Raw genomic sequence first — 68,293 nt, 5'->3', positions numbered from 1 at the left:
ATTATTCGATCACGAAACGATCGAGTGATTTCGAAGTCACGATCCAAGAGCATTAGCATCGCAATCGTTTTCGCACGACCTGTACTCCACTCAAGTTGGGTAGCATTAGGTTAAATGATCGCCGGGGTTACGTAAAGACGCGTTTTGCTGGCGCCTCGCATTCGCTCTCTCTTTCCCTCCTTTCGTCGATAGGACGCGACAGTTTTTTGCGGTTGAATTCATGTCGCCAAGTGAAGAGGGACAGCGTGGGGGCAGACTGGGTCGACGCCACGGGAGCTCGCCGAAATTAATAAGTTTCGCGGCTACTTGCGATCGCGACGAACGTCAGAGAACGTATGACATCTAATACTATTTTGCTAATTTTATCTCGCGCTTCATTCATCGGTTCTTGCATAAATATGAAACTCGTGTTCAATCCCAGATATCTTGCAATATTTCCTGCTAACAGTTTATTCAAACAGAGACTTTACTCTGTAGCTCTATCATTTTTTATAACTGTTCCCATGGAATGTTTGTCGTACCAATCGAAATGTGTGTACGGAAATTTGGTATAATTGAAGAAGCTATGATCAACAGCGTTCGAGTAAGAAATTCCGATAGCAAACACCTTCTCGGGGATTCTAGAGCGCGTGACATCCCCTTAATACAGATAATGGAGGTTCTACCGTAATCTAATTCCATCCAGACCTTGCGTCGTTCCAGCAACAGAAGCGCAACGGCACGCTTCGTTACCAATTCCCGTGGCAAAGTAAAACGTCCGCTTTCATCAAAATTTATTACCGCCACGCTCGTTGAACAGCTACTAAAAGTAATCAAGAACGTTTACACGTATCAACATCGTTCGCTATTCCGCTCTTGTGTCTATTGCACAAACGTAGTTCACTTAGAAAGAGTGCAGCCCGCATTGAAACGCAATTTAACCGACTTTATTCAGTCCACGAACGCGTGTACAGTGTACCATTTACCTAGGAGCACCCAACCAGCTGGACACCGGCTAATCCTCGTAGCTATCGGTAATAAATTACGGTTTTACATTGACCCGAGCCTTTAGGCTCGTTAGCGAGGTGCGTGCAGGTGACGATTAGCATTTCGTTTGCGGCCGTTGCCGTTACAATACCTCCCTTTCACGCCGCTAAATTATTCCCTCGCCACCGAATCGACGCCGGAGGTTCGACACCTCCGAGAGTAAACGACCGGTGATTTAACCGAATTCCTCCTACCCCTAGCATATCCCCACCACGTGCTTCACCGACCACGTGTCGATGATAGGATATTTGAAATCACTTGCTATTCGAATACTTTACGAGCAATGCTACACGTACGAAATTCTTCTCTATCGATGGTAATATTTTATTGTAATTCTCACTACGTTCTTGTCACGAGCTATCGTAAATTCGAATAGTTTCAAGTTTCGTGGAATACGAACGATTTTCCTAATAAATTCGTTAATAAATATGAATTTCAACTCGCATTTCACTATTTAATTTATCGCGTTATCACAGACGCGAAATCAACTGATAGCCATCGAATGAAAAGTCAGGTTTCTACGTATCGGTTTGTTTGACGAACGTTTTACATTGCTAACTAAATATGCGCGGTATGCGATATATGTAATGCAAATTATGGCGAAGTGAAATGCATGCATTTATCTTCCGATCGCGGTCTTATTTCTCTTTTCACGTGTTTGTAAATCGCGTCTTATCTGCTCGCGGTATTTACGTTATCAAATAGTACGCTACTCGCGATAAGGCAATAAAATTGGCAGCAAAAGTGCCCGACGAGGGCGATCGAAAAATTACGTTAAAGCAATTATTAGAGAAGCGCTAGTGCGTGGGTTGCGGTAGCTTATCAAACGGATTACTTCATCTTTATAAATAAACTCGCCGCATTCAAAACATACCAACTGCGCCAATGCACATGATCCACAAGAATTATCAGATCACTTTTATATTTATATCTATCGAAGCCGACCATCGAGCCTTAATAATTTGCACAACCATATTTTAGGTGACGAAGGATAGTCGATGTTATTCGACGCTGTACAATAATTCGAAGTCAGTTTGAAATGCGCGTACACCTATTACTACAGCTCCTTTGTTCTCGAGCAATTAGGCAGAACGGTGTGGAGCAGATTAACTCTTTTGGCACGGCGTGGATTGTAATTTTTGTGTGAGCTGTCCGAAATTATTCGTACAAGCCGTCAGATGGAGAAGAGACGTTACTTTGTGTAAATAGTTCGAGTTCTATCAAATGAAAGTTAGTTGAATCAATTGAAATAAGAATGTTGTAACAGTTCCGCCTAAGATTCATCGAGTTCACTCGAGTTCCTACCGGTATAATTTAAATGGCCATCGTATATTTCTACTACGAATGTGTTTATACAAGAAACGTCATCGTTATTTACTCTTGGCGCATTGTATCTGTGGTTCTGAGTGACAGTTGAGCCGCCTGTAAGAGCGAGCGACGCCAACGATTAGCCTTACTCTAATTCTAATCGAAAAACATCCGACTCTCGCGCTACCTGTTAGATATCGTTTCTCCTTGTACAGATAGGACTCTTTGTTATACCGTGGACTTCCTTGATCGATGCTTCACTCTTGTATGTTAAAAATTAAGCTATCGCTTTAGCCAAAAAGTTAGGGGGGTTACTTTGGCCAAAAGCTAAAGGGTTACTTTTGCTAGTTTCAGAGGATACGTTTACTTATATGTATGAAATCGTATAGATATGGAAGAAAAGTGATGCGCTCACCGGGTTTGCAGAGCCGGCTCCAGTGGTAAGGGTTGCAGCATATGTATACGGGGTCTTTAGCGGAATGACAGACAGGAAGCGTCTTGAGCTCCGAGGAGTGAGCTAGATCCGGCCACCGCCAGATCTGACAGCAGAGCAAGTGCGGATCGATCGGCGCGTTCTCGATCGCGCCTCGCATCGGTGGCCTGCACCGTTCGTTTCTCATCGGTGAGGCGCACGAGTCCTCCGAGCCGGAATTCTGTTCGTCGTCGTTCTCCAGCGACGAGGAACGATGATGCCTGCGGTGATGCCGATTGTGATAGTGGTTGTGATGCGGGTGATGATAGTGGTAATGATTGTTGTGGTGATTGTAACGATGGGGACGATAGTACTGTTGGTCCGCGTCGTAGACGTCCTCCGGATGGTGACGGGGCACCAAGACGCACGAGCCGAGATCGGCGCCGCAGCTCTCCACGGCGGTGACCAACATCTCGAGCTGATTTTCCTTGAGCGACTTGAGGAGCTCCTTGCACCTTAACACGCGTACGGGATCCTCGTCATCGTCCTGGCTTTGATCGCCGCCGCAGCAGCCTTGATGGAGTCTACTCGACGCGATACGCCCGCCACCACCTCCACCTGCGACTACACCTCCTGACGACGCTCCGCGCACTCCTCTCGTTCCCGTCACGTTGCTCGTGTCGTTCTCGGTCCCGGCCGTGTTGTTTGCGCGGTGAATACGTGACGAATCCTCTTGAGCTTCACACTCGGTTTCATGCTCTCCACAGACTTTGGCCTTTAGGAGACGTCTAGTGAGCGCCGTCCGTTTGCTCCAGAACATGAACATGAAACAGGATTTGCGGTACGCGCATTTGGGGGCCAGTACTTTTTAACGTTGCCGCGCGGAAAATTGAGAAACCCACGGGATCTGTGAAACCGTCGACCGGAGGGAACCAACCACCTCCGCCTGCCCCCTGCGTCGCAGCTGTTACCGATCGTCTCCGCGGGCGTCGTCTTCTTCTTTTTCTCTTCCTCTTCTTCGCCACCGAGGCTGTCCCCTGTTCCTCTTTCGCCAACGCGCCGACTACGACTGAAAAAACCGTGCACGAGAAGTATATACACCGTCGGTTACACACCGTCCGTGAAAGAGATAAACAAACACTGCCTCCCCTGCACGGACGCACGAAGAAATCACAGACGAACGGTCCCCTCGACGAAACGACGGGGTCCAGAGAGTCGGAGGCACACGCGTATACCAGTTTACGTATATTTATTTATGCTCTCCTGGCGTATATCTCGGTGCACTTTGGATCACGGTCCCGAAATAGTGTGATGCGTGAGTCCCCCGTGCCAGAATGCCGGGATTCCCCGTCGCTAGAGCTCGTGGAGAATCGCGCGACCGTTGAACGCGACTCTCTCCAACTTGTTCTTCAATTTTCCACCTTGGACTCCCCGCATCGAACGTGAAACGCGTGTTCGGAACCTCGTGGTCTATGGCGCCGCGGAACTTTTTTCAAGCTGGTAAACGAGGTTGGGTCGAATACCGTCTGCCGACTTTGAGCTCTCCGTTTACCTATGCGCCCACTGTATACGCCAACTGGTCGCTGCTTCGATTGGTTGACGTGCCACAGGGTGCGTGGTCTCGATCACTCGGAGCGCCTTCTTATCGATTCGGGATTTATTACAAGGTTATGGTATCCCAGCCGTCGACAGAAGAACGTGGCGCATAATACAGCAGCGAAAGGCACGAGAGGACTATCTATAATTTCATTCAAGCGAACAGTCTACTCCTAATCGATTTTCCAATGAAAAGGTAATTTTTGTCGAGTAAGAGTTCGTTTATCCACGTTGGTGTCCGTGGAGGTTACGTACGCGCACTAAATAATCGCGATGCACTTATCCACAGCACGTAGCGGCGCTGTTCGGTGGCGCACACGACACCGGTTCTTGACTTTCCTCGGACGTTGTATATCGACGACAGCGGTGCCTTAACCTCGCGACCCGGCGCACAACCACGAACACAGACGCGCTACCGCGCGCGTAGAAAATACGTACATCGGTCGTCTTGGAGTGAAAATTGTTTTCTATCGCGAGTCCTCCTTTTAAAAGGCAACCCCTTATCTCGTACACCCGTGGTAGCAAAACAACTCAACCTCTCGGTGGTGAGTACTCTCATTAGTAAAGTATCCTCGATCGCGAACGTCGAACACTGGGACCTTTGATCAATGTCTCTCGAAATCTCGAACGTCCAGACCGTGGCGGTAATGCCGTTTTCGTTCTTGATACTCCTTTGCCCGTGCCGTGGCCAATGCCGGCGCACCGGCACCGCATAACAACAATGACGACGAAGACGACGACGACACTTTAACCTCAAATCCGAGATTGTCGCGTCGATCACTCCCCGTCATCCGTGTACGCGTATCACCGAGTGACATTTTCCACTGGCATCGTTCAGTCTTTCTCTCTGCTCTTTCCTTCGGTGTTTCTCCGCACTTCTTCACTATTCACCGTAACACACTTGTCGCTCGTCACCCATCGCCGTGGCCGGCCTGCGGGCTTATTCGCGCGAGGCGACCGCGAGGACGCGCACTGTCACATTCTTGAAATCGCTGCCCGAAGAGCGAGCGAGAGAAACGCCGCGAGACACCGAGTAGGGATAACACGGGAACGGAGACGGACGCTTGGGAGCGAGCGAGTGAAAAATACACCCGAGGAAAAAGAGAGTAGGGAGGACTAGCGCGCACTGATCGGATATATAACTCGCGGAGGGCGAGAGAGGTCGAACGAGAGCAGCGCCTGGCTACGGTTGCACGTTTTAAAACTTTTGGAGCACAGTTGCTCTCGAGTGCCGATAATAATCAAAAGTTTTATCCGCGCGGGCCTGCAACGGGAGACTCGTCTCGTTCGGTTCTGCTCGGACGTGGCGTTACGATTCACCGAACGTTTCGACTGCTAACGAGCACTAGTTTTCTCGTGTTCGCGCACAGATACTGACGTGGTCACCGGGACAAACTGTTGCGAGGAACAACCACGATTACGGCCGTAACACGACTCGACTCGGCTCGGCTCGACGACGCGACTGGTACGCACGAGGTCCCCGTCATGAGCGCGCACACCGATTTCCACCGCCTCTTCCTCCACCTCCTCGTCGCCGCCGTCGCTCGTCTCGTCCCGTCCGTCTCGTCTCGGCGCGCCGATACACCGACCGCAGCATACTAAACACACAAGGGAGATTGTTAAACATGGCCGTCGAGCTGCCGCGCCACTCTTTCCAATGTTCGCCGCGAGAGGCGCCAGTCGCGGCGGCGCTCCTGCACCGTGGATCATCGCTACCGGAATCTCTCTTCGATTTCCCTACGTATTCTATCATTCGAATATTTTCGCGATTACTTTGCTTTTCTTACCGTGCAGGATATGTCGAGTATGCTACATTCTTTTTATGTATGCGTACTGTTGCAATCAATAAGGGGTATTTTTCGCGTTTCTTTAGGAAATGCTTCTTCTTCTACCCTTGGTTCCTGTTCTGGTGCGGTTGACGATGGTGTTTAGATACATTTGATATTTAATATAAGAATACACGAATTAAATGAAAACATAATACAATCATTCCATCTGAAATTATATTAATTTAGTAATATTTCAAATATTGATTAGGAATAGTAAAACTAGGTTTTGCTCTGAAGACCGACAAAAAGTTCAACCCCTATTTGAACAGTACCAATTCTAATTCTACGTTCACCTAGGAAATCCAATACTAGAATTTAAAGAGGTTTCGGTAATCTAAACATAAAATAAATAGCCTGTTTTAAGGGATCGTTTTTCGAATAGCTTTGGAGCGCAGATCGATCGTTCGTGGATCTGTTCGGCGTTTGCCATTCGTGCAACTGGAACACGTTGCGGAGCAGGATAAGGAGTGGAAGGAGAAGTTGGCGATGACAAGGGGTGAGAGAAAGAAGCTGAACAAGGGCGGGGGGAGATTAGTCCAGGCAAGAAGGGGGGCAAAACGTAAGGTGGACTCGTTTGAAGACGGGGGCGTCAGCCGGTCGGTCGCGGTTACTCGAGCAGCCGAGCAGACTGACGCCAGCGCCTCTACGTAGCGCCAGCGCCAGTCCCCGACGAGTACTCCACCCGGAGGGTCAACATTCCAAGACGAAGGAGATATGTACTTCGACCGCCCCTTGTCATCTTTGCTGAATCAGAAAAGAATGTTGAGAAAAAAAAAAAGATTTATCTCTCGTTTGCCAGATTACTCGGTGCGTGTGTTTATGGTAGTATCGATATGCCTTTTTGGTATTTGCGAGAGATTACGTTGAGTGTAGCAGAGAAATGTAGGTAACTTAAACGTCGGTTTCTGTATCAGAGAGAACATCTATTTTCAGAGTTTAAGTTAAAACTTTCGAGTCACCTGGTTTAGGGGGAAAAATAAAAGTTATAAACTGATTTCTGTCTATCCGAGTATCCGATCCCTACCTGTCGTGGTAGAAAAAAATCAACGCACATTTCAACCTCGTCGAACCACACCTTCGACGAGCAGGTATAAATAGCGGAGGGAGATGTTTCGAAGACTAGAAGGAATCTGGAATGGCATATCGCGGTATAAATTCCAAATATAATCCCTTGTAAAATGTTTGATCTCCGGATTTTTTTTTAAATAAAGATCATAACTCGCGTTGTCTTGGTATACACTTTTTCTCAAAAAACAGATAATAAATGTTAAAGAATAAAAGAACAGCAAAGAATGCAAGTGCTTCGTGGACGTTTCCTAACGTGAAAAGCGATTCGCAACTAAAAACGTTTCGCATAAACGCTGATGTAGACTTGATACTTAAATTTCCCGTGCAAACAGCAAGCGTAATAAAAAGGAAAAAAGAATATCGTTTCAATAATACGAAATGATCCGTCCATTTGTCACTGGTCTCCGCGAAGATAAGAAAATTTGAATCGATACCGCCTCGCCGTGAAACTTAAAGGGGGTCCCCATTAATTTATTTCACGGACTCCATATTGAAAATGACTCCGAGGGATAAATCACCGTCTTGACGCATTAAAGCTCGCTCTTATTTTGCCGCCGCCGTGTTCGTTTTCTTCAGAGACGTCTAGACGCGTTATTTCACCGTTGGAACCCGCTCTGAAATGATATAGAATTTAGGAAGTTATTTAGTTATGTATGTCTGGCGTCCTGAGCTGGCTAGTAATCAGGCGCCTGGCCTCCGCAAACTGTCCGTCGTTCTTTCTCTCCCCTCTCATCTCTCAGCCTTCCCTCCTCACTCAACCCTTCCATCGTGCACTGATTTTGTCTCGCTTCATCGTATGTTCATTCGGTAAAGTCTGGTAAATTCTCCAGGGCCGTCCACGCACTAGGTGCCTCGATCTCTCGGTGTCATATTCGCTCTTTATTTAAATAGTTTTATTAGTTTTATTTAAATTAAAAATAAATAAACGGACTACTGTGGAAAAAATGCTTTTCGATGGGGGTAAGGGAGGCTAGCAGACTCTCGTTAAAAATTTAAGCGCGTCTGAACCCATTCGAATTATGTATAGAGTGTCGGCCAATTTGGTCGACTAATCTTACAAAATCTAATCGAGAACCATCATAGGAAAGAAAAAAGGGAAAAGTGTATCGTCTCTCATAAAACATCGTTGGGGATGTGTGTGCTACGAAGCTTAACGCGTTTTATGATATTGGTAACATACCTAAGCAAACAAAAATGTATCGGAGGTTGGAGGGGATCCCATCTCCTCCCCTTCGGCTGAGCGGAATTATACGTTCGTCTCGGCGGAGTTAGGGTACAAAATTATAAGCCGTGGCGAATAACCATTTCGTAACGGGCTGCACGAGCGTAGGACCAGAACAGGACACACTTGCTTCGTTCTATTTCCAAACACGAAAATTATTCACGTTCCTTGCACTACACCACGGGCATGGCGCCATTCTTGACATATCGCGCCGATGACACCGGTAGTCGCCTAAACGGACCATGGAAATGTACAAGAATGTACCGACGCAGTGGTTCTTAAGCTTTCTAAACTTGGATTACGCTTCAGGTGAGTTTAAATTCATTCTATTTATAGAGTGAATAATTCAAGTTACGATTAATCCTAGAACGAGATTAATTATAACACGGGGATGAAGTGGAATTTTCTTTGGTTATGCACTTGTAATAGTATCGTAGAAAGAATAATATCTTGGTTTTTGAGAGGTTCTTCTGGGTCCGTCTCTCTTTGTTCAATCGAATAAATGGATGTGAATGAATTGCTATACTTTGGTTGAACGTGTTACGTATTAGACGAACAAAATATACTTATCTGTGGTTAAGAATCACTGCTTCTACATAAACGCCGGCGCCCTGGCGCGGCGTCGGCGGCGGCGGAACAATGCAGCGAAGAACGTCACGAACAGGAAAACAGAATACCTCGGGTGACACCTCTAGAAGAATTTAGGTATTTCACTATTCGGACTTCCCTTGAAGTCAGAAATTGAAGGAACGTTGCATTCCTTGTAGAATACTATTTTCCGAGATTTTTCAAACGCGCCTCCTCCTCTTCTTGCAGAAAAAGAGAATTTCTACGCCTGAAACTAATCGACGAAGGAGTTTTGGTACATTATTAAAAGGAGTCCACGTGTTGAATTAAATGCTTGCAAAAAACTCGTACTAGCAAATAAATTACACCCTTTATATTCAGTGCAAGTAACGCGATGTAAAGCAGGTGAGAGTTAAACCACTAAAAATGCCTCACTTTTCTGTACCTGTTCAGGGTACGTACTATCTTTGCTTGGAGCAGAGAGCTATAATCTGGCCCAGATACTAGAATCACCCTATATAGTAGGAGTCAACCGATACGTTTCTTTGAACGGCGCGGCGTTCCAAACTCCGACGGCCGCGGCGCCGCTGTCAACGCTCCAAATTCCAACCACGACGACGAGAGCAATCGCCGTCGTTCTTCGAAGCGGCTACTCACGATTCCGCTATAATTCATCTTCCGCGAACCGCGGAGGCGTTTCAGGCTATTCTTGGTCCAGCTGAGGCTGTCTTTCGGTGGACTCCCGATGAACTAGGACCAAGTTTCCGAGACGAGTGTCAAAATTACTAATCAGCGAGATTTCTGCTTCCTAGATGGAAGTCAATCGCGAAAAAAGAATTCATTTTCTCTTGTGTAAACGTGAAATGGTTTGATATATAGGTGTACTTAGAACTGCGCAAACTTCTTTGGTATACTGTACTAAAAATTCACAACCGTCGGAAGGGATCAGGGGGACCGTGATTCTGAATAACAAAGAACAGTTCGGACAGGATGAATAATTCAACGCGGTGATTAATACAGCCGTTTTCCGCGACTGCTTTCTTTCGTACAGGATCCAGCCACCTGTCGCGTCGTCGCGGTTTTCACACGTTTATGGAAATTCGAGACGTATTAGCGACGTCCGTTCGGCGAATGGAAAAGCCCGGTTTGCCCCTGCGCAGCGTGTTCACCGGACCATGGGTAATCGTCTACATCGCTGGCGCCTGTCCCTACTTAATTCTTTGTTGTAAAACAAGGTGGGACATTTATTTTTCCGGTTGCGACCGCATTCAGAAACCTCCGCGTCCACGAACGCGACGCAAACGCAAATAGGGACCATAAATTTATCTAATCGAGAACCTAAAATCATAACGTACATTCTACCGAATACAGGGAGAAGAATAACATGCCAGAGAACAAATAGGCTGATGAATATATACTGATACTTGAATACGATTTGAGAAACTAGGCCCCAGTCGGTCGCGCATCATAATTTCAACCCCCCCTTCACCGCCGGCGCCGAGGACCAACGAATTAAACTCTCTCAAGCTCATATCCGGTACTTTTCACGTGCTGGCTCGTCCTCGTCCACCGGAAGGTTCTACTCTGGCTAGACGTAAAGATTGGCTGGCACCTGCGATTGCTCTTCCACCTAACGTACCTATCCACCTTGGATACTACTTTTTCAAAAGTGTGTTGGTAACGGAAATCACGTTGCCCCGAAGATTGCGCTTGGAGCAGACGTTTGAACTGGCGGTGTCTGTCGGCGCGACGTCGAGCACCTGCGTTCGCGGAGGGGCGAGTTGCGGCGGCCCTGTGTAAAAGCAGCGACGAGGACGACGTGGCCCGATGGGTGGGAGAGGTATGATGGGACAGGTGCGGCTCGTAACTTCCTGGATAATATCGGCCGATCCGGACGCGCGACCGGCGCTAAGGCTGACGCTTACGTTAGCGGTGGCGCCACTCGAATCCACGCCGTAGGCGCCTGTCCGTCCCGTTCCTCTCCTCTTCCCCTCGACTCTACCTCTCTGCCACCATTTCTCTGTGGCCATAACGCGTAAACACGAATGCTCGCGACTAGCGATGAGACGTGCAGCTTGAGCCTTCCTAACTACCTGTATCGTGGTTCATTGGTTATTGGTCGCTGTAAATCTAGCAATACGCTTAGCATTCGAGGTAATGAAATGCTAAGGAAGCATCTCGAGTTGCTGGTAGATACCAGGAAAAAAGTCCTCGAGTGCGAAGGGTTAAGGCTTGAAGCTTTTCTCTCTTATTGCCCTCGTGGATGGATACCTTAGGTTCTCGAGGCCTAAGAAACCTTGGGGGCTTCAATGGATACATCCTGCGTCGTAGCTGGGAATCCCTAGTCCTTGGACATCCCCACGAAAAGGTCCTGCAACGCTGACGAAACCTCCCCCTTATCTCCCAAGGAAGAGGATTCATTCTGAAAGCCTCGGTTATTGTTTGAAAGCTGGCGTATGCGCACGATCGGTCTCATCGCTATATTCCACTCTTCTTACGTGTCCTCTGCGAATTTCTCAGACGAACCGCGACGTCGCTAGCAAAACCTACATCATCTTTATTCATGCACAGTGGGTAGTTGACGAGAGGCGAGATGCCATGCCGTGGTGAGCACGTATGATCGAGGTGCGTGCATACGAAATAGCGCGCATCGACACGGGGAATTTAATATTTGAAAGGAGGCCTCATCGGCTGCATTTGAAGTCAAGATCCCGTTGGAATTATTTAAAGCACCGATTTTCGCGGCCGTGCACCGCGAACGGCGACGATGCTCTCGAATTTATACACGGTGTCTGTACAGTATTAGCATTATCATGTTTTTAAGTGGTGCACTTGAAATGTTTACAATTTTGTATCTCAGTTTATGTATAAATCTCGAGGAAAGTCGTCATCTCGATTCCATGAAACTATTGGACGATGTGTATGTACACATAGCGAGTGGCTTTTCTTTGACATCATTTATCAGAACGTGTCTTGCGCATACACGAGATGATCGCAGCGCAATGTCAATGTTACTGTCATGATAATGCCGAAGGTTTCGATGCGTATCTACATACATTTACGCGGCGATCATGGTTATAAATAACATAACACGGAATGTAAGTATGTAACGTAATTTTGCAAGGAGAGGAAAGAAATCGTTACCTAATCAAATTTCATCACGATTGAATCTCGATGGTGTGGACAAATTGAAAAATAAATTGGATAATGTATAAATTGATTAAGCAACGTTCTAATAATCAAGAAACGTGTTATGTTCGCTAACGAGAGTATTACAGATAGGCATGTTATTAGATTATGATTTCCTCTTTAATCACAGGAGAAGTGAAGCTTGCAGAAAATGTAGTAGCTGAAATTATTTGCTCTCTAAATTAACCCTTTCTAAATTCTACAGTGGCACGTTCTCGTTATGTTCCTCTCACTTGGTTTACTTGGTGCTCTGTGGTTTGTTACCCACACAATTTCACCGAGCTCTCATCATTTCTTACCTGTTGCACCACCAACCCTATTGGTTAACTATCGCACATGCGCCGTGCCCGGAAGCGGGTAGAACTTTCAGGTAAGTTTCCCGCCATTTACGGTCCACTGCGTCTACACCAGTGGTTCTTCTTTTCGTTCCATAATTTAGGTAGAAGGAACGTGAACAATTATAATAGGAACTTATAATGGAATCACAGACAGTGGGTGATCTTCGATTCTATTTATTTATGAATAAATAGATAGCTGATTTGAATAATAATAGACACTGTAGACAAATAAATGGACGTACATATCTGCCCACTTCTCCATTCCACGTCCATTATTCGATAAGGGGAAAAACCTAGTTCAATACGAGTACTAAATAATTAATCTCAACGAATAAATATGTACCTCTTGCAAATTTCTACTCAATTTAACTAGTTCCCTTCTACGTTTTCTCCACGCTTATCATCAACATCTCTTCCAATACTCCATCAACCCCTATTTGTCAAGCCATTTTCTCAGTGCATGCCACCTCCATGGAGTCCTTTATTCTCCATTCTAATTCCACCTAAGTAATGCCAACCCACCCCTCGTTTTGATGCGTAAACAATCAGAGATAAGACCGACAGCGTCGATCGTCGACTGGCCGCGAGCCCGACGACCATGCGATATGTAGCGTTGTGCAGAGAGGACGACTGGAGCCTGTCTGCTCACCCCTGTGGGTTGTCTGTTGCCTAAGGGCGGCCTCGTCCGGCGCGAATTCGCGGCGACACAGCAGTGGCGCGCCAGTAACGTGGCGACGCGAATCTTGACGCCATTCCGTGAACCCGTGTGCGTTCGTATACGTGTCTGCCACGGCTCCCTGTCTCGTTCGTCTACGAACTCGTGTTCGTGCATCGGCCCTGGAGGTGGAGGAGAGAACCGAAAGAGAAAGAACGAAAGTGGAATGAGAGGAGGGAGACAGATATGTACGTTCATGCATGGACAACGAGGAGAATCGTACACACCAAGGTGCTTGACCGAGTGAAGCCAAAACGCACTCATGTGAGACTTTTCTTCCCGAGGACTGCTAGGATAAACAATGTCATTTGTGCCATATCCTTCTCGTCCCACAGCTCTGCTCCCGAGTCTAGAATTCCTTCAACTTGGACGCGAAGCACGCTATAATAGCGTTTTAGTAAACACGTTGAGTTTCGTCTTTACAGAGCACTGCACTCAGGACCTGAATTTCGGGTCCTTTGTGGTTGAAAACTGTTCCGCATTTCGCTTAATATTGAATGTTATATTTCATTTAGAGTTTGTTAGTCAGTTGGCGACGCTTTGATGACCAACGCTGAATGCTAAATAAGCGAAAAGAGGCGTTTATGCACGTCAAAACGCATTAGTAAGTTGACACTGTTCTTCTGTGCAGTTTTATTTTACTTTCAAATCGTGTGTCTCGAAAAGTTAACGGTTACCCGTTGTATGGAATCGCGTTGTATCGAAGTTCCTGCAAAGTTTATGCACACGCGCTCGCTATATGCCTCTAACGAAACTTTGATATTATCGCTGGTGCAAGAACCTGTTGCCAAAAGTACATTGATGCACATGATCCTACTTTACGTAAAACTTTATGATAAATCTCTCCGTTTTGTTTGCCAAGAAAATTTCTACGTGATTGCGACATGGAACACGTTCAGAAAACTGTAAATACTTTCGACGAGACATTCATGTATATATGCACTGTTGGTCGAATAAGTGGGTAATGACGAAGCGTGTGTTTGCTCGAATGGTTAAAAGTCAAATACTATTTCTGTCGGACACATGCATTTAAATGTTCTCCTTTTGCGCGGTACGCAAGAACGGAACGCGGATAATGATAGCGATAGGGTGAAACAGGAATGGGAAGGATCATTAGTGTATCTAATTCCGGAACACTGGAATGCGACATTATAAATTATCCAACGAGTCTTAATAATCCCACGTCCAACCGGCTCTTGATATTATTTACACTTTCTGCTAGATGCATACCTCCTCATTTGTTACAACGTTCCATGCTGCACAGTATTAAGACTGTCGCAGGGTGGACAAAGAATTTTGAAAACACTTCAAGTGTTCTCAGTCTAGATTCTCCTAAATATTAATCCATATTTCTTTACCCTGTAAAACCTGAAAGAGCCACCACGCCCCTAACTTTCCCCCCGGTGGCATAATTTTCCCTAGATTCACGCGAAGCGAATCTACGGTTCTAAGACTTTTGCATGTATTTCAATTTGCTGCCAGGCAATCAACGCGCGTTAGCGATTTCATTTTACGAGCGCGTCCCTCCCTCTTCGGTACACCAGCAAAAGGAACAAGGGATGTTATAACACGGAGACATCAATTCCGTCGTAAGTAATGACAGAATCGTAGCCAGTCAGTCGGATGTCGGTTTTAAGCGTGGGTGGGAAAGTCGCTGGTGACGATCCATGGTCCGGCTCCGTTCTCCAACTCGTTGTTTATCAAGCTCCCCTTCGCATAACAAGCATCAAAACACTTGGCGCCCCTCGCTGGAGCCGGCGTAGTCATCTTCTGCCCCAATGGTCGCTCCTACTTTTCGTGGAAACGCGGGGGTAGGCGCTGGCATGGGTTAAAACATGGGTACCCAGGGAGGGAGGGAAGGATTCCTATACACGGAGGCGCCGCCGGTCTCTATCCGCCCGAAAAAAATGAGTTATCGTTCCAGATCCAGAGGCACGGGGGCATCCGATCGCTGGGTATCTACCCCTGAATTGTTTGCAACGCTTCGCCCAGAGGTGCTCAACCTCCTTGCACCAGCAGATTTAATAAATTATTGTTTGTAGAAATTATTAAAGCGTACTTAAGGGAAGAGCTCGGTTCAAGATGTTGAAAATGAGGCATTTCGTTATGAGTTTTTTAAAAGTAATATAGTAGGTGAAATAATTTTGTTCGATATAAAATTGTATGCGAGAAGTTGTACACTTGGAAACATCAAACCTACCGTTTGATTTAAACAAATTTCTTATGACAAGCATCTTCGTAAACGATACAATCGAACACAGGTAGGGAAACATCGTGCATCCGAACATGTTCCCATAAAACGCATCGTCTCTTCAATTTTAACCGTCGATTCGCTGGTGACTAAGCTCTCAGTGCTCGATGGGGAATCGATTCGAGGCGGATAGATTTCGAAAACACTTCTCCCGATTGGACCGATATTACGGAGGAATCCCGTGCAACCATAAAACCGAACGGCATTCTCCAAGGAACAAACCGTCTTATGATCAATCACGCTGGATTTGTAACGAGGATCGTCCGAGAAGCGAAGACGCACTGGCACCGACTCCGGAAGGGTTGGAATTCGATAATCACTCTTCGATACGACGAACGACATATATTTATGTACGTTTCTCGTACAAGTGTACGCCATAAATGCATAAAATTCGCAGTCTAATAACATTCCATGGTATTGGATAATTATTGGATAATTATTCCCATACGAAACACGAAGCTATCGACGTATCTAGCATCGCGAATTTCAACTGACAGTACCAAAGCATACGTGTATTGGTGGAACCCAGGGATGGGGTAGAGCAGGGCGCCCTCCGGCTTGGCGACCGATGAGCAACGGTTCCCACCCCCGTCGTGACGGTGCCACGATGCCAACAGAAGAAGTATTCTTGCATTGGTCGACGTCGCGGTCGTCGACGACGTCGTCGTCTTCGTCGTGTCGTCGGTCGAGCAACGGCGGCGACGGTGTCGGCGACGCTCCACGGTTGGCGTCGAGGTTAGCGCCGGCCGGTCGCTGGAATCGGCGCCCGGCTGTCTCTGTCTCCCTTTCCGTCTCTCACTCCACGTTTCCACGTCGGCGTCGGCGTCGTCCGCCTGCACGCCAAAGCAGAGCCCGTCGTTTCGTCGTCGTCCGCTCGACGGCGACGACATGGCTCTGCCTGCTGTCGCCGACGCCATCCGCCGCTTCCCCCCTTTTTTCCGCCCTGTCGATATATTCCACCGACGCGACGATGTGTTTAGATAATGAAACTCTGCTCTTTGAAAAAAATTCACCCCTATTCGTTTCCAGCTCTTGTTTGTCGATGAAGGAAATATTGGCACTCGTCTCTCGAGCGCCTTCACGCGCCGCACGCCCGTTAAACACGCATTCAACTCACTGTTACGGCCAGTCGACTGGTGCGATATGTATCGATGACGCTTGCGAGAATTTGATACCGAAGGTGGCGAGGGCTGGCTATGTACCTGAGGTAGTCGGTGCCGATGTGTGGTACAAATGGATTTGAAATTGGTAGAAAGCGATGAGGATAGTAGTTGATACCGAGTAGACAAAGATACTTCTGATCAATTGTAAATGACGATTGAGGGTTTCACCGAAGCTAGAGAAAAAATGAAATTGAAGAATTTATTAAGTGCGATAGCATTATATGGAAGAAACAGTCATTTAATCGGTCAACGCATCGTACGTTGATCGTGTCGTAAGACAGAGACACGAAAATAAATTCGAACGTACGTCATCCGCCGCCAATGTGTTAATTACGAAACAACCCGCGTAATTTGCGAGAGGAATCGTTCCAGTAATGGCGTCGTTTTCTGGGAAAGACGAAACGGAGGAGCCCGAAGGCTAGCGTGCAGCAATGCTGGCCGATACTGGGTGGCGGACCGGTGCATCACGGTGCAATCAGTTGTAGGAACTGCGTGGCAGCGGTTGGAGGAGGGAGGTAAAAGTATGACGGGGGAAAAGGGAGCGAGAGGAAGATTGTTAAGTTATGTTAGCCGATGCACGGGTTTGTTTGCGTAGCCGGCGATGGTGAGCATGGCATGGGGTGGCCAACGATGAGGAGAGAGGAAGAGGAGGAGGGTGTGGTTACGAAGAGGGTGCCAGGGGGTCTGGCCCAAGCCTGTTTGTCGGTCCCGTTGCCCTATAATCGTGGTACACGGATAATGGTTTGAGTTAAGGGACGCCAGGATGGGCCGAGACTGGTGCGCCGACGAGGGGAAGATGAGGAAGGAGATCAGAGGGAACGGACGCATAGGAGCCGCCAGCAGCGGCGTCGGCGTCGGGACGGAGCAGTTTCGGACGCCAGGGCTCTTCTTCGGCGAGAAGGACCAACCGACACGGCCAATCGAGCGAAACTTTCGCTGGCTCGGCTCCGGCTCGTCGTTTGGCAGAGCTTTTCTTTCAATCTCTCCTTCGCGACGCAGCGGCCCTAGCCACGAAGCCGTCCAATGATTTCTGACTCTGCGACGAGAGCCTGGGAATATAATTACCGAGAAAGCCTGCCCTCGACCCCTCACTGGAGAACACTGACGGGGATACCATTTAGGGAATGGATCCCAAGGCTAGTTAATCTAAAAACGTTCAATACCAATTTCTACAGAGTTCTAGAATTTTTTTTTAGTATCTACTAAATTATCCAAAATTGTAAATAATATTTACAGGTGCTGGGCTATACGTTTATTCTCAAAAGATGTTTAGAAGGACACGTTGCATTCTACGAGGTGAACGCAGGTAACAGTCGCTAGATCGCGTTAACATCCAACGAGTTGTTCCTTAGACAAGAATCCAACCTGATGCAGGTGTAGAGCAGGTAACGTCAACAACACCTACGCGATAGATCCGTCGGTAAAGAAATTCGATGATCCCTTCCAGAGGCATAGGCAATGAAGCAAGCACCTAGAGTGGTGAGCTAGCCATCCTTTCTACTTGTTTTAATCCATTACTTTGACACGTTTGAAGACAGGGTTCGTACTCAGTTATAATTTGATCATGTTTACAGAAAATCAAAATTTTCTACTGAAAACGATGCGATTTGAACACTAAACAATTTCCCTGTAAAAGACTTGAGAATGGTAGTCCCAGGTGCTCCGTAAGTCCAAGTAACGAAGAATACTCGAGTCCATTGTAAATAATGTTCAATTGAATTTCTGGTTGATATAACCTACCATAAATAATATGTAATCTCATAATCAGCAGTGTTTACTTTCAACACTGAAACGTTCAATGCTATTGCAACAAGAATTAAGCTTTAGCGGGAGTAACTATGTGATTTATGTCTAGCTTTCCTATTCAGATACATAAAATTACTGTTAAGTAATGCAATTACTTTCTCATGTTTATATATGTATATAGTAAAGCCACATAACAATATATATTTAAATAAATGATAACCTCGTATAAACACGAGAAAGTAATTACTTTATCACGATATTTATTTTGCCAAGTACAGGAACATATGCGGAATATGGCGCCATATTGAGAATTTGTCAACTGCGCCAAAATTCTAGTTGCGATTCTGTCAGCTGCACAGGGAGCAGTATCGACGGAAACTTAACCTCTTCGTCGAGAAACTACAGCGCTTGATATCGAAGTAACATGTACATGTGAAAAACAAGTAACGCTGGAGCAAGTTTCGCCGTTCGTTAATTCTTACGTAACAAATAGCGACAATATTAATAACAACGATAAGATTAGTCCCGTTTGGCCAAGTTACGTCGCAATGAACGCGAAACAGCGCGTAACGATGACTTGGGTCGTGCCTTCTAGACTATCAAAGCGACTCATGGTCGCGTAGTGAAGTGCTTACGTTGTTCGTATCCGTCCGTTTCACTGTTTTCACTGACAACGTATCCATTCTTTGTTTCGTCGCATTTGTGCGTCGGTAAACGATCTAAATATGGGTACAACTTCGAACGCGACATACTTAGGGCTCGATCTCAGCACGCAGCAGGTAAGTTGTACTGTCTCCTAACTTCTCGACAGCTTTATCGCCAGGCGTCGCACGTCTCTGTGGGACGATTAATCCTTGACGTGAGCACGCTTTCTCGTCGAACAGAAATGCTTATCGTCGAGCATGGATCTAAAGGACGATGCATGAGCAGTGCGAAACGTTGCGACGTGACCAGAGGGACGCTGTTGCGTCCATCTTTGTGGAATTGATTGGTAATGCCATCTGTGCAGCGCCGCGGAAAATTTTAAATGCGTATTTCGAGATAGTCTGTAGATTATACGTAGATTGATTTTGTTCTTCGTTCTAGGTTTGAACTTACAAATGTTTTATGATTTACATATGTGATATGGGGAGCTTATTGTTAAATATATAGAGTATCGTATGGAAAGTAGGTTTGATACCTTGAAAATTACGTTTCATAATTTTAATTACGATTGCTGAAGATAAATCGACGATTAGGTGTATTTGCATACGTTCGTTGTAAGCGCATCTTCGTTGACCGAAACAAGTGTATCGAAGCGTGTGACGTTCGCGCGCCGGGTCACAATTATCTAATGCGTTGATAACACCAAGCGACGAAACGATACACGCGAGCGAAGAGTGTATCTGTTTGGCGAGAAAAAATGCGGAATGTCAGAGGCGGTTGAAAAGAGATAATTGAAATTGCAAAATGCTTCTTAAATAACTAAAGGAGATAATCGAGCAAATAGAAATTTTATACAGACTCCCCGGGACAAGCTCAGAGATTCTATGCAACCGTACGAGGGGGCTGTAATAAATCATTAATAATCTAAAAATAATTTTTATTCATGGTATTAATAAATAAATAATACGGTGCTTTGGTCTCTGTTTTCGAGACTTTCTTTGGGTTCTACGAAACACTTTTTAGTTTCTGGAATAAATAATCGTCCGAAACGGTTTTCGGGCCAATCCAGTGATTTCGAAATAGTTTGGAAATCACTGGGTTAATCGATTCCCATCGAACACGAGTTTTATCCGGTCGTTAATTCCATCGAGTCGGGCGTAATTCTCCCGTTAAAAGCGAACAACGGTTTTGCATAACGGCAATTAGGAACGTCGAAATATATCACGCTTCTTATTCCATCACATGTAAACGGCTGCATATTAAGCGGCACGTGTAGAACTGCATGTTTACCATCGCCGGGACAGTTGTTTGCATATTCATTCGATCGGGCCACGAAAATAGCGTTTTGAATACAAAATTCCGAATTAAATTTGAAATACACGTCGGGTAGCGTAACTAATTGACCGATACGAGCGGATGAAGTTTCACGAGCGGTCACGTTGCATGCAATTTATACGATTCGTAGACGATAAATCGTCCCGCGGTGTGTAATATGAATTTAATTAGGCGAAACAAGCGATTAACGAATATTTTTCAACGTTGTAGCTGAAAGCGGTGGTCGTTGATAATGATCTCAACGTTCTCTGCGAAACCAGCGTGCAATTTGACAATGATCTGCCGGAGTTTAGGTATAGTTATCACTATTCTCTTACATTAGATACAAACGAGTCTTCAAAGGGGCGTTTCGCCACGAATTTTAATTACATATGCATCGATACAGAATTAGACCTTCGTTACCCATGCAATGAATATTATTATTGCTCCACTGTGCATATTCTCTCGTATATCCAACGGAGCAAAGAAAAATACACCTTCGACAACCATTTTTAGAACTTATGGAGGGGTCATTCAAAAGAAAGACGAACCACGCGTGGCGGTAGCTCCCACCTTGATGTGGGTGAAGGCCTTGGACATCATCCTTGATAAATTACGCGTCTGTGGTGTCGATTTTAGCAAGGTAGCCGCCATTTCCGGGTGCGCACAGGTAAAGAGTATTTTTACATTGAACCTGTAGAACAGAAGTATTTAAAAATCTTTTCGATGTTCGTACTTCCGAGCTGTATATGTAGACCTCGTGGCATTAGAGATGTTTCCCAAAGTGCTCTAAACGAAATGCGACGATAATATTATCTCTGTTCGTAATTGCACAGCAACATGGCACAGTTTACTGGGGCAAGGGCAGTCGAAATCACTTGCAACAATTGAATCCCACGAAATTCTTGCACGAGCAGTTGGTCACGTCGTTTTCGGTGACTCCGTCTCCCGTGTGGATGGATTCCAGCACGACCAAGGAATGTCATATTTTAGAAGAGATCGTGGGTGGTCCTCAAGTGAGTATTCCTCGTGAACCCCTAAGAAATGCAAGTACTGAACGGAAGAAAATATTGAATGTGAAAGAAAAGGAGAAAAAGAATAATGAAAATTAACGTGTAGATGTAAAGATAAGAGCGCAATAAAATAATATAAAGTAAGGAGAAAATAAGAACGCACGGAAGAGCCACTTCGGCGAACGATTGAGGACACAAAAACAGTGACAAAAGTTCATATAAACATTTCCTCAGTTCGATCTTGTTCCCCAGTTATGGCCATTTTTGTGCGGCGACAATTCTTAATCGCGAACTGAGCTAGCGAACTTAACTGATTCTACTAAACTGTTTGTATACAATCATCGATAACACTCTCTTTTCCTTAATAGGAGGTTAACGGGTCAATTTTATCTCAATTTATTGAGTAATCAATTGCACGAGTTGCTGGAGGAATATTGGAAGATCGAGTACTATGGTAAAACGTTCGCATGTTTCTATTTCGAGCATTTCCTACGAAGCTAAACAATTTCTGGGGACACCAAAATGATTGCAACTCACGAACAAGGTCAAATAGAACGCGTGTCTATAATATCTCTGAACTTTTGTTATCATTCTTGTGTCGTGAATAGACACACCCTATATAATACTTGACTTAATAACATAAAAAAAAAAGAAAAGAAAAAAAAAATAGACTAAGCAACAAAATATACTCAGCGTGTACCGAAAACGACAGGGAATATATCTAAGTTATCCTTGATCGCGTCGAGACGAAAGATATCTTAACGCCCGTTGACGGCTGGAATGGTAACCCAAGAAAAAGGTAAAAGAGTACCGTTTCGTTGGCCACACGGTATTTTTAGACTCGTTAGTTTCGTTGAACGGGCGTCGCGTCGTGGACACTTACACATCTGACCTTTACACGTTTAATCGAATATTTCATTGATTTTATTGCCGACGATCGACGATTGCTCGCAATCGATGCCCAAGGAAGCGAAAACTACGTCACTATTGTATACGATTGCGTAGCGAGAATATTGGGCTGCGAAAATTGCGAGACGCTGATTCATAATTAATTGACACGCTAACCGATTATTTTGTCGGGGCATGGTTGCAGAAATTAGCGGAGATAACGGGATCTCGGGCCTACGAAAGATTCTCAGGACCTCAGATAGCGAGGATAGCGCGCAGGAAGCCCGAGGCTTACAATAACACTGAGGTATACCTACTAAAACACTCCCGGCTTCATTGACAATAAAAAGAGAACGACAATCGCTCGAGGTATTCGATACGTGTAGATCTGTTGGTTGAGATGTATGAACATTGTGTGGCTTTTGCCGATGATTATTATATTAACGCAATGCAGCGGCTGGAATTAATTCGTGGAATGAGAACGTCTCGTTTGTGTTTTTTCATTATTCGAGGGTGAAAGGGTAGGAGATAAGGTAGATTTTAGTTATTTATTAAGGACACTACATTACTTGTTGTATTCTGGAAATGATAAATAATTTCATTTATGACTCGGTTATATGACGACCGCATGCGTTCTTCTAACGCCTAATAATATTCTAAGCGGGCATGTGACTGCATTTTCATCACTAACACGCATCCTAGATTGCTACTATACGTTTACAGCCGAGTGCATGCTTCGTCGCGTAGCTTTTCTTAATACGCTTTTATATCATTTCCAGAGAATCTCTGTAATTAGCAGTTTTCTTGCTTCCCTGTTTGTGGGCGACTTTGCGCCCATCGATTACTCAGATGGATCTGGAATGAATTTGTTAAATATTCATACCAAAGACTGGGACGACGTTTTGCTGGAGGTAAAATGTTCTCAAACATCGGTCGTGTATTATTAATATTATCATTTTTTTTTTCTTTGCTTACTTAACCGCGGATCGCTATTTGGCCAGGCTTGCAGCTCGAATCTAAGAGAGAAACTAGGCAAACCTGTTTCCTCGTATAGCGACATTGGGCCAATTTCATCCTATTTCGTAGAAAGATTCAATTTCGACGAATCATGCAGAATAATTGCTTTCACGGGGGACAATCCTGGTTCTCTGATAGGTAACCATACACTAGACGGTTCGACCAGTCTTATAATCTGAATCAATTTTTTATCGTTTGCTTTATAACGCACAGGTATGAGATTGAAGGAAGGAGATATCGCCTGCAGTTTAGGTACAAGCGATACTTTGTTTTTGTGGTTGAACAATCCCAAAACTGTCTTGGAAGGTCACGTCTTTTGCAATCCCCTCGACGATAATGCTTATATGGCACTGCTCTGGTAATCATTTTTATTAATACTTTGCAGTTCTCCTGTATTAACAAACAGGTGAGTAATCCAAAAGGCAAGTAATTAACAGTTGCAAACTTATAGTTTCAAAAATGGATCTCGGACCCGTGAAAGAATACGCGATAGTGCAGCTCAAGGGTCTTGGCAGATTTTTAACGAACTGTTGGAGAGTACACCGCGTGGTAATTTTGGGAATTTAGGTTTATACTTCGACGCACAAGAAATTTTACCATTCGTCAGCGGTGACCATAGATTTAATAAAGCCAACGACGAGATATCTCGGTACAGTTCGAAGGAGGTAGAAGTAAGGGCTCTAATCGAGGGTCAATTCGTTGCGAAAAGAGCCCATGCCGAGGATTTTGGTTTCGTTATTGGTGAGCAAAACGATTAGTTGTGGCGCTACTACGTGTGTAGCCGCACGCTGAAACTTTTTTAATGGTCATTTGTAGGTCCAAACACGCGCATTATTGCAACGGGTGGTGCATCTACAAATAAGGCTATACTACAAGTAATTTCAGACGTTTTCAATTCACCAGTGTATACATCGGTAATACTTTCGTAATAACATTGTCTACTTCGATTTTATAATTACATGTAATTCTAGCGACTTTATAATTGCATGTAACAGGATATAGCCAATTCGGCTATGCTAGGTGCAGCCTACCAAGCAAAGCACGCCTTATTACGAAATGAGAGTAGCTTCGATGAAATAACACGCTGCTTGCCTGAACCAACGCTCGTATGCCGTCCTTACGATGATGCAGATTCCGTAAGTTTGAGTAAACGAGACTTGTGCGAATAATATTTTTTTCTATGTATTAAACGACTCGTTTCTTCTGTTTTCTTTTAGATATACAAGTCGATGGTTACGCGTTATCGGAAGATCGTGGACCAAATTAAAAAATAGCAAAGTATAAACTGAAACGCGTAAAGCTTATATGTATATCACACAAAACTGGTTAAACGAAGGGGCCTTCATATTGCATATATGTAGTAATAGACGATAGGAAAGCATTTCTGCAACTGCGTGATAGATTTTTTATATGATATTTTTTAAACAATTTTTGGAAGTCTACCTTTAAAATTGAAATATTAAAATTTCAATTAACTTTAATATACAGATGAAAAATGTTCGAAGCAATGACGAAGAACATCGTCGTGAATCTCTTACGATAAGAAACGATTAAAAATAAATATTGTACTTTAAATATGTAGCCAACGAATGTTTCACCGCATAATATGGCTAAATACAAATCGCTAATGCTTTACCGATAAAACTACAAGGTAAAATTAAGTGCAATTTTTTAAATGCCAACTAATTTTGTGTATATTTACAAATTTTATTATAGTTTAATTTATTAAATCTTTATTTATTGCTACATAAAATCAATGAAAAATTATAGGGAATTATAGGGAAAAATAAAATTTAATTTAATTAAAGGTACCTTTTATTTATTTCAATTGATTGTTGCATTGATTAATAATTATCTCTTAAATTCCGCAGTATATAAGGCATATTAACATAATCTTTACTTCTTCCGGCCGCCTCTTTCCTTTGGTAGGAGGTTGATTACGTTACCAGATGTCAAATTATAATATGCCAGAGAATTGCTGTCTTTAAAAAACATTCCCTAAAAATAAAAGAATATTTATTTATCATAACATACGAGACGACAAATGAAAATTTTAAAGCATATATAATTTGTCTCCTACCTCGTACTGTAACTTCTGTTTACCAGGCGGCATGCCAGTTTGTTCATGTATGAGAGCCTTCATGGTCGCTACAGAGTCGCTCACTTGCAAGGTGATATTTAATGTCTGTCCGTTCAACTTCCATTCCGCTTTCTCTGTCATCATTGGCACGGCAATATTCAATTGAACAGGACCCTTATTCCTAGCCAAGAACTGTTGTTCAGGTACTAATGAATCTTCTGTTCGTAACTTCTTAGTCTGAGGTTCCTCTTCCATAGGTTCAGATGGATGCTTTAATCCCATCTGGCAAGTAGAAAATTATCTCAATTTTTGAGTAGCAGTGGAGAGTAATTGATTAGGTATATAATAATCAAATGTCACCTTACATTGTAACTACTTACAGATGCCATAGGTGGTTGCATAGGTGGCGGAGTTGGCATAAACGGTGACATTGCTGGCGCTTAAAACAAAGTAAAAATAAAAGATAACGGATGAAATCTCAAGAGGCCAAACGTACAATATTACTTACTCATAAGCGGCGGTGGTCGAATAGGAGGCATAGGAGCCATCATCATCATTGGTGGTTGTGGCATCATTGGCTGAGGAATACCCATAGCGGGCATACTCATAGTTGGCGGTGGTGGTGGTTGCGTTGGAACCGGCACTGGTTTCGGAGCTGGCGGCTTAGGTGGTGCTTTCAACGTCGCTTGAGGTTTCGAAGCGGCTGCAGCCATGTGTGACAATTCTGCCGCGCGATTGGCAGGTTTCGGTCCAATCTTTTCTTTCTCTTCATCCGGAAGAAGTCCCTTAACTTTATGTATCTGATGAATCTGTTCCTCCAGAGTAATATTCGCTCTAGCAGCCCTGGTCGCCGCTTCGACGCTCGATGTGTGTCCGTCCCAGGTAACCTTGTCGTCCTTCTTCTTGTCCTCTTCTCCGATCTTCTTACCGATAGCGGTTTCCTCGTCGCCGACACCGAAGATATCGGTACGTCTTTCAGCTAGTTGTTTCAAACTAGCCTCGATCGCTGTACCAGGTGCAAATACTGTCTCTTGCGCTAACTTATCGAGATGCTTATCCCTTTGTTCCACCCAACGTGGATCCAACAACCCAATTCGCATGTGTTCTTGAACTTTACTAGCGGGTATACGCTCTCCCGTGATCGGAGATATCAAGTATTCGTCAGGAGCAACAGGACGTACAGTTTTGTTTCCATGTTGCTTAGGATCGTAGCCTTTCTTCACTACGACATTTCCTGGAGTAGGTGGTAATGGCGGAGGCTGCATGCTATTGCTATCGCGCGGCTTTGAATCTTTCTTATGCGTGTCACCCGGAGGTGACACGTCATCCTCGTCGCTCGAATCTTCCTCCATATCTTGCACTTGATTATTGTCCTTTGCGCGATCCTTCTCGCCTTCTGTACGATTCTGCATGTCATCCTCTCCGTCGCTGTCGATTTGCATTTCGACATCTTCACCTTCTTCTATCCTTTCCTGCATGAGCACCCGAGCGCCGACTTCGTCAGGAGTTGTAGGCGCGGGGAAATTACCAACTTCGAATTGCTGATAATCCACGGTCTCTACAACGACGAAATCATGCCAGTCAATTTGCGCGTAAGCAACCCTTTCACGTTCCAATTCTTCTTCTTCTTTACGTCTTTGAGCTTCTTGATACTTTAACCACTCTGCGCGATATTTAACTTGCTCCAAAATTTTATCCATATTGGCTGCTTCATCGCGAAGACGCGGCAACAGGTCCTTAGGCGGAATTAATACCTGTAAATCCAAGATTATTTAAATGTGTAATTAGAAAATAATTTGAGATTGTAGGTAAATGAATTTGGCTTCACCTTTGTATACTGTTCCAAGAGTTTTGTGAAATACTGAAACAAGGAATGCTGAGGGCGTAAGAAATCAAACTGAAAGTTACGCTGTTCTCTATTCATCAAATTTGTTAGGAATTGACGACCATTACGTGCCACAAATTGTGCTGTCAGCTTTACAATGTCCCTAAAATAAAAATATTATTGCATTTGAAATATAGCATGTACATTGCATAATTACATTGTAAAGAAAGAATTAATTTGCACATACAGGTCCAAAGCTGAAATGGAAGGTGGGTCTGCAATGAACTCAAACTCAGCAGGTGGATCTTTCGGAATAAATAGTTGCTCTACTTGTTTCAAAATTTCTTGTTGCTTTTGATGAGCTATAAGATTAACTGTTTTTCCCAGTCCTGCTCCTACGGATGGTTCTTGACCTTTCCCTTCTTTAAATTCTTTTACTTTGTGCTGATAATACGCATGGTATGGATCACCAAAGTTTAAGAAATTAAACTTTGGATTTCCAAGTTCATTCTGTCTGATCCTTGATTCAAATTCTGGTCCATTTCTAGCCACGAAACTGGCGGTTTTGTCGACAATATCTAAATTTTTACATAAAGAAAAACACACGAATGCTTGACTCCATATCGATGTATTACGTATTCATTATACGTATTAATGTAACAATTGGCGTTGCTATTACAATTGTTACGAATGTGCCGAACGGATCTAAAGATTGTACTTTATCTATAAGACGAGTCAAATAGTCAAAGGATACTTCTAACCTCCGGTGGAGGGTAAATAATGCCCACAATCGGCTGGGACGAGGGTGCATTATTCTCTTCTCCCTCGGTCGCTGATGGTTGAATAACTGTAGAAAGCTCTTGAGCAGACATGTTGAAACTGATTTATCTACTCGATTTTTATACACTATTTAAGATATTTCGTAAATTATCGTTCAAAAACAGTGTTTCATGAACGTAACGCGGCGCCGCCATTTCACGTCTACAGCTTTCCACCACTTTCCACTCAACTACTGTGCAGAGATGTGCATCGACAAAATTGCATTCAGAGTAATTTTTCAGAGGCTAAACAACAGAGTACGGTACTTTTACAGACAGTAATAATTCACACGTGCATGTATTTTTTTAGATTGCTACGTTATTTAATAAAAATGATATAAAAAAATGTCCAAATGGTGTATAGCCATCTACCGGTGAAAAGGTTGAACTAATTTTAGGAGTTTGGTCAGCGCCTCTATCGGGAAAACGCGCAAGTTTGTCCTCGAATAGTTCCAGTTGCCATCGCTAGATGGCGCCATTTATACTGTTTTTTTACCGACATGATGTAACTTACCGACAGGTGTCGGTAAATACCTTGAAAATAACGCCATCTAACAGTGAAAATAAGAACTAATGGAGGACGAACTTGAGCGTTTTCCCGATAGAGGCGCTGACTAAACTCCGAAAATTAGTTCGTTCTGTTTACCGCTAGATAGCGAACAGGATGACCGTAGAATCCGCGCGAAATTTGAATCAGTTATGCAATCATTAACAGTAATTTCCTCTTACATTTTTCAGACAGTTTGTAAATAACTATAGATACGATTAACCGTATAATAATGTCATTTGTCTGTATTTCAAAGCTTTAGAGTATCCCCATCTAGCGTTTTAGACGCGCAACAAGTAGAAATGCACGTCGAGAAAGAGAAGGGGTCGTGTTTTGTATCATGGATCTCTTCAAACAGCACGAACTGTAAAATGCCTCCTGGGGGGGATAAGCGCAGATAAGCATTTGACTCAGCGTTTCACACGGATGTAATGAAAATACAATACAAAGATACGGGGGAAAGGAACATGCAGCCAGACATGCATGCCTCGAAGACGACCTCCCCACTGCTATTGCCTGCCATTGCTCACTATTGCATCGCCGGCCGCCATCGAATCAGTGTGATTGGTGTCGTAGCGCAACAAGCAAAACGTATATTCGCTGGAGCCAAGTAATCTTGTTTTTGTCTGCCATTTGACGCATAAATGTCGAGTCCAGAGGATTCCAAACTCAAGGGTGGCCACCCTCCCGCGGGTAAATAAAACAAATACAATAATATCCTTTGAAACCAATTGAAAAGATTAACGTGTTTACACGGTCCGTCGAGTGACGTCGTTGTGCACCTGTCTGGACAATTTCAAGGCCATCCGATAATTTAACCGTTTCGCGATGAAATTATTAGTTTATTGTTTTTCTGTTCAGTAAAAGCTGGAGGTATGAGGATTACCCAGCATAAATCACCGAAAGAAGATCGGGAAATAAAGACGATCAAGGATGCGGATGAAAGTAAACCGTCGAGTAGGTAAGCAATCTTCAAGTTCACCATAAGGAGAACTCTGTATCCGATCTTAAAGAAACAACTATCATTGCGCAAAAGGACGTGTTAGACGTTCGATCGTTCGATAAAGAAGCAAAACATGATTAGATAGCAATTGTTTATGGCCAAAAATTCGTATAGCCTCGTTCGCGATATCTGCCATATTTTTGATAAACGTCATTAACCGTATTACGCACGTAACATGGTGCAATATGGTTGTAAATACATTGATCTTTTATGAAATGAAACCACTGTATTTCAACAAGAACAACGTATTTAGGGAGAATATTACTCTTTAAAAATGATAGTTTTAAATAATTGTCAAAATTTTAATTTTGTTTCAGCCCACCGAAGACTATCATGATCAGTGGATTTCCCGCCAAGGGAAATGCAGATTTTCCTCCAGAAGCTGTCCAAGTCTTCCATGAAAAACCTAAACCAACCCATGATGCTCGTCCCATGCATTGTTCTCGTCCCATTGTTATACAGCAACCCAGGAAGTGAACGATACGTGGATTGACTGTCAAAGCGGGCTGCTTGAAAAAGCAGGAGCCCATATATTCTAACATTAAATTTAAAAGAAACAAAACACAAAAAAAGTACTTAAGGATTTCTATGGGGATACAGAAGTGTTAACATTTTTCCAGGATTATGTACAATCTGTTCCCCAAGGAGCTGTGGTTCCATATAACGCGAAACAAAGTATCTCGCGAGAGTTTATTACTGTTATTAAGAGAGAATACAATTTATTTTTAATGCAGCCTTGCGGGGTTCCTTACGGCATTTGAGCGACAGACTTGCTCCGAGCTCTCGGAGTATCCTCCGCACAGAAGCTAATTATTAGATAACCGTTGATACGCTCATCTCTATTTTGTAATTAATGCACTTTTATTAGTCGTGCTATATTCCGTAGAGTATATGTAACCGTCTTCGGGACCAGGATGCATTTCAAGATATAGCACTCGAGGAAATGAAAATATTGTTCATAGTACGTTTTGTTTTCAAGTTTATTTGTTACTCGCACATAGCCGACCTTAGATATCGTAGGAATCTTGACGATCCACGCATGTTGAGAATTGTTTTAACGTTACAAATAACAAACTACTGTATTCTTTTACGAACGTAGCCGTCAAGCGTGTAAATGTCGAACGAGATTCGTAGTATTGGCCACAGTTTGTATCAGACTTGATGATGAAAATGAAAAATATGTTCTTATACGTAAACAACGAACTGCTTCCATCAATTCCTTTCTTTCTTGCGGTTGTCTCGTTATTTGCTTTGGCTACCATTTTTGACAATGACAACTATTAAAATACGATTAAGGCTAATTATATCGATAAATTAATTTGTCCCTTCCCTCTCTAATTTCAGACATGTAGCAGTATACTTATACTGTATACGTATACTATTGATGAGTAAACGTGGTACACTGTACATAGTCGTTCACGTTAAGTGAATTACAATCAGTTATGGATTTAAAAGGATAGGGGGTACCAGGTGCTCGAGTCCCCCTTCCGTTGGCAACCGGAAACAGCTGTATTTCAGTGGTTCCAAGCTATCTTCTCATCCTTAAAATATTTTACGATTATCAATTCATTTTTATTCGAGATCTCTACTCTAATTTCATTACCGTTTAATCTGCAAATTGCGGGCGCCTGTGAGAAAAGTAATCACGAAACGATCACTGTCCAACTCGGTAATAGGGTCTTACCGTGGTTAGGCGGTCACGCAATGTCGTTGGTAACCGTGAGTAGCATTGACCATTGTCGTCATGGTGATTGCTATGAATTCTACAAACATAGCCACATTGATGTGTCAAAGGGTGAATGAAAAAACTGTTCGAGTGGAGCTTCCTTCCTGATGTGCAAAGATGTGAATGAGTTGCCGTCCGTGAACACCGTCTCCGTCTGAAAATTTTCGTACGTCTTCAATCGCGCGGGTCACCGTAAGCTTCCGATTCGTGAAGCTCGACTGTGCTCAAGGTCTCGTCACGATGTCTGGGAAAAACACCAACGAAAAGGTCCTCGAGCTCGACACGCACGTCACCAGAAATTATGACATCGTTCGACGACTCGGAAAGGGGGTAATTATTTTTATTTTTCATTGATATTCACCGGTCTGTTGGTCCTCAAGAATTTTTAGGGATTAATAGGAGTGCATTTCAAGATTGGTTTAGAATTACACACTCGGAATATAGCAGTTAGTTTATGGTAGTTTGAAATAGTTTTACTTATTCTTCTTTGCTGGGTTTTATGTGCAGGTTGTTCTTCTCGAATTGTTTTTTTTTGAGGTATTGTTTAATTAAGCACTTGATTATGCTTTTAAAAGAGGGTAATTTAGTCTTGATTAAGTCTTCAAGTATATAAAATTTTGTTCGTATGGCTTCGTCATTCATTTTCACATGGGCTTGAATATAAAACAGAAGAAATGTAGACAGTTGCAGCAACGATACTTCTGGGGTAGATTTATATTGTAAAGTTAATTAAAATGTAGAAGAATTAAGTCAACACAAGAGTGTCATTGTTCGTCACGTAGATTGATAGATTCAGTAATAGTATACGTCGACGGTCCTGTAAATTGGAGAATAAAACGCTGCTATATTTGATAATAAAAATAAATAGAATGTGACCGAGGGTGCTATCAGTTTCCAATAAAAAAAGAATTGTTTTCTAGTTTGTTTTTGCAAGTGTTATTTTTACAACACTCTTTTTATAACACGGGTGTTATTTTTATTGTATATTAAGAAAACATTTCTTGGCATATGCATGGCGATAATGGTATTTATAGGACAGAGCGAACATCCTAGAAAAGAGACAAATGTACGCAATTGTCAATAACAGTTGTCGTGGTAGCTACATCGTTGGCAAGTATCTAAATCGATAGTTGAGCTATTAACAGTGATAATCATGACAACGAGCAACGGGAGAGTAGTAACAAACAACTGTCGACGACAATGGTTCCCAGTTTTCGAACTAGGCTATAGATAGCTAAATATTTAAAAATCTATTAATTTATTCGCCACGTGTTTGTGCACTTGTGCACACTGCTAAGAACTATAGCTGGGCATCGATGATTCCGAATAAATCTTTGTTTCGTTAAATATTCCAGTAAAATTGTTTTCAAAATATTCGGTATATAGCATCGAACGCCAATTTTCGTTATGTGGCTGAAATTTTAATTCCAATAAAACCGTATTTATCGTTGACGTATACAACGGGGAACGAACGCATGAAAAATTTACGAGAACAATTAACGGAAACAAATTTGTGCCTGCAAATGAGCTTCATGAAATATAATAACACAATTATTTGTATAATTCAATTTTACGGTGATTGTGAGGGGAATAATTACGGTAGAGGATTAAAAAGGTCGAAGAAAAATTTGTTTATATCTGGAATATTAATGTTGTTCTGCGTAATATTAGTACGATATCCAGGATTTTTAAAAGCGTCCTTGTAAATGTTAGTCTCTCCTAAGTGCGTCGTGATAGTAAAAAGCTAGGAAATCACTGTTCTAATCTATAATCTAAATCTTCAGGGCATATAGAGTTGTTTCAAGATATTGTGTAATAACCACTCGTTTGTTATCTATGTGATGTAGCGTAATAACCACTTGTACCCTATCTTCTCCTATCTTACGGAAGTTTTCTCATTGAAAGCTGAATGGCTCTTCAGGAATTAATTTGTCCGCACTACAGCGTAATGTTTCTTTGAGGAAATCGAGATAAACATTTTGTCTAACATTTTTATTGCGTCGAGTACAAATTTCAATTCATTTATTTATTGTTCACACTGTCGCAAATCCTGAGACCACGTATCCCGTCGTTCGACAGGCGTACGGGATCGTATGGAAGGCGATAGATAAGAAAAACCGGGAAACGGTGGCGGTGAAGAAGATATTCGACGCTTTCCGGAACCAGACCGACGCGCAGCGCACGTTCCGTGAGATAATGTTCCTGCAATCATTCGCCAATCACGAGAACATCGTACGACTGCTAGGTCTTCACAAGGCGAACAACGACCGGGACATTTATCTCGTGTTCGAGTACATGGGTGAGTTTTATCCGGTCCGAAGAAGGATTCACAAAAAGGTCACGTGCCGCGGCGATTCTCAGACATTTTGGGCTGAAACACGTTTCGGCCCGTTTTCCCAGAAACCGATCTCCACAACGTCATTAAGAAGGGCAACATCCTGCAGGACATCCATAAAGTCTACATTATGTATCAGCTGTTTAAGGCGATCAAATACATTCACTCGGGGAACGTGATACACAGGGACCTCAAGGTTAGTCGATCCATCCTGCTTTGACTATACAGACTCGATGGTTTTGGAGATTTTTCATTTTTTCGAAGAGGTTTGTTCGTCCTTCTTTTTGAAGCGTTGTCAATTGAACCTTGTGCTATCTTATCGTCCCGAATCGAGATTGAATACACTGCCTTGCAGCATCAAACCGACTGTTGTAATGTTTGTTACAGCCGTCGAACGTTCTACTGAACGCCAAATGTCATTGTAAAATCGCCGACTTCGGACTGGCGAGATCGGTTACCCAGATCGGCGAGGGCGATGGCGAAACTGCCAGCGATCCTACCCTCACGGATTACGTCGCCACTCGCTGGTATCGCGCCCCAGAAATACTCGTTGCTTCAAAGAGGTACACTTGAAAGTCTCTCTCTCTCTCTCTCGACTTTAGACTGTAGGTTTTATAGCTCAGAACTGTTAAGAAAAATCGCTATTTGCGTGTTAAAATCCAAACGAACTTTTTGGCCATCCTAATAAACATTCTTTCCCATGTGGAATTATCTTGCATCTATCTTGTGGAAGGATAATCGTTGGAGCACATTTAGGTTAATGCAAGCATAAGATCTTTGGCTCTGTCTTTTAATGAACCTCTGTGTGCCAACGTTGTTCAGGTACACGAAGGGCATAGATATGTGGTCGTTGGGATGCATCCTCGGGGAGATGCTACTTGGAAAACCATTGTTTCCCGGTTCCTCGACGATAAACCAGGTCGAAAGAATAATGGCCACACTCCCGTCACCTACCAAAGAAGGTAACTCTGCGACGAAATGGATAGTGGTTAAACTTTCCACGTTTTTCGACCAATGTTCTTCCTCAGATCTGATTTCGGTCAGCGCTGGATACGGAACTAATCTATTGGAGAAGACACCGAGTGGACCAAGGCGTTCTTTGAAGGATATACTACCTGGGGTGTCGAAGGAGGCCTTGGGCCTTATCAGTAATCTAATACTCTTCAACCCCAATCATAGATTAACGGCTGTGGAGGCTCTGGAGCACCCCTACGTGGCCGAGTGCGTACATCCATCAAACGGATTTATCGATCTGCTCCAAATAGAGTGTAAAAAGTTCCTGAATCATTTCTTTACTATGATCACACTCCCCTTTGACCCAGATGTGACTGAATTTCGTTAAATATGTTTTGTAAAGGGAAACAGAATTCCTAAAATAACCCTTCCTTCTGAAGGAATGTCAGGTTAATGTAGGTGGTATTAAAAGGGGAGCAATAATACCTACGATATATTTGGAAGGTAAATTTTAAAATCTACACCTCCGAGGCGTAGATTCGTAAATTGGAACAAAACATCCGTTGGAGACGAACCGTTCTTCATGAATTTGAAAGGGGAATAAACTTCCATTAATATTCGCGTTAATATTTACTTCTTCTCCAGCTTTCATCAAAGAAGCAACGAACCAGAGCGAGGATCGAGCGTGGTGCCGTTGCTCAGCGACGATGTGCAGCTCTCCGTCGACGAGTACAGAAATAAATTATATTCGATGATGGACGAAAAGCGTCGAAAGCATAAAACTATGTGAGTAATACTCGAATGAAATACTGACTTTTCAGAATACACTGCTTTATAGTACATACAATTGATGTTCGATAGGTCCAAGTCAAGGATCAGGCGACTTTCGGAGCACATCAGGAAGGAAACCAACAGCCCTGTCATTGGCCAGGGCGACGCGGTTGTTGGCAAAAATCTCGCTCACTCTTACCAAGATTTACGGAAAGAGAGAGGCAAAAGCGACGCGTACGAACCCTCGTGTTTAGAGGGTACTGCTGTTATCAAATGTACATTTAATTTATACAAGTAGAACCAAACATAAAAAAATACAGAAATAAAACTTATTGTTAGCTCCTTATTTTTTTTTAATGGATCGAACGATAATAGCATTAAACGATCCACTTACGGTTTCAGCGCGAGGCCAGCTGCAGAGTAGAAAAACGTTGCGGCAGCCGCAAATCGACAGCGGTGAAAGGATTACGAAGACGAGGACGATAAGTACGTCTATGGAGCCGCAAACGCAGAACATCGTCAGAAATCTTCGACCATCTGGTAAGTATCCCCCTTAAATAAACATCGTCTTCATTTTTTGGTGATAGGAGCACACTTTCACTTACTATCGTCGTTTGCAACAATTTTAAAGAAAAAGAACAGCTCCTGTTACTGTCCAAACTAAAGTTGTAAACGCTGCCGGTTCATATAATCGTTCTAACGTCTTCTAGCCAAGAACGTGGCGACCCAGTACACGTACAATTTAATCAACAACAACGCCAGTAATTTCACACCGAGTACAACGAAAAGCTGTCTGCACATCAACCAGCAACAACTGTCCAAATCTCAGCGTTCCATACAGTCGGACCAAGCGGTGGTAAGTAAACTGGCTCGAGCCATTCCTATTTCGTTTGACGTCTCGACGCCAACGCTTACACTATTTGACGATTTAAAAAAAAAAAAGAAAAAAAAAAAATAACGGCTAATCGGAAGCACTGTGTATATCGAAACACGATTGCACTTTTGAATTTTTGGAAACACAATCGTGTCTTCAATGCGTTACTTGATTAGTCCCATGGTGAAGGTCATCGTGATGGGTCACCGATTATAACAAAAATTGTAACGAAAATAATTGCTTAAAAAATTGATCGTCTGTGCGCAAGAGTAAACAGACGATTCTATCGTTGCAGGCTACGTGTCGCGTGGGATTCATTTAGGTACTGTAACCATTTATACGTCCCACAATTCACGCTTATCGCACATGGAACCGACGTGCTTTTCTTTCCTTCTGTTGTTCCTTTCATTCTTTGCGACAGTTGGCCGCGAATTCAGCAGGATTTCTGGTATTTCGTTCGACCCCACGCACTTTTCTACCTATTATTTACAGTTGATTTAGTTCTCAACTGTCGACTTTCGCTTAATCTTATTACAGCGAACGGCTCATTTCATCATTGATTTTATCAGTTTTGCACGTGAATATTTGATCGTGCACTTACTTTCTGTTCGCCATGCGTGCAAACCTACCGATACTACCCAGGTACGACAATATTTTTCTTCCGTAGTCGCTGCAAATTATCGATCTACTCATCTAATTATCATCCGATTAAATTAAACTCTGAAAGGGGTCTCGACCCCTGGAAGCTCGTCACAATTGTTCTACGGTACTTAATAAAACTTTGCATTTCAACAACCCCTTTCCCCCTCCCCCTCCTCCCGAATTTCAGTGCGCACCAGGAGGCAGATCCTGTCAATTAAGCCAACTGGGTCGAACAAAAACGCGAAGGAACTGCAAGCAGGTCCGTGGATCCGCAGAATGCTCATCAGACACCAACTGGCGCGAGGAGGACCGAAGGAAGAGCTTCTTCTACGACAGTCCCAACAGCCTTCAGACGAAGTACTTGGCGAGAACCTCTGACAACAGCATAGGCTACGATCTCAGGTCTGGCAGTAACAAGAACACCAGCAGCAATGTTAACAGCGCTGAATCCCTATCAGCTTCGTACCTCTCCACCTCTAGGAGCCAGGCTATTCGAAACTACTTAAATCAGACGTTGCCTCCACGTGTCGATGAACAATCGGTGCTGGCGTGCCGAACAGGGAGCAGCCTGGATCATCGACTGATTTTAAGGAATAACGCTGGAGACGCGAACAAGGTGCAGGTGTCGTCCTCGTTAAAAGGACCCAATTATCCTTTAATAGGCAGCAACAGGCTCAAGAACGGAGCTCTCAATGGCGGTCATAGGGTGGAATCGAAGCACGTCGTCGAGGGCAACGCTATCGTTGAGAAGAAATCGACGTCAGCGATACGTGACTCGCGTTTCCTCGATAGCTACGCGCAAAGCCACGGTGTGATAACAGCCTCCGCGTATAAAGACTTACGTAACGGGACTATACGGTGGTAAAATATCGCCGAATCGAGCTTTCGAGGGAAAGGAACGCCGACAGCCACGATTTACGACGACGAAAGGACGCGGACGAATATTTTTTTAAATCTTCGTAGATAAGGACGATACTTTGGTTACTTTGAATGCATTGGTTTGGAGCGATACGAGGATTTTAATTTCTGGAGACTTCGACAGCAGGAAATTGGAGGTTTAGGAAAATTGAAGATGGGGGAGAAAGTGGAAGCAGCGACTCTGTAGCAGACCCCATTGTCCATTTGAAATTATCTTACGTAATTTCCAAGCCTCAAGCAAAGAACTTTCTGTTTTAATCGTGAGAATCAGTTGATCACAGCAATCGACCGATAATCATTACTATTCATAATTGAGTACACATGCACTCTCAAAATTAAACTGCAACGTGTGGTCGCCTTCACTCTGTTCCCCATCTTGAATTTCAATAAATTCAAACGTACTTCCCGCATTGCTCCAGGGTCGACAAAACTCCCATCGACTTTCTTGTTCATAGATAAGACTGGTCAGGGTCGACCCCTCGAACGTCACTTAAATCGTCATAAAACGTTCGACGTCGGTGTTGTGCAAACAAGGATCGATCGGTCGTCTTTTCACCGCGCTAGGTGAATACTCTTGTGTTCTTCAACGAAATCGAAGGTGAATTTTGTCGGTGAACCGTGACGTTTTCTTTTTTTTTTTTCTCTCGAAAGCCACGGGCGTCGATAGTAGGCAAATGTTCCTAAATAAATTTTTTGCGACAAGTAAACGATATCGCGCGATCAATACCTCGAATTCCACGCTAGTGGAAACTGCCTTGAGCGATAGGAAACAATAAATGATTTCGAAGAAGGTACTTTAAGCTCCTAGTTAAGAAGAGTCTTGCTAGTCTCACGGTCTTTTTATAACCTTAGGATAGGAATCGATGAAAACGGAAAATGAAAAGAACGAATAAAAAAAAAAAAAACCTTCGTTGAACCGACTTCATGTATTCGTCGTTTGTCCTCGGAATGTTACGTCGACGTTAAACTTCATTGAAACTGAAATTAATTGTTGAGAGGTTCGATAATTGTAGTGGTTGGTCGAAGAACACGGGAAACTGTGACAACCTGTGGCGGATCTAGACTTATAGGGGCTTTAGAAGTTAATTGCTTTGGGACAATCCTCTTTTAAAACGTTTCGTGAAAATATATATATATATATACTGCCTCCTATTATTATCTGCGAGGACTGCTTCGAAAGCTAGAAAATCGAAGGATATGTTAAAAATATAAAAATCTAAACAGTGGAAAACCGTGCATACACAACCTTTTACTAGGAAAAATTCTCAACAAATATGTTGGAAATACGTTGGTTTAATTAGTATCATGGTGGATCCGTTACTGGTACTAGGAAACAAGTGAATGATTCATGTTAACGTGAAGCCAAATTTTATTCGCGCGCAACGATTTCATTTTCGATTATGCGAAAAATCTTCGACGACGACGCGACGTAGCTTGTAAAATTCTTTGTAATATATCTTTTTTGTGATACTTTTACCCGGCTATGTGATAACGTCTAATTCTTATGTATTACCTGTCGTGGAATAAATTTTTACCAAAGGACGCGTTTATTCCCTGGCTCTACGTGTCCTGATCAAAAGCGTCGCGATGAGATAGCCTCCTATCGCGACGCTAGCGGTTGCACCCTCTGCGCGTTGGAAAACAAGACGGTCGTATTTTCCATTTTCCATCCTCTGTGACGCGGGTCGAATTGCTCCCTATCGTGTAACCCCTAACGTGCATTGAAAGTGACTAACGTAGACGTTACTGTTTGTTATACTTAGACTGTTTGTTCTACTTCAGTGGTTTGCTAAGAAATGGTACAAGCTAGAAAACAATCATTTTTGACATTCCATCTTTCGAATAATTTTCACGCGAGCAACTTGACCAGGATAGAAAAATATTAATCAGAGTAACGACAAGTTTCACTGTAACGATAAATGCCTCAAACGTATCTCGATAAAATTCGTGAAGTGTTCAACCATTTATTCAACTCAGAGAATCGTCAACTGTGTGTCAGGTTGTGAAAAAAAATATGATCGATATCGGCCGGGCGAGGCAGAGGAGAGAGCGTATTTTTTTGTCACGGTTATCTCTATTTTTTCTCTCTCTCTTTTTTTTTTAATAGTTTAATCCGATATTCACGTTAGCAAAGCCACGGGCAGAAATTTGTGACAAGTTAAGTTGCAGAACGAAATAAAAGAAAACAGTAGGATGGTTTAAAATGTTGAATATACTGGCTGGTTTTGGATACATATTAGTGAAGGGATTACTGTTTTTCTGAATTTCAAAATAAATCGTCCATATATTCGTAAACAATTGAATTTGATTATATATCACGTTTTATTCGACATATGAAAATTTCCATGGATCTTCTCCATTTATAAAGAAAAAATCCCCTCGACCTACAATTTAGTTCCAACCGTTTTTATTACGTCACTTATCGATCATCGAAGAGCATTACTATCATTCAGCAGCGAGTTGATCCAGGTTCAGCTGGAAATATTAAGCGTTAAGTATACTCGAGGAGAATAGAAATGTCGAATCGAAAGTCGATTTAAAAAATACGATCAGGAACGAATTCTATTCGCTGCACATGACATCGCATCGGTTTAATCGATATTGTCATCTCGACTATCTCGAGGATACAAATAGCGTGATTTTCAATTATTCACTGATCTCATTGACAACGAACTTGGCGTGGCTTATCAACTTAAAATCGATACTATATTCTGCAAATAGAAATCGTGAGTTTGTTTAAATTTCATAAAATACCGATAACGCGTGACGTAATTCAACGATATTCTTAGCACTAGTCATTTTTACCAAATCCTCCTCAATCTTTCAAGCATTGTAATGTTCAATTTCCGGCTTGGGAGCAGGTAGTTTCCTATTCAAGACGAGCAATTTCTTTTACGGCCATTCTCATGGAGATCAATTCAATTCGAATTTAATCGAGCTTGATACCGCTGTCGACGTCGGCGTCGACCTCTGAGGGACGAAAGCGTAGGTTTGCGGCACGCAAATATTTACGAAACGATATACGTTCATATCTATTCCGGTTCCGTTTCCATCTGGCTTCTTATTACTCTTTTAGTTAATTCAGGTACGTTTCTGTTGGGTTACTTAGATCGCCATCTTATTTATTGCGTGTTTATTTGTTTATTTAGATTATATGTGCAGAAGGTAGGAGAAAAGATATAATGCAAGGTGGGCTAGCATGATTTCTTATGCAAAATTGAATCGATAGGGTAGAATACAAGTTTTTGGTGCGATTGAATAAGATTCTACTCTAGATTCTAGTCTAGTACTCGCTGATTCTACTTGTTCGTAGCTAGCGCACAGATGCATTTATACTTGGATTGGAATTGTATTGGTTCAAATGCAATCCAGAATTATGATTACTGGATAATGAGTCGAGTGCATCGTTCTTTCCCTTTGTTGGATTTTATTTTCATCTCGGATACCATACATCATTTCCTTTTTGATAAAGAAAAACTAGAATGTTTACATCTATCGTCTGTAAACGGGTTACATAAATTTACATACATATAGATATTAATCATCTAGAAGTCATTCATTCCATTCACTGCAACGATTCGCACGGGTGGTCCAATAATCGATCGACGACGAGATTGAATATTTAATTTCTGAGCGGACATGGTGTGCAATAGAGAAGGCTTCGAATGAGTTTCGAATACAGAAAATGACGAGAACCAGAATATAAACCATTCATCGAATAAAAAAACGTCATCTGTTCCTTACCACGTTGACATCCAGACTAACACCGTGACTAACTCTGTTTGAAGAGAACTGGAACACGATCTAACATTTCTCGAAACGCTTGGTAATCCAGATTTATGTTTTTTAACATCATACCTTCACAATTAATTCCTCTAATCCCTTATTTAGTCCCTCATTTGTGGCTGACGCTACGGTCAACGCGTTACTCCTCGAATTCTTCGATAAAGATCCTTCTTCGCTCGAATAATAATTGTTTCAGTGAAATTTCTGATTCACTCTCAGGAGCAACGTTGTTCGTCCGTGGTGACGGTGGTGTTCCCTCGAGGTTGGCTACCTTCGTGTTCGTTCTTCTCGTAGCAAGTTTCCTGTTGTGTGCCAGCCTTTGCTGGCTGCCCAACGAGCGTCGAAGGCTTCATCCTGAGGCTACGCAGCATGTAGCACCGTCGATGAGGACTGTGTCTACTGTAGAAGCTGTCGTAACCGCTGCTAGACGTAGTGGTGCGTTTCAGTGCCAAAACAGCGTGGTGACCGCCTATGGGCAGCCCGCATCCGCACGAAGGCAACATTCTTCGTTTACGTAGCAATCCTCGTCTCATCGAACCGCCACCGGTACTGCACCCTGCGCACACGTCATCGATCACGGCGGTTCCTTGAACACTCTGAAACAGTATGCCAGAACCGGAAGTGTAAGGATGTCAAACATCTATTAAAATTATTGCTCCGCTTCTAGGTTTCACGCGATTTTCTCGTATTCTTGTAACGACCAGGAACAACGATTCTTAATCTTCTCTAGCTCGTGACACACCTTGAAAATGAAGTTTGGTGTTTGTTTGGTGTTGAAAGGGTTGTGAAAAATGAAGAGACACTTGAAATTATTTTAGATATCGTGATATTGATCCTAGTTACCAATAGTTAGTTAGCAATTAATAAAATACAAACTTCCATGCGTTGGAAAATAGACTTTGCTCATCACTTTTAAGAATCACTGCTCCGAAAGGGCAAACGACCGAGTCAGAACGATACGTCTCGACGAGGAGTTCTCTCATGTTTGCGAAAACAACGTAGCATCCGTCATTTTCGCGAAAACCACAAGTCGTTCTCGCGACGAGCAAACAGTCCTACAATCACAATTTGTCTTCGGGCTCCCACGATACGAAGGCTCACAGGGTTTTCTCCGGGCTATACGTGAACCTCGCTTCCACGGAGGATATTTACGAATAAATATTTGGTGGATGAATTACGCAGCTTCCATTTTCTTCTCGTATCCTTGGATAAAGTCGGATACAAATATCTTCTCGGGTGTCTCTGTTTTTTTCGCGAATGGAACAAGAAAAGGAGGAAAGGACGATCCGAATATAAAGTGGCGAAGAGATCGATAAGGATGTTAGTATTACCCACGAAGAACCGAGTCGCGAATGCCTCAAATACTCGAAAGTATAGTAGTCGCCTGGAACTGTTAAACGATGCACCTCGCGAAAATGTTTATATTCTGAACGGTGAAAGGAGGCTATTATCGATGGCGCACGGATGCTCGTCTAATTTGGTTCCAGACGATCTGCGTCACGGTATGGTTGTGCAAGAGCTGTCACGCAATGACTATAATTTTACGAACTTACGCGTGGAATTCATATTAGGGGTTTAATGGAATCGCGATACTACCAGTCCGGTGTGAATTGCGGCTTAGGAGGCGTCATATAAATTCCGAGAAGCTCGTGGAGCACAGTTCTCCCTGTTTTCGAGAATTGTAATGATGACGGCAACGTTCGATGTACTACGCGAAACACTGCAGCTGAATATCAAACACGATGGAGAGGTTTGAACACGATTAGGGGGTTTGAATGTCGGAAATAAGAGGAGATGCGCGCCACCGAGTTTTAATTTTCCGCTGCCAGGATTTGCTCAAAGGAACGCATGTTTTCATTATCAGTCGCGATGAGACGTTTTGTGGTTTGTGTCAAGATGATAGGAAGACAAAGACGTGATAAGAGAATGTATACTTAATGGAAGAACAAGTAGGTATTTGACGTTTTACATAATATTATATTAGGCGTGGAAATTAATTCTGTGCCCTCACATTCATAACTTAAGTGAAAATATTTTCTCGTTATTTTGTTCATTGTACCGATTGGTAACGTTTGGACACATAATTAAATTGAATAAAATATGTATTATTTTCACAACACATAACGATATACGAATACAATTCATTTGTAGAGGGTGGATGCAAAGATTCGTCCGCATGTTCTTCGACTGTAAATTTAGGTGTATCCTAACAATCATTCTTGACTTCAATAACAAAGATATTGCCGTCTGCTAAATTTCCAGAAGCTCCGTACACCTCGTAATAAATATTTACTCACCACAGGCTGGCCAGCGCAGCGCACTGAAAATCGCGAGTCGTGTACATACACAAACACAGTCGTATATTCCGCATTCTTTTCGAGTGCAAGTTCGTGGCTGTTCGTACAAGTATTTGGTTTTCCGGCTTCGACTGGACTTTCCCGTGAATATTTCGTGTAACGTAACAAGGTGATCGTTGAATATTTACTATTGAATATTTGCAAAGGCTTGGGGAAAAGGGAGTTTGGGAATCCATGCATGTAAATTCGTGTATTTTTAGTTGTGGATTTGCTGGTGCATTTCGACTTCTACTAAGATCAGATATTGATTCGTCACGATTAGAAAGAAGGAAGAGAAGAAGAATCCAAGAGATAAAAAATCATTTCTGTAAGCACTCTAAACCGGGACAAGTTGTTAATTAGTGTCTAGATAGAGAGATACACACACACACACACACGAAGGTATGGAACAGAAGCGGGACAAGAGGAAAGGAATCACGGTTGGAAGATAATCAAGACAAGCCACACACAGAGAGATACATTCTGCACACTTACTCTGCGACGTGGTCTTCGACGCGCCAGGCCGCGGGGACCGCGTCGAAGAATTTCGGCTACGCTTCGGCGGAAATTGCGAGTCATGAAGCAGTACACCACAGGATTCAGCGCGCTGTTCGCGTGTCCCAGAAAGAGGAAATAGCGGTGGACATCCGAGAACGTACTACCTTCAGCTGCGAACAATTTCGAGGCTTCAATTTGCGGAGGTTTCCAGCCAGTGGTAAACCCGTGCCTTTTCGCTGGGGTACTTGAAAGAGAATCGCGTCTGTCTACTTGGCGCTAGCCAACTTCTCATCTTCGTACAGTGCAGAGAGTAAATATTGAAACAGTAGGACACGTTTGGAGTTTGATATTTATTCGAGGGATAAGTTTATCTCCAAAACAAGCAAAAGTCACGTCATTAGCAACCTCTGAACTACGTCTGTTCGAAAGCTTCGAAATTTTTAAATTTTTTATTGACGAACTCCTCTCGTGGAGCTCGAACATGCTCCATTATTCGGATGTTTCTCCTGGCCCACTGTACATTAAATTATTATCAGAGCTGAACAAGGTGGTGCAAGGGAATTCGATTAAAAGGCGCGCGACAACCCCGAGCGTACTTTCGTCAATGAACGAGCACTCACCACCGACTGTACCCAGGTCGGCCAAGAGCATTAGAACGTTGTACGGTAGCCAGCAGAGAGCAAAGAGCACAGCCAGGAGAAGCAGTATCCAAGCAATTCGCCTTCTCTCGCGTACCAGCCGGAAGCTCTGCGAACAGAATGCAGTTGCACAACGGTTGTAAATGGGGACGGATTTAGATCAAGTTCGAGTGTCTGCTTCATCGCCGATCGGGAAGGATACCGATGGATATTATCCAGCGTCGGATTAAGATAGGACTCGGAAGGGTCGCCTCCCACGCGCCACTCATTGTCAGCTGGAAGCTGCAGAGATTAATTTGAGGCAATTTGTTGAATTCAAACACACTTGGAGCAACTATAAACTTTTCTATAAGCTTATCTAAAATAGTCGATGATTATTGGAGAAAAATCAAGCTTTCATTGGTGGATGTATAATACTAAACAACAAGAAATGTCTGAGTGTAAGTCGAACTCGCGGCTATTTCCAGACCTTGATCAGACTTGCAGCTGAATGGGCTTTAACGAACGAAAGTTAGAGAATCGATATGTATCCCAAACTCGATATGGTTCGACTGATTGTAAGGGCGCAAAGTGCATCTGTCCGAGGCTGACGTCGAAAAAATTACAGTACGCTACACCTCCACTTATCCAAACACGTTTAGAAGTACGAGAAGGATGACAGAGATCCGCCACTGCGTCACTAATATTTTATTCGCACAATTGAGACTGGTATACTTAGAAGGGATTCAGTAAACATAGAAATGTTTCCGCTATGATTTATTATAAAACAATAAAATAATAAAAAATTAAAGCCACGAGTGGTCTTAGTATATTTTAAACTTGATCTAAAATTTATTGTAAGGAACATGAAAATATTAGAATTACAATTATTATTCAATTATTAATCGATGGTTCTCAAATATACAACGAGAAAATTTCCGAGTACAGTTAAGTCAAAACTGTCGTGTCCCTTCTTTATGCATCGCGTAATCAGGCCAATCAGGCCACGTGTGATCTCGATTCGATTATCATTGGAGGAAAGCGAAACTGAGGTTTGTAAAGTTACGCGTTATCGGGAACGTGAAGCAAACTTTCGACTAACCTGTTGCGAACTGGCACTTCCTTCGACACTATCACAATCAAACGGTGGTCTTCTGGAGCACAGCGTGCGACCCATCATGGAGTAGGCCAATACCACGACGGAACCTGTAGCAGACGGGTAATGAAACGTACGGGGATTATAAAGGGAGAAAACAGTTGCAACACCAACGTATTTTAATATGAAACAATATTTTCGCAAACAGAGGGAGCAAGTGAAGAGGAGCAAGTGAAGCAGGGATGATGTTGGAGGCGAAGGAGGTGTTAAAGATGTAGAGGTCGTGGGTGTCATCATTACGTTAAGGAGGAGAGGGCGATAAAGATGGTGGGAGAATAAAAAAGGACATGTAAATTCTAACGTGCTTCGTAAACAAGTAATCCCTTTCGTAAACGTTGCTCGTGTTAGAATCCAGCATGAATAAAAAATAATAGCGGCTTTACGAACGGTTTCTATTAGTTCCAGCCACCCCAGGTTTCAATACCACGAATTTACATTGTAACAATGGACCTCGCGTATTAATGTAATCCACTATCGTGTTCAGCTATGCAAATTCCAGGAACAAAGTTAACTGGCGGTAAATAACGAAGATTACCTATATCAAACGAAGTCGATGCTGGATTCTAGTTACATTCTACATTTTTTACTATATTGTAAATTGCATTTGAGCGATTCAACTCCTTGCAGGTTCTCTTATAAAGAAAATGGCGCAGAGGGATTGCACGGCGAAGGTACGCTTACTATTAATCACGGCGGCTTACCAGGAATGGCGTAAACCAACATGAACCAGACAGGTCCGAAAACACGCGCTTGGATGCCCAGAAGCTCGAAATCTTCCCCACAAACGTACTGAGGAGGTATCAACCGGTACAGACGCAAGAAGTTCTGTGAAAAATTCCCCGTCGTCGTCCTGAATATGTCGCTCTGGTTTGCGATATGGAGGGTCCTCTAGGAGAAAGATTAGGTAACGATCATCCGTCGATCTGTCTTTCGCGAACGCAAATCTTTCACGCCAGATTTACGTGCGGCAAAGTGTCTCCTACGTAGGGTTGTTTCATTCTTTCATCTCTTTCGCGAGTGTATAACTACGGATGGGAAATATTTTACGGGGTGGAGATTGTATTACATATTTAAGTTTGGAATTTCAGAGCCATTTTTGTGTCGAGCATCAGGGAACAAGGGCTTCCTCAAATAAATTATTTGAAAAATTATATTTATTTGCGAGTATTTTTTTTTTTTTTTTACGGAATAGAAATATTCAAAGGAGGTGAATATTTGGATGAAACGAACGACGTTGGTACCAACCACTTTCAGGACTGGAGCAAAGATGATTAAAGCGATCAGCCAGAGAGCGACGATAACGAGGACGGTGCTCTTGCGATTGAAGACCCGTCGAAACGCCATCGGACTCCTTATCGCCAGGTATCTATCGATGCTCATCGCGGTAATGGTGAAAACCGAGGCGGCGACGGCAACAGCTACGAACGTTTTAAGTTATCAAGGTATCGGGGCTGTATTATCATCATCCTTTTAAATCACCCAGCGTATTCAGCGTTCGGGATCGAATGTGGGAAGGAAGGTCGAATTAAAAAAAGAAAATCAATACACGGATCGTTGGTTCATTATCCAAATGAACAATACGTCATCGCAAACTATTCCTGATTTTCTAGACCTAACCCTGGTACAATCAAACCCCTCGAAATCATGGATTTGTATTTCTGGCTGATTTTGGTTAAAGATCAAAATATCTGATGTAATCAAAAAAGAAAAAAAAATTGTAGGGCGGAAAAAGGAGAATCGGCAGCATCATCGTTATCCTACTTCTGTATAAATTTATGCTTCACACGTAAATATGCATACACGTATATGTTGTGCCATCATCATGCATATTAAAGCACATCACATATGATCTGCATATTAATACTCTATTATATATATTATTTTACGTAGAGTAACGATACGCATCTTTCACGTACATTTTGAATATTCATCGTGTATAAAAGGTACACAGTACTTGTAATAAGTAAACGTTTTTGAAGGGACGATAAATGTATTTGAATATTCAAACAGTTGATCCCTGGAATTATTAATGGTTAGATTCTTCGGTTACGCTGCCACAATTTTTGACAAGGAAGCTTAACTGTGTTTCCATTATTGTATAGAATGGCCCATGGCGCCATTAATTTTAATAAAGAGAAAGTTGGAAGCTGCATCCCCGGAGTAGGACGCGTCGAAAAAGCTTCTCTCCTGTGGAAACGGGGCTCGCGCGCGTGTGATCACCAATACTAGCTGACGTACACACGGCCTGGTAGATCTTTTATGTATGAGCTGGAGTAGGACTCTCGTCCTCTCTGCTTAGAAGGCGCGAGTTATATCGTAGCAATTCGTGACGGTAATATTTCTTTTCCATTCAGTGACCCTCGCGTTTCCACGGAGAAATAGCGTTAACAGCCTTGCCCTCCACGGAAACATAACTAATAAGCAGCTGTCTGATCCGTATACCGTGCTAACGATGGAGTGATAAAGGAATTAGGGAGTTAGGGAGTGCTAGAGAGTGATGAATGCCTCTGGATGGAATTTAGATTCAGTAGCTGAAACTCTTACAAATGATCACTCTAGATCACACTGACACTGTCTGTAACAGCTTGGTATCGCAAAGTATTACCTTGGCAAAAATAGATCATTTTTCAATGTCTCGTGTATTTTATTTGAACGTGGTTGCAGTTTTGTTTTTACTTGCACTATATTTGGATAGTATTCGCTTATTCCCATCGCTACTTTACACCGCATCGCGATGAATTACCTTGGAGGTAAGAGACTAGTTTGCACATGACTTCTCCATGGTCCCACACGGTCGAGACTGCTTGGCTGACGGCCATGGGCATGCAAATCGTGGTCACGAGAAGATCCGCCACGGACAGGTTCACCACGAAGTAATTAGTAACGCTGAAAATAATTACGAGGCATCGTGTTGAATATTACTTACAAAAATTAAATGAAATGAATTATTCCCAGGAAAGCGAACGAAGGAAATGGGACTGCGTCATGAATATAAATTAATTGAAAAGGAAGAAAAATAAAGTTAGAAGAAGAAAGGCTTAGCGATGGAAGTAGACTGACGCGTGAACATAGTCTATATTTCATAGAATTTATCAATGTGTATAGTCTTCTTTCTTCTAACTAAAAATAAAGTGTATATACTCCATGAAATTCCCTTACTAAAATACAGAGATACCAGGTTCACACTTTTCTAGCACGCAGTACAATATAATCAATCTCGCTGTTAATCCTAGGATCGATATCTAGCAATTTGCGATTCAATGGAAAGAACAAGGGACCTTTACGACGTCGACGGTCGAGTCCTTTGCAAATGACGAGTTTCTTGGAAGTTACGAGAGATCGTTCCAGCACTGGTATTCTTTTACCCCGCCGATTCACAGTCGCGATTTCCAGCTAATTTCAAGCAAAAAGAGGATTAAATAATTGAAACGCTACTAGGGCGTGTCATCCACTCTACATCCAAGATGTGTCTTTTCTTCGTCCTTCTAGAAATGGATGAAATTTTCATTTAGATGAAATATTCGAACATGGAATAAAAGAAGAACCTTTCATCCGTAATTTGCTCGATGAAAGGGTTTATATTACTTTATATTATAAACAAATATAAATAGAGAATGCTTTCTAAAACACCGCAGTCGTATGCAAAAAGGCATTGGTTAATTTCAAGATTCCCATTCGCAGGCGCGGGAGGGCAATAATTTTTGCTTCGCAAGTAAACGTGAAACGTGAAACGTGGCGTGGCGTTTGTTCATGCATCACTGGTGCAAAGAGATCGCTTATTTACATGCCGTTTCGCCGCTATGAGAAATAAGCACACGCCTATGCGTTTCTGAATCTGAACTCCAAGGTACATTCATGTTCAAGGTATATTCTTCGTCTTTGCATCCAAGGTGAGATGAAATTCTTTCTTTACATAAAGAGTTTACCTACTATCTAAATATTTTAGAAGGTGACTTTATAGACTTTATTTATCAGCTTCATATTCTCCGTATAATATGTAACAACTGTGACACTCGAGTCTCAGAAAAGGAGACGTTACGTCGACATTTTCGTCATGTTTCCTCGGGTGGAATCGTCGACAGGTCGATTATGGCGCCAGTTACGCGGCACCCTGTAATTGGGTTCACACAACGCGCCCACGCGTTATTACCGCCTATTACGCGTGTCTCGTCTGTACCAGCAATTGTACGTCTACAGTTCATCAATAATCCGTGCATCCTAATTAAGTTCTTCCCGGAGACAGTCTTCTTCCCGAGTTTTTTCCATCGGAACTGGGTCGAGGAAACGCTTTGAATATGACACGGAACGTCGCCGACCCGCGACGCAACGTCAACAACGAGGCTGGATAACAATGAAAAATGAAACTCGTAACTCAAGCTGTTTGATCCGGACAGGGTTGCGAAATTCAAGCATGTAACATAGTCAGTTTTCAAGTACATCGTGTGTACCAACGTTTTCTTCGGCTATAGGTGAATATTGTCTAAATAGTTGGGGTCTGTCTCTTATTGTTAGAGGAAAAGGTAGGCGAAATTCGACCGTGCTATATCGTAACATCCTTGTACTTTTCTATCTTTTGTTCATTAATAAGTTATACGATATATTCCCTGTTATTGAAAACAGATATAAAATTGGGCTGTTCTTTTTGGCGAGGGTAGCGATGCGATCGGAAGCTTTCCTGCCGAGAGGGTGCTGCAATCGTTCGTCGATTAGGGGTTACAAATTCAAAGACGGAACACCTGCATCAGCCTTGATCCCGTGAGGCTAATTCGACGGGCTTTCTAAAGCGCCTCGCCCAAAGTTATAATTAACTCCACCGAAATCGATCCTGTTCTCCTGAAAGCAATATCCTGATAGTAAGCCAACATGCATGACAGGGGTGACAGCCTCCCTAATCAACGGCCTATACACTCGATACCGTTTGAACCGACTAATCCCCGCTTAATTTAGTCAAATCTCTCTTGATCCGCTTCGAGACGCCTCGCCAACGATCCTAAGATTAAATTGTTTGCTGCAAAGTACTTTTAGCCAGCCTGTCGACGCATCCCGCACGTGGAAAATGTAACGTGATCGCGCGGAAAATCATCGATGGTGCGTTTAACACCAGTTGCATACACGTTGCAATAATCCACTATAAACAAGGCCCCGGGCGTTCTCGTTGGAGACGTCTTATCGTTACAAAATTTAATTAACATTGGCACTTGCTATTTTAATTTAAAATAATTCTAAATTCAATATACGTATACCAGTACCAGGAATCATCATCGATATCAAAGATATAAGACTGTAAACTACTTCTTTACACGTTGATCGCCACGTCGCGTCGTAGAAAAATGCTAGCAATAAGGAAAGGATCACATATTTTTAACAAAATGAAATCACGAAGTACGCAATATTAGGGTTCCCTATCGTTTAACCAACCCTAATATAACCCGAACAAGACAGGTGGGCGAGGATCTCACGCCTTTGTAGACGACCATAAAACCCCGAGTACATACCTGCGCATGTAGTGGTACTTGAAAACGACCGCGATGACTAGGACGTTGGCCGTGACGGCGAGTGCCATGACGAGAACGTAGAGGACGATCAACAAGTAATCGGTGTCGTTGTGGATGTTGTCGTAAATTTGCTGCCGCAAGATGTCGATGATATTCATCTCGGAATTTTCGTCGACGGGGATCGCGGTGTCATTTTGGGTGACGTTGAACTCTGTCGAGTGCGTCGATGACGATCTCGAGTCGTCGTACACGCTTGTCGACATGGTCGTCGATGGAGAAGCTCATCCGAACGATTCCAGGGGTGTCGATCCGTGGTGGGAACGGCTCCTGGGATCGAGCAGCATGAAGAACGCTGCCTCTTGGTTACGTCTTGCGTCAACAGACAAGTTAGCCGCGATCAATCGTGCTATTGTTACTCCAAGCAAACGTTTTCCAAACTCCTTAACTCATCGTTAGGAGGAACACTACTCGTCTCCCTACGTGTTTACAATACACTTACATGCCTTTGTGGCGATTTGGTTTTGAGAATGAGCGAGACTAATTTCTTGGTTTACAGTTACTATGTACCTGCCAGACGATAATGTTAAAAAGCCTAATACACCTAAAACGATCAGACACTCAACATTCGTTTGACTGTCTTGAATTATCAATTGGTTTGGGAAACGTTGCTCCAAGGTATCGTTTAACCGAGCTTTCGTTCGATCATCGAAGGAACGCCTTCGCCACGAGCGATTCTGTTATTTCGTTGGAATAAACTCGATTATCCGGATACACAGGGTATCGTGCTCCTCATACGCGCGATCGACAACTGAACTTATTTTAGTGGGGGTCGGAACGAGTCCCCTCTCGTCCCTCGTTATTTCATTATTCAGTTCGATCGCTCGCTCGATTCTTCGATTCCTCGCTGACAGACGTTCGGGTTTCTTAAGTCCAGCATTAACGAAGGGACCGACCAGCCCGAAGCCTTCTAGAGCCAGGAAGCAAAACTCGAGACTTCTAACGAGGCTATCGATAATTGGCATAGAAATTGCACCCAGCCTCTAAAAATACGTGGATACAATGCGAATGTTATAGCTACGTTAGATTATTTCACTGTATAAAATTGCTGTGAAATCCTTAACGCATGACAACACGGGTAATTGCTGATCGCGTGAAAATTAAACGCGGAACATTGATATTTTCAAAGTAGCGCTACGCAACTTCTACGTTCGCTAATGGTTATCGTTCGAAAAATGGAGAGGCTCGGAGGTCCTGAGCGAATTGAATGACTTCAATGGCTTCCCGATAATGGGAATTTTCGCTTTATAATCAGTCACGGTGAAATTTCAATCGTTTATTAATTAATTGAGCTCGCGATGTCACCAATCGCTCGTAGAGCCGGATAAACGCGTGCGAACCATCGATCGAGGGAAATTTTCATTATCGAAAGGGAATGAGTGCGCAAAACCGTTTGTCATTTTTTAACCTGATACGACCTCGTTTATACCTATAGAACCGGAGCTGTTAGTGGCAGGACTCGTCGCGTGAACGCCAACGCACGGCACGCTCGTTTCGTAGTCGACTCAATTACACTCGATACCCTTTTTACACGGTGGATACGTTACACAGAACACCGCGAAACAAACAATTCACGCGAAAAAGTAATGTTGCTCTTGGTGAAATGGGAAATTCCTTTCTGTATCATCCTGAAATTGCGTTAGAGGTAAAATGTAACTATCCCTAAAATGGTTTCCTTCAATCCCATTTAAAGTTATACTAATTGAAACCTATTCAAGAAACTCTTATGGATATTGTGAACCTCTCACGATAAAAACTCCATGGAAACGGTTATTCCAGAACTTTTATTGGAAAAAGTTGTACAAGATAAATAAAATTCCATAAATATAACAGAATGCACGTAAGAGTTTTATAATTATTTTGTTAAGCCAAGAAACCACGACTTTCAATCGAGACTTCCAAAGTTTTTTCTTTGACGAAGAGAACCTCTTGCACAACTTTTAGTTTATTTTTCGTCCATTCTACTCGAACTACCATTCAAGAATTATAATTTATTTGTTCTCGTTGGAACTTATAATACGGAAAGTTTTATTATGAAAGTTTCGTTACAACTGTTTCCATGGAACCCGTCGCGGAAATTCCATCGTACACTCCTTGTTCGAATAAAATGTCAAACATGTAAGTCAATTACATCGAATAACATGAAAATTGAAGCTTTTCGATGCATAGATATTTTGATATCGACACTATTCTTTCTACTTGTAAGATAAGATAGATCTCTGGAAAAGTAGAAAAAAGGGTCGCGTTTGAGAAATCTGACACGCTATAAGGAATATCCTACACCTTCGTTATTTCAACAAAATTTTCTCGAAAAACCTCAGAAATATGGTATACATAGATACACCGTTCCACAGCCTAAGAGAATTTGTTGATCGTTCAAAATCTGCGTATTTATATTTTTATTTTTATTCAATAGTTTCAATTTTACTCACTCGATCCTGAACTTTACGAAGCATCACTCTTGACACAACAAAGATTTATTATTATATATACTATCCCGATCATTGAACGAGGTATTTTTCTTAGTATACAAGAGAGACAAGTCTTTAACACCACCGTGATAACACGTTACCGACGCCGACGTCGAAACAAGGAAGTAAGTAGAATGAACGAGCAATAGACAGACACTTCTTGGTTCACCGCGCCGACACAAACGAACTCGATCGCTTCCCGTGAATGACAATGCACGCGAAAAGTTTCGGGAGCGGGTCCACGATAAACTGAAAGGAAGAAAATCACAGCTCCCGCCGGAGCTCTTGAAAGCATCGTGCGCGTACCTACGAGAGCGCCTGCGTTCTCTGTCTCCACTTGATTTCCCGTATCCTGCGTTACGCCGTCACCTACGATTCCTCGAAAAGCGTCGATCCGAATTGTTCCCTCGTCATCATCGACAGACGTTATCGCGAAACGTTAAACGCCGTCGCGAAATCTTCCTCGGCTCGCCACTTTATTCCCACGTTCGAAGGGAACCGCAGTCCAACCGAAAAGACAATAAACAGACAACGCGTCCCGGACGCGGCCGAGCAGAAATATCCTCTGAGATATATGTATATCTCGCGTTCGAAGAAGGTCTTCTCGACGATCCCAGCAATGTATTACAATAGAAACGCGTTGAAATGTAAACGTTTTTCCACACCTGCGATCGAATGGGGAAAATATAAATTATGTGATATTGCTAATAATGAATTTTTCTGGCTATTTTAAAGTGTTTTTTTTTTTTTTTGTCTAGCGTAAGTAAGATAGAGATGGTTTGACTTGTTTCCAACAGATACCAAAGTACTCGAATGGTTTCATTGATGACTAAGTAAAGAGGTGAAAGCGGACGGACATGATTAAGTGTTAAGATTAGATACGTAGGAATAGATAAGATTAGAGCAGAATTATGAGGGTTAACGACACAGGATTTACAATATAAAGAAACCGGAACTAATAAAAGAAAAATGGTTACAAATCAAAGGAATACGTTTCCAATTTTTATCTCGGCATTATAAAGTAAAAGTATCGGAAAAAAATTCTATTTGTAGAAATTTTCTTTGACAGTTCGAATCATTGCTACTTTTATTTATAGTCGGTGGGTCCGATCCGTTCGATACCACGAATATCCCTGTGCAATGCAGCTCTCTGTGATCCATCGATCTTGCCCGACAGAGTATCAGTGTGTGTCATTTAATCTGGATCAATCCTATCTATACAACGTAATGCATTTAGGAGATAAATAACGATGGATGGGAAAGTCTAAAAAAACCGATAAAACAAAAGTGCAAGTGGAAATATAGAACAATGGTCAGACACGTCGTTACTCCTCGATTTCATCGCTACTTCCGGTTGTAAGCATAATTTAGCGATGAATATGTAAAATAAATAACCGATAGATATTTTTCGTTGTGCTACGTCTACACTATCTTCAGAAATTATTCTTAATAAGATGACATGAAGGGTATCTTATTGTTGGAGATAAAGCTACAGTTTTCAATAAATTACTAGCAAACAGTAACCTCTGAAGCGGACTTGGTCATCTCCCCGTGTTATTGGTCTTCCCTACTTGTTTACGAAACTATCTCGGTTCGATTCCTCGTAGATAATTACCGAACAGTAATCACACAAGACAAAATATCGAAAGTCGTGCGCAACTCCCCTATATGGACACTGAATGCGTTAATATAAATTGGTGGTGTGTATCATCCACCCTCCCTGCTTGTTTACACAACTTTCTGGATCCAATCATACCTCGTTTCCGTAAGTGGCAAACTTAATTTGCCGAAAATCCAGAGATGATACGGCGCCGCGATTCGTGGCGTATTACAAATTGCTCGTTTCGGACATCTTATGTTGTTCTTCCGCCTTTATCTACCACGGAGAAAAGGAAGGGTCGAGCACCATCAGTTATGTCAGCAATTCTCAACCTGTGGTACGTATGCGGTCCCCGAGATGTAGGACATTTAGAGAAAAATGAGAGAAAAAATGGATTAGTGGTGGAAGAAAAGACAAAATACTAGTCCAAAGTTGTGAAATTAATTGAACGTCACGACGAGGGAGCGGAGGCTGTAGGGAATGCAAGGGGTGTAGTATTCTCTTCTTATACCTTCGCAAAAAGGATAAATACAGAAACTTCAGTTGTGTGTTTTACAAATATTACTTCTGAACACACTCAAGTTTTTTAATCACTAACAAATTAAAGCGACAAATGTATAATACAACGTGTCACTCTAAAATTCGTTGCATTTCAATTCCATTATTCAAATCAACTACACCTGCTCCAATATCTTTCCTCCATCGATCGAGAAGCTAGAATTTCTGAAAAAAGGGTTGCTCTAGGGTGTTGGCTGATGGGAAACCCGGATGGAAACCGCTGAGCTCCATCGTGGACCGTTGGGGGACATAATCTTGTAACGATAACGAAATAACGAATAACTGTTCGTTCGTGTGTGATGTATAAATTTGCATACGAGTGGAGGTTTATTTTAACAGCGTAAACGGGTCGAATAAATATTTACACGTTACATAAAGGATTCGGAGCTCGTCGCATACACGATATATTTCACGTGTATTTTATGGAAACGATCAATCTTCTACTTTGACGGAGATATTTCGTACGAGTTAGGGTGGAACACTAGGTATACGGTGCGTGGCGTCCAACTGTGCGTGAAATATTCACTAAACTAACCGAGACGAGGCGCGAGAAAGGAATTTCACGTGTATCTATTATGGTCGTTTCCATTGATATCTCGGAATGTCGTTCGACGTCAAAGATCAATCGACCGCGCCAAGGATCAACGAGTTGTCAGGATCTCGCCTTTTCCATTTTCCCTTGCGGGTCGAGTCGATTGGAAACCTGATCCGCGGAACTGATTACACTCCAAGCAGCTCTCGTCCCGTTGAACGATCGACGCCGACGATGATCCCGGGAGATACGTGATCCTCCGTTCTTCAGCAAAGTATCACCAAGTACGTCGTCATGCTCGACACGATCTGCAAAGCATCCACGGGAATTAACGGAAAGCGCCAGTTGAGGGTAGGTATTAACCCTTAAGTGTCATGGGCGGATGCGTGCGTTTCTTGATCCTTTTTATTTAGGAGAATCCAATAAGTTTGCATCGATCATCTGTGTTCTTAACTCGATTTTTCCAACTCGCAGATGCCAAGAATAATTGTATCTCGATTAAAAAATTTCGGGAGCGATTCATCGCCCCAGGACACCTTACCGAGAGCAGAAGTGGGAGATCCACGCGTACAAAGCCCGCCACGGTATAGAAATGCACTTTCCGCTGTTGAAAGTACGCCGCTGCTTCCAGGTTTTCCTATAATTACACACGACGCTGAAATCGATGGACGAAACCAGGGGCTGTTGGCACGGGGTATGGGCTAACGAGAAGAGTTATCAGTTCATTAAGGGCACGGTACGTATAAACGCAAACGGGGAGAATAGAGTGGATGCAATTAATTTAAAGCAATTATGACTACACCAAGGTTGGAGAACCTTTTGGCGTTACAAGACTGCAACCCTCGCGAGGGAATGGCTGAATATTTAGGCCAAAAATTACGATTTCTTTATAATTTTTGTTTAATAAAGGAAGTGATTGAATCGAGGTAATTTCTGTTTTTTTTTAGAAATTCAATTCCAATTGCAAAAATTCAAATCATTTGGGGTGTTGATCATTAAATTGATAGCGAAAAACAGAAATTAAACATGCGATCTCTCACCCGAAGGAATTTGTGCCTCGTAGAAGCAGAAAAGGACGGCGCGAAGATGATCTCCCCGATGCGGTTGGCCTAAACAAATACCAAACTTGTATCTTTCGTAATTGCTATCGGGCTTTCCGGACCAATCAAAACTTATACTCGTCGAGACAGGTAAAGTGTTCCTTTCCCCCCTTCTCTAATTAAAACAGAGTATACTACATTAATATAGTGTATTCATGTTAATAGTAGGCAGGTGTTGCCTAGAATCACTAAAGAAAATTTAATCTCCTTTCACGACTACCTGTTGCGCCGTTACGTGACAGACGCCCGTGATCATCAATAGATTCCACCAGCATATGATCGCGAGCAGCGATTCTCGGCATTTTCCAAATTCCGTCAGCGTGTACATGTTCAGTGTGTAAATCCTTGACATTGCGTTCAGCGACATGCTGGAGATCCAAAGCAGCAATTGAACCCCGTACACGGAATTCAGGGTCTCTGTTGCGTTTACCAGGGTGCAGTGCAGCCACCATATCTGTTGCATCGTGAAACGTCGATCCAATCGATCGGGCACCATCGGTTCGCCTTTAGCTAGAGAGACCAGAGAATGATCGTTCGTTAATGGGACACGAAAGGCGCGATTAAACCTTGGAGCAAATAACTCGTTAGTCAGCGTCGCTCGGAACACCATCGACTAGTCGATGTCGATATCCATCTCAAGTTTCCTCGTAATTAGAAAACGAGCGCCCTCGGGGAATTGTTTGTTTATCGATCCGAAATTTACCGTTCGACAAAGGGTCAGGTGTCTCTGCCACCGGTGACCCTTTCAGGTTATACCATCCTAGAAATTCTCAAACCCAAATCTCGATAGAATAAAGAAGATTGCACGTGGGGAAAAAAGAAATCTTTTTATGTCACTGTATTTTAATTTAAGGCAAACGTTATCAGTGGAATGAATCCTGTAGTAACAATATCAATAAAGGAACTGGAAGGTAAAAATGAAAGTAACGCATACTTGAAACTTTGGAGGAATTGTTGAAATTTGTTACTATGTAAGACGAACATCCTGTTACCTATATATATATGTCTATTTAAAATTTTTTTAAAAATTTTTAAATAATCCTGTTCTTTTCACAATAGCTCTCCGTTTCTTCCTGGGATACATTTCCCATTCGATCTCAGTTTGAAAATTATTAAATACCCCGGATTCAACAATGTCCGCCTCGACATTTCCGCTTCCCCGAATTAATGGAGTGCGAATGAAAGACTCGCGAGTGTTTATTTTAAACCAGCAGGCATTTTCCTCAATTATTTCTCTGTTCTATGGTGTCGTCCTGAGCAAACAGCGCGAACGCGCAAACACGCAACTCCACGGAAACGGAGCGTCAAGGATAATAAGCAAACCTGCTGACCAAATGGAATAAAATACGATTTCGCGGAGTGCGATCCAGAGGGAAGCAAAACAGATTACAGAGACGATCAATTGTAGCTGCAATGACGATCTCGAGCGGCTCGTAAACGAGACTTGTAAACACGTAAGCGGCCTACGGTGTAGGTGTATATTTCAAAAGCAAACTCACCCATAGACAGCGTGAGCAAGTTGCACAGTTGACGAAAACGTTCCTCGATGAGGTACGACAAACTGACGAACACCAGAACTTGCATGCACACTGCAGCGTCGATCACCGCGTACGCCAAACCGTGTATGACTGGCAATCTTTTTTCAATCCTGGAAAATACCGATAAAATAAGGCAATTCGAAACGATCTCGAATTTAAATTTTTGTGAGACAATTTGTTTTCAAGGTGAGCGTTTTTGAAAATCCATGTCATAAAGCGTTATCAATGATCGTTTCAATAAACCACGCTGCGAAAAGTCAAAGATTTATCTTGGAAACGTTCAAGCGTGTCAGCTTTCGAGCAAGGCGATTTCACAAGGTTCTTGTCTACAATGGACCCGAGGTTCATGGTTCGTTGGAAAGATTAATCAAGTCGCAAAACTTGGAAACTGAATTAAAACTTTAGGAGAAGTTCGAGGGAGGGGGTTCTTTCAAAGAAACTCAGTCTTGACGTTGTAAAAATTCTTTCATCCCTACTTCTCTAAAATAGAGACTAGACTTATGCACCATATCAAGTATGATTAACCAGTACAAGTACAAAACTCATTTTCGGTTCCACCTGTTAATAAACTCTGAATAAATAAATCTCATTGAAAAATCATGACTTGTAAGAAATTCCGATTACCCTTGCAACCCTTACCTGTAACTCAAGTATCCCACCACAGCCCAGTACGTCCAGGTGAAGAACACCGTAACGCGACAGATGTTTCGCACCTTGACGCGTTTGGAGGAATTGTCAAATTTCGTGGCTCGATCAAAGTTGCGCAGTTGGGACAAAAAAGAGCGCAACTTCCAGTTCCAGCGTACTGTTAAAGTGGCGTCGGTGAAGAAGCAAGAGTAGAAGAGTGCCACCCTTCCGTAGCTGAGGAACGCACCTTTGACGTCTAAGCTGGCGTAGGTGAACACGTATGTGTGCAATATCACCATGCTGGAGATATAGATGACCATCGATAACACGACGTGGACCACGTCCAAAGGTTTTCTTTTTTTGATGTTGTCCTCGACGATTACGTGATTCGATGAGCCTAGTATTCGCGATGCGACGAAAACCGAATGCATATCACCGATAAGCACCATCTTTTCAACTGGAGATTGTAGAGCGAAGGGCCACTGATAAATAACTGCTCAAAGTCGAGGATTCATGGTTGTCACTGATCAGCGGATAAGGAGGGGTCAAATATTTCCGTCGGACGTTTCAGGGTTTAAATATGTAATGTCCCCACACGCCAGGGAGTTTGTTTGGAGATTTCGTGATGCGATACGGGGTCCTTATTGCTGGTAAATCATGGCAGTGAGTTCGGGACGTGATGCGCAAACAATTTTGATCTAATTTTGAATGATCCTTGATAAAAGGATCAATATTTTCGATAGGGAACATTTGTCTAGGTTGAAGGGTAGGAAATGAACTTGGGGTAGTGGTGGAATTGTGTTTGTTTCTTATTAATTTATAAAATGTAAAATTTTATTTACAGTGTATCTAATCTTATAACGATGTTTTTCTTGATAGTGATAGTTGCGTGGGAAGAGTTTATTATCATTAAAACATTTTTAATTTCATGTAGACAGTCTGTTGCAGTACCATAATTTTTCGTATTTCATATTTGAAAATATCTCCCGGTTTAGTTGTCGACGCGCCATCCATAGATGATTAAAAGAACTAGAAATAGTTCCAATTTGTACCGCTAGAAAGCGCCACCATGCAAATTCTGACATACGTTTGTTTACTACATGTCAGCTCCAAATGTCATGTTCTAGCCTAAAAATTAGTTACAAGAAAAAGTCGAAGAATTGTTTAATAAATACTTTACAATGGACAATTCATCGCCAATTGTTGTATTCCATCCTATTATTTCATCGATACAAAAAATCGCTCTTTATGAAACGAAATCGGTAAGGTTATTTTCACGATACATAATTTAAATACAAGTGAGAAATTAAGAACAATGTACAATTTGCAGAGATTTTATTTGATGGGATCGAACAACGCCTTAACTCGTTTTCGTGTATTAAAAATCGATCGTACCGAGCCAAAGGAATTAATCGTCGTGGATGATAAAAGGGAGTACACCAAAGACGAGATAAAGGATCTCGTATACATGATAGACATGGGTAATCTTACGCGTGCTGGACAACGAAGTAACATTGGCGGGATTTCGAGAGTTATTTCAGCTTTTGGTATTGTTGGTAAGTTAGTTTGACTTTCTTAATTTTACATACGGCACAAACTATCGGTGCATGTACATGCTTCTATTATGTACGCAATTGTCACATTTTATAATAATTATTAACTATTACATCATTACACGCAAAATTCAAACAGTACAGAATCTGTATACATATAAATCTATTATTTTTTGTAGTATATAGATATATTGTATTAATGGAGGTGTTAGCTTATGTTAAACCTCACCATTTCGCATGCTTTTCACTTTTTTGATGCATGTTAATTATACCCTAGTACTCGCATATTATTAGTATCTAAACAATGCTATTGCTAAAATTGTTATACAAGATAGCTTAATTATATTTGCTTGCTAACAAAGGCAGCAATTACAATGAATCTACACCTGACAACGGTGTATCAGAAGAGTCTGAGCACCAAGAATTTCAAAAGCCGCTGCACAAACCGACTCAAACTAAATTCACCTGGAAAACAATGTGGCAGAGGGACAGTTTTCCCCGACTAGTATCAGCTTTCGGTCTTCTTGGTAAGGGCTACTGAGCTTAATATTTGGAGTCAACCTTGTTATGTCTCATAACGTTGTGATGCTCTATAAGGAGTCAAAACGGTTATCTTTTTTCTAAAAATGATGCGTTTAATACGCACAGAGAGACATGAAAGACAGTAAAAATAAGCATAGTAAAAAACTACAACTGTAGGCAACTGAAATATCAGTGGAAATGGTATAATGGGATGATAGTGTAATAAAAGCACGGCTTTAATATGCTACTAGTCATTCGATGTGACATCTCTGTAGGAAATTAATAAATTAAGAATTTAATATTCATATAATCGTGCTAGGTTTACATACAACACATTTTTATATCAAGTATTCTCTGAATATACATACATATGCCATGTGTAAGATATTACAGTATGCGTATGTTTTTAGTATGGTGCAACGTTAAATTATATTTGCATGCCATTTTAATTGCAAATATGGAATTAAGCATGTTATGTGCACAATGCATTAAGTGTATATGAAAATACTTAATGCAAGTTTTATGTGGTTCTAATATGATACATAATAATTGTGTAGGTTTATCTGATTTTAGTAGATTCTTCATTCTGATTTGATAATACATCGTCTTATGATAGGTTTTGTACGTTTTCTGGAGGGATACTATATAATTCTCGTCACAAAACGATGTAGGGTGGCTGTAATCGGACATCATACTATATATAAAGTAGAAGATACTTCGATGATTTATATACCAAATGACACCGTGCGTGTCTTTCACCCCGACGAACAAAGATACGTGAAAATGTTTCAAAGTATCGATCTTAGCAGTAATTTCTACTTTAGTTATTCATACGACTTAACACATACCCTGCAAAATAATATGACTCCACCGAAGCATATTAAATCGAATGTACCTAATACTTTCGGCAATGTTTCGAGTCGCACAGGAAATGACGATACCGAGGACGCAGGAGACTTTTTTAATATGTGGGCATTTAGAAAGAACCATCAGAACAATAGGTATATTACAACATACAAAAAATAGAGTTTTCTATTTGGCAATTGCAGACTGTATTATTATTTTTAATAGTACAGAGAAATATATCGATTATGGTGTACGAAGTAATCCAAATCGTCGATTTGTATGGAACTCTCATCTTTTGAAACCAGCAGAAAAAGATTTACATCGTGACTGGATATTATATGTCACACACGGATTTATTGGTCAATCAAATGTTAGTATTTTTGGAAGATCCATGTACGTAACTATTATTGCCAGGCGGAGCAATAAATACGCGGGCACCAGATTTTTAAAACGAGGGGCGAATTTTGATGTAAGTATTTTGCATTTAACTGCGATGATTCTTCGACATTAAATAATGATCATAACTATTAAGGGTGATGTTGCCAATGAAGTAGAAACGGAACAAATTGTTCACGACTCTGGTGTAAGTTGTTTAAATAAGGGTCGCTTTAGTTCGTTTGTTCAAATGCGTGGATCAGTTCCTGGTCACTGGAGCCAATATGTTAGTAAAATGGTACCTAAACCTACTATAGCTTGCGATTTAGCAGATCCATACGTAGAAACAGCAGGTAGGAATATTGCAAGGTATTGAAATCATTTTCGTATCAATTGTACGATATTTATTTGATTGTCATTAAAAAAAAAACTCAGGGGCACACTTCAATCAATTGCTAAAGAGGTATGGTTCTCCCATTATAATACTTAATCTGGTCAAAAAACGGGAGAAAAAGAAACATGAAAGCACGCTGAGCGAAGAATTATGTATGGCTGTGAAATATTTAAATCAATTTTTGCCACCGGAGCACCATATTCAGTACATAAGTTTTGATATGGCTCGAATGAATAAAAGGTATAATTAGAATTAGTCTGTAATACGACGCATAGGAATTGTTAAACAAAGAAACAAATATTGATAGAGCAATTTATTTTTTTAGAAAAAAAGTCAATGTTATGGCACGTTTAGCAAATATAGCGTATAATGCAGTATTAAAAACCGGTATTTTTCAATCGCAAAACCCATATTACAGTCAGAGAAATCTATTTTCTTTCCAATCTAATAATGCTAGAAAACTTAACAAAACGAACTCAAACACAGCTTTATCGCTCGATTCTTATAACGATCAAAGTTCGATAAATTTGACAGTTGAAAGTAGCAATAATTTATTTATGAATTGCAATGCTGGTTCGCAATCTATCATAGAAAATAATTTTGATGAAACAAATCAGATAGAAAATACAGTAAGGCAGTGTTTTAGTACAAAAGGCACATTACAAACTGGAATTATTAGGACGAATTGCGTGGATTGCTTGGATCGTACAAATACAGCACAATTTGCAATAGGAAAATGTGCATTGGGTTTTCAGTTATGTGCTTTAGGTGTTCTAGAATCTCCTAAATTAGAATTTGACTCTGATTGTGTGAGAATGTTAGAGGAGCTTTATGAGGATCATGGTGACACATTAGCATTACAATATGGTGGTTCCCAATTGGTGCACAGAATAAAAACTTACAGGTAAGTTCATATAGGATTAAAAGTACTTGACAAAGCATGACAAAATGTCCCATTATCATTTAGGAAGACTGCACCGTGGACCAGTCAGGGTAATGACATAATGCAGACCCTCAGTAGATATTACAGTAACACTTTCAGTGATCAAGAAAAACAGCATACTATTAATTTATTCTTAGGTAATCAACTGAATACATCAATATTACAACACAAATAAATCCTGCAAGTACAACTTCTGTAAACAAAATTTCTCCCAAAGGTTTATTTATTCCTGAGGAAGGGAAACCGCCAATTTGGGAACTTTTAACAGATTACTACCTTCATCATAAACCAGCTTGTCAATATTCTCACAGAACAAAGCTCTTAACACAATGGTGGGATACTAATGTGTTAAAGTGTCTTCCTTATGCGTTGAATGAAGTAACAAAAGCTTGCACGGAAATAATACAAGTACAAAATTCAACAGAAGAAATGATCGATGTTTATTACGATTATCATCGGTAATTGAAAATCTTACTATGCAGATATAAAATGTTAAGCTTGTATTCATGTATTACTCTTCATAGACCATACGAATTGTCTTTACTTTCTGAAGTTTACGCGTATAAAATAAGTCATTCGGTCAGAGATTTTATGCCGAATTGTACAACGAGTTTTAGTCCTTTCGCGGTACGAGTTCGACCAGGTAAAAGAAGGGAACAAACAGGTAATAAAAATTTGAATATGAAGAATCCTTCTATGACGGGACAAAGTAGCACAAGTAGTACGACCTCGAGTGCAAGGTGAGATTATCTTTAAATTCAAATTCTTACAATAATCTAAACATTAAATTTATCAATTGTTCCGTAGTTCGAGCGACGATTTGAGTTCAGATGAAGATGAGAGCCATCAACATACTAACGAGTCTCAGCTAATAACTTCGAAAGAAAGTTTAGAATTTACATCTTTCGAGTCATTATTTCCATCTATGAAGGAAGTGTATGGAACTCAACCTGAATATCCTAAAAGAAATGATGTAGTATTATATAAAAAGTAAGAGTAACTGAAATTCAATACGTGTACTATGTATATCGAATATTTCAGTATAAATTATTCTATTATAGATTCGTCTTAATTGGACGTAATGCGACGTATTTAGATTATAAGACACTTCGTTCGAAATTGATTCAAGAGTCATCATTTCCTGAAACTGTAACTCCCGTGATTAAATTACCGGTAGTAACGGAACATAGTATAAGTATATATCAACAGTATGTTAAAAGAGCGTACGTGAGTATCGGTTTTAAATATGTAATTTAATAATTCTTTTTCTTACAATATATTAAAGTTATTCGTACACGATTTAGGTTGGTGGGTCCCTGCCAAATTCAAGTGATATTAATTTATATGAAAATTATACAAAGCAAGCAGCAACAACAGCAGTAGTTACTTAAAAGAATAAGAAAAATTTGTATATATATTATTATATATTTCGTACAATAAAATAAACAAAACATTATACAGGTCTATTTTCTTATGTGTACTTTATTAAAGTCATTTTTCAAAGGTACATAAACTTACAAAGTATGCAAGTAGAAGTGGGGTGTAAAATCTACTTCAACTTCTTTTTTGGGCGAATGTTGTTTGTATGACCACATTTCTTCTTACGACAATTTGTTGCACGCGGATGAAGGCGGGCATAGCACTTTCTGCAAATCATTTTATCACAATTGTACTTCTGTGCAAGAATACGAAGGGTAGGCTCGATAACACCTCCGCGAAGCCGAAGAACAAGATGCAAGGTAGATTCTGTAACAGATATATCCTTTAGATGTTTGATATTCAATAGGTATATTTTGAATAAAACACTGCAGTACCTTTCTGAATGTTATAATCAGAGAGTGTACGTCCATCCTCTAATTGTTTTCCTGCGAAAATGAGACGTTGTTGATCTGGCGGAATTCCTTCCTTGTCTTGGATCTTCGCTTTGACATTTTCAATAGTGTCAGACGCTTCTACCTCGAGGGTAATGGTTTTGCCCGTCAGGGTTTTCACGAATATCTGCATCGTGGCTTATCTAATTTACGATACAAAAAACACCACCGTTCGTACATTCAATGTGTCACCATAATGTTAAAGAATATCGTTAGATTATAAGAAACTGAATTTTCCGCGTTAATTTCCTCAGATTTTTCTTGTTTGTAATTAGATTTTAGAAAGTATGCAGAAATAACTAGAAAATTTTACAATCGACATTTCGTTTATTAATGTGTATTCTAGCAACGTATCGTTTTGCAATTGTTTTTGCAACCCTTTTGTTTAATCGTTCGATTATACAATAACATAAGTAAAGAAAAGTAATGATTTTTCAAATCAACGAACAGTATGCTTTGAAAACATTAACGTTGAAAAAACAGTTTAAATGTACAAGTTTTTAATAATATTAGACACCCACCGTATGCACAACGTGTTGGCCACCGAAATCCAACCTAAAAAGATTTCACGATGGCAGCACCGTACTTCCGTTCACTTGGAAGCCATGTTGGTTCGCCATCTGGTGGCGACTAGTTGCTTCACTTCCGTCACTTTTCATGTTCGTTTCGAAAGGAGACAGACGTAAAGAAGTTTATTTAGCTTGTATTTTGCATAAAATATATAACAATTTTGAAGATTACTATCTCCTTTCGACTTGAACTAGAATCCGCTAGGTGGCGTTGTAGCGATTAGAATGTATCGTGTAAGGAAGAGTTTCCCAGCTCAGCGAACAGATGACGTCCTGTGTGACTTTGCTGAACGTTGCCATATGTTATTACGACTTGTGTTAATGTACCATAGGTAAACATTTTTCTCTCTTCAAAAATTTCTTTTCGTCGAAAAAGTTGCTGTTTTTGCTAATTCTAAACGACTAGAATTAACACTTTCATTCAATTTTAAAGATTCGCGGTAGATAACACCTTTGATATTTCATAAAATTTATTAAAGCATTTCTTTTTTAATTAAAATGTAAAAGGCATACAATGTTTACGTATTTTTTTTATCGAATATCATCGTGTTCATTATTATTTTTTAACATTATACCGATTGTAGGATTAAGTCATATTGTGTTAAAGTAGATACGTCCGTGGCTAGTTTAAAGCTTTAGTACTTTGGAGATATAAAATTCAACGTGAATAAGTGTTACAGCAGCCAAATAATATACAATATATAAACAAATGTTCATTACGCCAAAGGTTCAACTATGATTGTATCCTTCCTAGCTAGCTAAACCAAGGTAGAAATGATCGTAAAGACCATCCCTCTATTTGTTATTCGATTCGACGTTTATTCTCGGATATTTTCTTACCGATGAAGCCATGCGCAAACAGTAAAAGATATATCTAGGTGTATAGAATGCCCCAAGCCGAAAGACATTAAATAAATAACGTCGTTCTTTTATTACGAGGGCATTTTAGCCAGAGAATTACGATTCTGAGTGGCACTGCCGTATCTCGGGTGGGTGGTACGTTTATAATTCCGTATTTGTAGAAACGAAGGCATATGCACACGTGTCTA

The 68,293-nt window shown here is 41.8% G+C and overlaps 9 protein-coding genes across 17 annotated transcripts in view; 4 read left to right on the top strand and 5 right to left on the bottom strand.

Annotated features, from left to right (window-relative positions):
- LOC128889796 (mothers against decapentaplegic homolog 6) overlaps window positions 1-6,399 on the bottom strand; it is a 44,196-nt gene extending 37,797 nt beyond the window's left edge. Inside the window, exon 1 of the mRNA XM_054147784.1 lies at window positions 2,750-6,399. Coding sequence (XP_054003759.1) covers window positions 2,750-3,572 — 823 coding nt within the window. The 5' untranslated portion in view covers window positions 3,573-6,399. The remainder of the gene's footprint in view (window positions 1-2,749) is intronic.
- A 12,626-nt stretch (window positions 6,400-19,025) lies between these two features.
- On the top strand, window positions 19,026-24,803 carry LOC128889793 (xylulose kinase). Of its 2 annotated transcripts, XM_054147775.1 has the most exons (12): window positions 19,026-19,209; window positions 20,621-20,703; window positions 20,906-21,059; window positions 21,226-21,405; window positions 22,496-22,597; window positions 23,070-23,201; window positions 23,292-23,445; window positions 23,521-23,665; window positions 23,759-24,048; window positions 24,124-24,221; window positions 24,303-24,443; window positions 24,525-24,803. In XM_054147775.1, the coding sequence occupies exons 1-12, from the start codon at window positions 19,156-19,158 to the stop codon at window positions 24,579-24,581; spliced, it is 1,590 nt and encodes a 529-aa protein (XP_054003750.1). In that variant the 5' UTR covers window positions 19,026-19,155; the 3' UTR covers window positions 24,582-24,803. The 2 variants fall into 2 exon arrangements, with proteins under 2 accessions (XP_054003750.1, XP_054003751.1); XM_054147776.1 differs by lacking the exon at window positions 22,496-22,597.
- Window positions 24,804-25,112: 309 nt separating this feature from the next.
- On the bottom strand, window positions 25,113-28,228 carry LOC128889788 (splicing factor 3A subunit 1). 2 transcript variants are annotated; one of them, XM_054147761.1, is made up of 7 exons: window positions 27,967-28,228; window positions 27,460-27,790; window positions 27,216-27,375; window positions 25,896-27,141; window positions 25,753-25,826; window positions 25,388-25,669; window positions 25,113-25,305 (listed from the first exon to the last, which is right to left on the bottom strand). In XM_054147761.1, exons 1-7 carry the CDS (start codon window positions 28,082-28,084, stop codon window positions 25,204-25,206), a joined length of 2,313 nt encoding a protein of 770 aa, XP_054003736.1. In that variant the 5' UTR covers window positions 28,085-28,228; the 3' UTR covers window positions 25,113-25,203. The 2 variants fall into 2 exon arrangements, with proteins under 2 accessions (XP_054003736.1, XP_054003738.1); XM_054147763.1 differs by having other exon boundaries at window positions 25,768-25,826; window positions 27,967-28,227.
- Window positions 28,229-29,045: 817 nt separating this feature from the next.
- LOC128889818 (death-associated protein 1) lies at window positions 29,046-30,544 on the top strand. Its single transcript, XM_054147822.1, has 3 exons — window positions 29,046-29,270; window positions 29,439-29,538; window positions 29,898-30,544. Exons 1-3 carry the CDS (start codon window positions 29,222-29,224, stop codon window positions 30,055-30,057), a joined length of 309 nt encoding a protein of 102 aa, XP_054003797.1. The 5' UTR covers window positions 29,046-29,221; the 3' UTR covers window positions 30,058-30,544.
- A 376-nt stretch (window positions 30,545-30,920) lies between these two features.
- Window positions 30,921-39,441, top strand: LOC128889789 (extracellular signal-regulated kinase 2). 2 transcript variants are annotated; one of them, XM_054147764.1, is made up of 12 exons: window positions 30,921-31,636; window positions 33,386-33,605; window positions 33,707-33,837; window positions 34,029-34,204; window positions 34,464-34,603; window positions 34,670-34,862; window positions 35,241-35,381; window positions 35,457-35,641; window positions 35,769-35,906; window positions 36,077-36,222; window positions 37,070-37,284; window positions 37,363-39,441. In XM_054147764.1, exons 1-12 carry the CDS (start codon window positions 31,547-31,549, stop codon window positions 37,745-37,747), a joined length of 2,160 nt encoding a protein of 719 aa, XP_054003739.1. In that variant the 5' UTR covers window positions 30,921-31,546; the 3' UTR covers window positions 37,748-39,441. The 2 variants fall into 2 exon arrangements, with proteins under 2 accessions (XP_054003739.1, XP_054003740.1); XM_054147765.1 differs by lacking the exon at window positions 37,070-37,284 and having other exon boundaries at window positions 38,799-39,441.
- Window positions 39,442-41,727: 2,286 nt separating this feature from the next.
- LOC128889795 (RYamide receptor-like) lies at window positions 41,728-55,218 on the bottom strand. 5 transcript variants are annotated; one of them, XM_054147782.1, is made up of 9 exons: window positions 54,523-55,218; window positions 51,689-52,057; window positions 48,937-49,079; window positions 47,439-47,611; window positions 46,895-47,081; window positions 46,140-46,243; window positions 45,041-45,167; window positions 44,418-44,590; window positions 41,728-42,182 (listed from the first exon to the last, which is right to left on the bottom strand). In XM_054147782.1, the coding sequence occupies exons 2-9, from the start codon at window positions 51,949-51,951 to the stop codon at window positions 41,802-41,804; spliced, it is 1,551 nt and encodes a 516-aa protein (XP_054003757.1). In that variant the 5' UTR covers window positions 51,952-52,057; window positions 54,523-55,218; the 3' UTR covers window positions 41,728-41,801. The 5 variants fall into 5 exon arrangements, with proteins under 5 accessions (XP_054003757.1, XP_054003754.1, XP_054003755.1 ...); XM_054147779.1 differs by lacking the exon at window positions 54,523-55,218 and adding an exon at window positions 54,178-54,480 and having other exon boundaries at window positions 51,689-52,289; XM_054147780.1 differs by lacking the exon at window positions 54,523-55,218 and adding an exon at window positions 54,178-54,480 and having other exon boundaries at window positions 51,689-52,164.
- Window positions 55,219-56,892: 1,674 nt separating this feature from the next.
- Window positions 56,893-60,620, bottom strand: LOC128889805 (uncharacterized). The gene is made up of 6 exons (XM_054147798.1): window positions 60,184-60,620; window positions 59,506-59,654; window positions 58,227-58,510; window positions 57,947-58,015; window positions 57,448-57,543; window positions 56,893-57,214 (listed from the first exon to the last, which is right to left on the bottom strand). The coding sequence occupies exons 1-6, from the start codon at window positions 60,618-60,620 to the stop codon at window positions 57,173-57,175; spliced, it is 1,077 nt and encodes a 358-aa protein (XP_054003773.1). The 3' UTR covers window positions 56,893-57,172.
- Window positions 60,621-61,249: 629 nt separating this feature from the next.
- On the top strand, window positions 61,250-66,265 carry LOC128889786 (polyphosphoinositide phosphatase). 2 transcript variants are annotated; one of them, XM_054147758.1, is made up of 14 exons: window positions 61,250-61,433; window positions 61,502-61,727; window positions 62,087-62,251; window positions 62,863-63,247; window positions 63,318-63,561; window positions 63,625-63,820; window positions 63,903-64,101; window positions 64,187-64,765; window positions 64,829-64,941; window positions 65,022-65,262; window positions 65,329-65,544; window positions 65,612-65,794; window positions 65,866-66,031; window positions 66,109-66,265. In XM_054147758.1, the coding sequence occupies exons 1-14, from the start codon at window positions 61,353-61,355 to the stop codon at window positions 66,193-66,195; spliced, it is 3,081 nt and encodes a 1,026-aa protein (XP_054003733.1). In that variant the 5' UTR covers window positions 61,250-61,352; the 3' UTR covers window positions 66,196-66,265. The 2 variants fall into 2 exon arrangements, with proteins under 2 accessions (XP_054003733.1, XP_054003734.1); XM_054147759.1 differs by lacking the exon at window positions 62,087-62,251 and having other exon boundaries at window positions 61,251-61,433.
- A 3-nt stretch (window positions 66,266-66,268) lies between these two features.
- LOC128889817 (ubiquitin-60S ribosomal protein L40) lies at window positions 66,269-67,317 on the bottom strand. Its single transcript, XM_054147821.1, has 3 exons — window positions 67,197-67,317; window positions 66,619-66,818; window positions 66,269-66,550 (listed from the first exon to the last, which is right to left on the bottom strand). Exons 2-3 carry the CDS (start codon window positions 66,806-66,808, stop codon window positions 66,354-66,356), a joined length of 387 nt encoding a protein of 128 aa, XP_054003796.1. The 5' UTR covers window positions 66,809-66,818; window positions 67,197-67,317; the 3' UTR covers window positions 66,269-66,353.
- Window positions 67,318-68,293: the final 976 nt, after the last annotated feature.

The sequence above is a fragment of the Hylaeus anthracinus genome, unplaced genomic scaffold (genome assembly GCF_026225885.1).
Source record: "Hylaeus anthracinus isolate JK02 unplaced genomic scaffold, UHH_iyHylAnth1.0_haploid 11997, whole genome shotgun sequence".
Lineage (NCBI taxonomy): Eukaryota > Metazoa > Arthropoda > Insecta > Hymenoptera > Colletidae > Hylaeus > Hylaeus anthracinus.
Note: the sequence above shows the minus strand (reverse complement) of the source record. Positions and strands in the feature narration are given on the sequence as shown.

Coding starts and splice junctions, on each gene's coding strand:
- LOC128889788 (XM_054147761.1), bottom strand. CDS start 28,084: ATGTCTGCTCAAGAGCTTTCTACAGTTATTCAACCATCAGCGACCGAG. Junction 27,376..27,459: donor TCCATTTCAGCTTTGGACCT/GTATGTGCAAAT, acceptor TTTTTATTTTAG/GGACATTGTAAAGCTGACAG. Junction 25,827..25,895: donor TCGACCACCGCCGCTTATGA/GTAAGTAATATT, acceptor CTTTGTTTTAAG/CGCCAGCAATGTCACCGTTT.
- LOC128889805 (XM_054147798.1), bottom strand. CDS start 60,620: ATGGTGCTTATCGGTGATATGCATTCGGTTTTCGTCGCATCGCGAATA. Junction 58,016..58,226: donor GTCACGTAACGGCGCAACAG/GTAGTCGTGAAA, acceptor GTATTTGTTTAG/GCCAACCGCATCGGGGAGAT. Junction 57,215..57,447: donor ATCTCCCACTTCTGCTCTCG/GTAAGGTGTCCT, acceptor GATGCTTTGCAG/ATCGTGTCGAGCATGACGAC.
- LOC128889817 (XM_054147821.1), bottom strand. CDS start 66,808: ATGCAGATATTCGTGAAAACCCTGACGGGCAAAACCATTACCCTCGAG. Junction 66,551..66,618: donor TGATTATAACATTCAGAAAG/GTACTGCAGTGT, acceptor TATCTGTTACAG/AATCTACCTTGCATCTTGTT.
- LOC128889789 (XM_054147764.1), top strand. CDS start 31,547: ATGTCTGGGAAAAACACCAACGAAAAGGTCCTCGAGCTCGACACGCAC. Junction 34,604..34,669: donor CCCGTCACCTACCAAAGAAG/GTAACTCTGCGA, acceptor GTTCTTCCTCAG/ATCTGATTTCGGTCAGCGCT. Junction 35,382..35,456: donor CGTCGAAAGCATAAAACTAT/GTGAGTAATACT, acceptor GATGTTCGATAG/GTCCAAGTCAAGGATCAGGC.
- LOC128889786 (XM_054147758.1), top strand. CDS start 61,353: ATGGACAATTCATCGCCAATTGTTGTATTCCATCCTATTATTTCATCG. Junction 61,728..62,086: donor TTCAGCTTTTGGTATTGTTG/GTAAGTTAGTTT, acceptor TTGCTAACAAAG/GCAGCAATTACAATGAATCT. Junction 65,263..65,328: donor GTTTATTACGATTATCATCG/GTAATTGAAAAT, acceptor TACTCTTCATAG/ACCATACGAATTGTCTTTAC.
- LOC128889795 (XM_054147782.1), bottom strand. CDS start 51,951: ATGTCGACAAGCGTGTACGACGACTCGAGATCGTCATCGACGCACTCG. Junction 45,168..46,139: donor GAAGTGCCAGTTCGCAACAG/GTTAGTCGAAAG, acceptor TTCTGTTCGCAG/AGCTTCCGGCTGGTACGCGA. Junction 42,183..44,417: donor GTCGAAGACCACGTCGCAGA/GTAAGTGTGCAG, acceptor ATACTGTTTCAG/AGTGTTCAAGGAACCGCCGT.
- LOC128889793 (XM_054147775.1), top strand. CDS start 19,156: ATGGGTACAACTTCGAACGCGACATACTTAGGGCTCGATCTCAGCACG. Junction 20,704..20,905: donor AATGATCTGCCGGAGTTTAG/GTATAGTTATCA, acceptor AACCATTTTTAG/AACTTATGGAGGGGTCATTC. Junction 24,049..24,123: donor GGATTTTGGTTTCGTTATTG/GTGAGCAAAACG, acceptor GGTCATTTGTAG/GTCCAAACACGCGCATTATT.
- LOC128889818 (XM_054147822.1), top strand. CDS start 29,222: ATGTCGAGTCCAGAGGATTCCAAACTCAAGGGTGGCCACCCTCCCGCG. Junction 29,271..29,438: donor GGGTGGCCACCCTCCCGCGG/GTAAATAAAACA, acceptor TTTTCTGTTCAG/TAAAAGCTGGAGGTATGAGG. Junction 29,539..29,897: donor GAAAGTAAACCGTCGAGTAG/GTAAGCAATCTT, acceptor ATTTTGTTTCAG/CCCACCGAAGACTATCATGA.